At 34.2% G+C, this 71,526-nt stretch overlaps 5 protein-coding genes across 16 annotated transcripts; 3 read left to right on the top strand and 2 right to left on the bottom strand.

Annotated features, from left to right (window-relative positions):
- Positions 1-281: 281 nt before the first annotated feature.
- Positions 282-8,394, bottom strand: LOC137807352 (Calmodulin-binding protein). 4 transcript variants are annotated; one of them, XM_068607960.2, is made up of 10 exons: positions 7,973-8,091; positions 7,790-7,868; positions 7,496-7,621; positions 6,151-6,226; positions 5,158-5,216; positions 2,545-3,038; positions 2,272-2,432; positions 2,000-2,203; positions 1,510-1,744; positions 282-1,246 (listed from the first exon to the last, which is right to left on the bottom strand). In XM_068607960.2, the coding sequence occupies exons 3-10, from the start codon at positions 7,594-7,596 to the stop codon at positions 663-665; spliced, it is 1,914 nt and encodes a 637-aa protein (XP_068464061.2). In that variant the 5' UTR covers positions 7,597-7,621; positions 7,790-7,868; positions 7,973-8,091; the 3' UTR covers positions 282-662. The 4 variants fall into 4 exon arrangements, with proteins under 4 accessions (XP_068464061.2, XP_068464060.2, XP_068464063.2 ...); XM_068607959.2 differs by lacking the exon at positions 7,790-7,868 and having other exon boundaries at positions 7,973-8,394; XM_068607962.2 differs by lacking the exon at positions 5,158-5,216.
- A 3,442-nt stretch (positions 8,395-11,836) lies between these two features.
- On the bottom strand, positions 11,837-28,023 carry BIO1 (adenosylmethionine-8-amino-7-oxononanoate transaminase). 8 transcript variants are annotated; one of them, XR_011080502.1, is made up of 15 exons: positions 27,246-27,990; positions 25,692-25,862; positions 19,423-19,684; positions 18,935-19,009; positions 18,253-18,373; positions 16,654-16,802; positions 15,611-15,705; positions 14,939-15,054; positions 14,719-14,856; positions 14,199-14,332; positions 13,965-14,096; positions 13,537-13,671; positions 13,092-13,155; positions 12,789-12,901; positions 11,837-12,247 (listed from the first exon to the last, which is right to left on the bottom strand). XR_011080502.1 is itself a non-coding variant. In XM_068607968.1 (14 exons), exons 1-14 carry the CDS (start codon positions 27,878-27,880, stop codon positions 12,067-12,069), a joined length of 2,457 nt encoding a protein of 818 aa, XP_068464069.1. In that variant the 5' UTR covers positions 27,881-28,023; the 3' UTR covers positions 11,837-12,066. The 8 variants fall into 8 exon arrangements, 5 of the variants coding, with proteins under 5 accessions (XP_068464069.1, XP_068464068.1, XP_090156925.1 ...); XR_011080501.1 differs by having other exon boundaries at positions 18,935-19,015; XR_016519774.1 differs by having other exon boundaries at positions 16,654-16,822; positions 18,935-19,015.
- Positions 28,024-30,698: 2,675 nt separating this feature from the next.
- Positions 30,699-47,465, top strand: LOC137807359 (FGGY family of carbohydrate kinase). 2 transcript variants are annotated; one of them, XM_090300801.1, is made up of 15 exons: positions 30,699-31,003; positions 31,968-32,047; positions 33,090-33,207; positions 38,744-38,922; positions 40,070-40,152; positions 40,248-40,432; positions 41,549-41,610; positions 41,818-41,920; positions 42,012-42,131; positions 42,726-42,845; positions 42,947-43,067; positions 43,145-43,301; positions 45,018-45,090; positions 46,259-46,386; positions 46,989-47,465. In XM_090300801.1, the coding sequence occupies exons 1-15, from the start codon at positions 30,922-30,924 to the stop codon at positions 47,109-47,111; spliced, it is 1,734 nt and encodes a 577-aa protein (XP_090156927.1). In that variant the 5' UTR covers positions 30,699-30,921; the 3' UTR covers positions 47,112-47,465. The 2 variants fall into 2 exon arrangements, with proteins under 2 accessions (XP_090156927.1, XP_068464072.1); XM_068607971.2 differs by having other exon boundaries at positions 30,787-31,003; positions 33,103-33,207.
- A 3,856-nt stretch (positions 47,466-51,321) lies between these two features.
- LOC137807358 (kinase superfamily with octicosapeptide/Phox/Bem1p domain-containing protein) lies at positions 51,322-58,130 on the top strand. Its single transcript, XM_068607969.2, has 9 exons — positions 51,322-54,517; positions 54,636-54,740; positions 54,858-55,010; positions 55,355-55,518; positions 55,654-55,801; positions 55,884-56,006; positions 56,099-56,186; positions 57,268-57,767; positions 57,863-58,130. The coding sequence occupies exons 1-8, from the start codon at positions 52,139-52,141 to the stop codon at positions 57,432-57,434; spliced, it is 3,327 nt and encodes a 1,108-aa protein (XP_068464070.1). The 5' UTR covers positions 51,322-52,138; the 3' UTR covers positions 57,435-57,767; positions 57,863-58,130.
- A 6,302-nt stretch (positions 58,131-64,432) lies between these two features.
- Positions 64,433-66,292, top strand: MYB36 (myb domain protein 36). The gene is made up of 3 exons (XM_068607972.2): positions 64,433-64,829; positions 64,991-65,120; positions 65,298-66,292. The coding sequence occupies exons 1-3, from the start codon at positions 64,694-64,696 to the stop codon at positions 66,115-66,117; spliced, it is 1,086 nt and encodes a 361-aa protein (XP_068464073.1). The 5' UTR covers positions 64,433-64,693; the 3' UTR covers positions 66,118-66,292.
- The last annotated feature ends 5,234 nt before the right edge of the window (positions 66,293-71,526 follow it).

Here is a 71,526-nt window from a genome sequence, read left to right on the forward strand (position 1 = left end):
ATAATTTTGTTTATAAAGTAAGTAAAATCAACTTGATGAAATTACAAACCATCACCAGTAACCAAGACATATAATTAAAATATACTTTTTCATTGTGGAAATAATTTTCCTTGGCCAAATTAGTGGGTTAGAGTGAGGTTATACAAGCCTCTATGTATATCGCAACTACTTTCTACTTCCTATTTCATAGGGAGAAGAGACAATCAAACAAACACTGGATACGGATATAGTTAGATAAGACGATAAACATGCATAACTAAGAGTAAGACGAGAGCACCCAATGCAACAGCACAATAAGATAATAACTTAGGATAATACAACCAGAAATCAAGTTGCTCAAAAATATACAATGATCAGTCTTAGTTATCGTTTCAAATATGAGAGGTGTTGCGTAAATACATCCCTAAAAACCCAAAGCCAATAGAAAGTCAAGAGCATAAACATGAAAGTGAAAAACAAACGGTTTTTCCTAAGCATCAACAAACTGTACAGGAGGATACTGGGAGAAACATGCGGTCAAATCAGATACACAGGTGCATGAATTAAATATCAACACCATGGACTGCACAACTTGGTTGGTACTGATAAAGACTACTAAATCTGCAGAATATCAGTATGAACTTAAGGCTAACTGTTAAGCCTGCAACCATTGTCCAAACAACCTATTCATCTAACTCCTCTATCTGTGCCCGCTTCTCCGCTGCTATTTTCCTGATGAAGAAGCCCCACCTCATTGCTGCCTTGATCTTCAACCATCCAACAACAGCTCTGCCTGGGCGAGAGCGATCCTCATCATAGTTTGGTACATTGGGAGATGGCATGAATGTTGGGAATGAATAGCCATCCTCCACACTCATGGACCCATGTCCTCCTCCCATGCTGAAGAGACGAAGCAAGTGCTGCATATCTTCATTCTCTAGCATTTCATGACTTCTGAGGCGGATTTCTTCTTCTGAAAAGAATTCATCAACCCCCTTGTCCCTGTTGTGTGACCAATCATCAAAAGGGTTTAGAGTAGATGGCTGAATAGAAGAGCTACCAGCATGGAACCCTGACGTCGATGATTGAGGAGGTCCAAGAGCTAACCCAACTGTCCCATGATCGTTTCTAGTGTTCGGGGTTTGGTGAGTATTGCTGATTAATTGGTCATTAGACAGATATAATGAGCCATCGAACTGACTCCGGGAGTTGGAGTTTGAAACCAATGACTGGGTTGGATATCGTGTTACCACACTATCGTTATAACCTGTAAAGAGATTGAATAAGCTACATTTGCATCCCAATATTATCATCGCACAATTGCAACCTCCAAATTTTCTTATTAACACTATTATAGAAAATATTCCACTTCAATAATTATTATCACTGAAAGCTGTATTCAGAAATCATATTTGAGACGCAAAAGTAACTGAATCTGACAACCCCAGCTCAAACAAAAAGGAAGAGAGAGGTTAGGAACAGAAAAAGAGAAGATCCATCATTTGAGATTAAGGAAACAGTAATGCTTACCCCCAACTGACATCCCAGAATTCATTTGCTGTTCAGAAGGAACGGAGACTGGAAGTCCCGGCAGTTGCAGTTGATGATCTAAACCACTACCATAATCAATTGACTCAACACGAAGTTCATTTTCAGATGCAATAGACCTGTTATTTTGGTTGCCATTCACAAGTGATTTGCCATCATAATCCACAACCTGTTCCCAGTTTTCGTATGCTTTCTTCACCAACGAATCTACATAAACCTGGATTTGCAATAGCATTTTAAAGATACTATTTGTGCTAAGCTAAGTATTCGTCTGTTTGCAAGTGTAAGGGAAAAACATACAGAGTGTTGCAGCATCAATTAAATTAATACATCCAAGTATGCCAGCAATATAAGGGTATGCTCAACTTTTGAAGGACAACTATCGTACATAATTACAAAATCTCATCAAACCTAAAAGTAATAACCTTCCGGCTATTAATATCAGTGGAAGAAACACATGACGCAGACTAACCTTCTGGGTATCAGTGAGAGAATCCGCAGAAAAGAATTGTTCTCCTGATATAAGGCCACGCAGCTCATAGATGTTGTTAAAAATAACACCAACATTTCTTGCATCTTCTGGATAATAAACATAGAGCTTCCCACTTAGAACACATGTTTTTGCATGCTCTAAAAGAGCCTCCCACATCTTGTTTGACATACCACTCCCAAGGATCTACAGTTGAATGATATAAGAAAACCACAAAAAGACCTTAAAGATTAAGACGAAAAACACAAACTTACATTCCGCAATTTCTGTTGATCTTTAACCACGAGCCGAAGAAAGTCTTCAACTGAGACTATTCCTGCAATATTCAGCTTCTTGTGAAATGATCCATCCTTGCCTATCTTCTCCAATCTCCACACTTCATCAGTCAATGCAGGAGGGTAGTGCTTCTTATATACTGAGAAAAAGGTCAAAATATTGAATAAAAAGGACGGTGATACACAGTGGGAGAAGGGAGAGCACTGGTGCTAGAGAAAAATTAAAAGATGCAGAAGCATAACCCTACATACATTCTCCTCTATGATCCTTAACAGTGAAAGCCACTGTCTTAGCTTCACGAATTCGTATGGAATCAGAAAAACCTGAGGCAACCTTCAGGCCAAGCCGGAATTTGCGGCTCCGTATCCAGCTTGAATTATCAGTAAAGGTCAGTTCCCCTAATGTTCCAACTCCTTCCTTGAGTGTCACTTGCAGGTCCCCAGTTAATAAAGGTCTCTTTCCCTCACGTTCTTTTACCACATGGCTTTCAAAATGATCTTGGGTCCAATCTTCATCATCTTCATTGTTAAAATCACCTTCAAGGACAACAACATCAAGCTTCACAGAGGATTCAGGTCCAGATGTTACAACGCTTCCACTATTGGAATCAATCAGAACAACATGTATTGGAGCCCCCTGCTCGCCTTCTACTTTTCCTCCTGTGAAGAGGGGAAGAGACAGCCGGGACTTAAAATGCAGCTGCAAGTTTCTACCATCAGGGCCTTCAATCATTTTAGGTGGAGACCTGGAAATATTAGACTGTTAAAAAAAATACTAAACAAACCAAGGTACAAAATTTAAGCATAACAGATGTTATCGTGCAATTGAAGTTGTTACATGTATATATTTGAAAGGATGGACATAGTACAGCACTAAAAAAGAAAAACAGGCAAATGGAATTATTATCATACAACTTAATGATTAGAAACACCAAATCACACAACAGTAAGCATTCTCCAATTTGGAGTACATGCCTACTTCAAGGGACAATGTAAGTCATTGGTTATTTATGTTAAGAAACTTGGGCAGTATCTCAATGCACATACTGTTTGCAAATTAATGCCTGCATGCAAGAACCTAATTAGCCGGTTAACTATATTTCTATTTTCTGCCCAAGAACAAAGCTTTATCTCTGAATTTCAAATGAAAATAGTTCACGTATGTACCTTAAATACTCAAAAGGCTTACTAACTACAACTCGAAGCTTGTTTAAGTTAAATATACATACGGGCACCAGTAAACAAAAATAAATAGGCATGCATAACATAATGGATGCTACCACTACCACCAAACAACACTGTTGTCACATTTAATCCCCCAAGAACAAGGCAGCTGAACATTTTTATAAAAAAGGAATTAATTTAACACAGTCAGACTTTCTCTATCTCAAATATATTAATATACCCCAGTGAGTTAGAATACATTTACATCATAAGAAGCTTTATCTGCAGTGGATTTAGGAGTACCTAACTAGACGATGGAACCATATGAAATGATTTCAGCTAAAATTATAATTTTCGTTTCTTCATGGCTTTTGAGTAAATGAAAAAACCAGTAAGGTGATAGAAACTGGTTCAGATTGAGCACATAAGAAATAAATTAGATTGAGAACCCTGATTCCCAAACCTGGCCCCATTGCGATTTCAAAATCAAGAACAAGGCAAAGACAACAAAATGAATACTCCTGGACTTTGATAAGTCCAAGTTTCTCCCAATTCCTTAACAAATTCCCACACAATAAATGACTCCCCTCTCAAGCTCTCTTCCTATTAACATACATCTTCAACCACTCAATTCAATAATCGAGTAACACAGTAAATGACTTACTGAACCCTAACTAACTGACTGATAGACCTACCAAATAAATTGATAAGAACCTTGAGAAAACCACACTACAAAAGCTAGTAGTTCTGCTGTTGTAGTTGTAAATCCCAAGGCTTTATCCCACACTTCTAATGTGGGACTCAAGTTCAATAACTTGAAATTGGATCTTAACATCCCACCAGACTCTTCAGTCACAGAACTGGCAACCATGCAGGCTGACTTGCACTGGTCCTTTGACTAGTTCCAAGTGAACATTACAATGTTAGCATCAGCACCCATGTTGCTCATTTCCAGTTAGGAGACATGGTGGGAGGTTCTGATACCAATTGATAAAGACATTGAAAGAACCACACTGTAAAAGCTAGTTGTTGTATTGTAGCTGGATATAAACCATACGATAGAATCTCATACTTCAAATGTGGAACTCAAACCCCACACTTCACAATTGGGTCCTAAAATCTTAGGAAGATAAAATTGTGATGAATTTTATTAGAGTTTAACACTAGAATCTATAGCCATAGACTCCCTACCACATTATATTTTGAGATAAGCTTAGTTTCGTAGTTTTATAGTTAATTGGTCTCCTTTGAGAGAATTCTTAACCCTCTGACACATTTTCTTTTCTTTTCCACTCATTTGTTATCCTAACCAAACAAAAAATAAAGCAATCTTCCTTATTTTTAAAACACCAGCCAGAAAAAAAAAACTTTTGAAATGAGTTTAATCATATATACAGTCATTTTCTTTCTTATGGCACACCACCACCATTGTTATAGAATGCAGTCATCCGTCACAAGATAACTTCCAGATAGCATATCTTTTTCACCCAAAAACCAAGAAAATTGTTACTTAAAAAGCACCCAATTTATAATGAGAAATCCAAATCTGCTAGAAAAGGAAGGCTTCAAAACTAAAAGGTAAACAATGAAATGATAATTATTATTTCTTCATTGTCCGATTATAGTTATAATTCAAGGGATAGAATGAAAACTACAACATCTTCAAATTAATTTCCAAAATTTGTAAAGAATTTCTTAAACCTTCCACCAATTCTTGCAGGACCTAACTTTGCCAAAGCACGCTCCACCTCTTCACTCACCTGCTCACATCAGCATTACTGAATCAATTAAGAACTAAATGCTGAAACTTATAGGTATAACAAAATAAAAATCTTAACAGCATAATTTCTTCAATGAATACAAAGTTGTTAAATTTTTCAATGATGCGCCACCAAACACATGTCTTCACACAAATGCTCCAATTAATATCGCATACCAGAAAAAAGAAGAAAAAAGATGGACTTAGATGGAACATTGAAATCAAAATGTCTGTGCGATATACTATATACTGGCATGCTGTAAACAACATAGTTATTGATCTTTTGAGGAAGGAACATAAATCAAAACAGAGGTGACCTTTCAAGGAACGGTAACAAAATGAGGGATTTTAAAGTTTTATGTTTCTGAAGAAAAAAAAAAAGACATTAGAAAATAGGGAAGAAATCACAATTATACCCTAAAGCCCTAAACAATGTTGCTTGAAGGGTAAAAATGGATTATTGAAGCCTTTATTACAGTAGCACAGCTAGCACGCAAAAAGGCACTATTTTTGCCACAGTGACTGCTGTTGAAAACTACTACTCCACTAGTTGAATGCCATAGCAGCTCAGGCCACTCCAATCTGTTACACCACTGTAGCACGCTACTATGGTGAGCAATAGGTCTTCTTAAGCAAGCAAGAATAGTATACATTTTAATTCTTTCATTTAAAGAATAAGACATTTTACTAATAGGTAGAAGAATGTCCACAGTCAAGTAAAAGTACTCCAACACTCTCGATAAGCATATCAGATAACTCGAATTTTAAGAATTGCTGTAATTTGTACAAAATGGCTTCTAGTTGGAGTAAAAGGAAAAATAACTTCGTTGAATGTATAGCCCCTGTGCCCCCAACCAAAAATTAAACATGTCAAAAAGAAAAGTATATAACAAAAAATAGGTTGAGAAAGTAATGTGAAAAGCCAACTGTCTTACAACTCTACGTAGAATAGGCTCTAAAGATGAGCAAAGCTTCTGCAAACTGTCCACCTTAAGAGCTTCGACAATTACACTGCATAATACATGACAACCAATTATAAGAAACTACCAAAAAATATAATCTAAATTATAAACATGTAGCATATGCATTATGATTAATAAAAAATAAAATCTTGTTTAGCTTAACAGATAAGTTTGTACATATATACATACATACAAACATAATATATATATACACACACACACACATAAATATTCATTTCCTTGAAATAAACACACATTTCATTTGCTATTAAGTTACTGAATACTCATTTGATCATCTCATCATAACTCTAAAAAAAGCTTTGAGGGTGCATTTGAGGAAACAAAAACAGTCATTAACAAACAACAGAAAACATGAAAGATAAGCAAAAAGTGAGGGGAGATTTTGAATTTTTAACAGACAATGAGTGTAGATTATGCAGTGAGAGATACTTCCCACTTATGCCCTTCATAATATCAGACCAAGAACCTCCACTGCCAGGGAAGCAAGTTTCAACAGTTTTTGAAGAGTTGACAATACATTTTATAGAGCATAAGCAAAGATATACAATCTCTGAAGTCACAATATTTGCTATTTTCCAAGTCAAAAACCTTTTACAAGAGAATTTTGATTAAAGAAGAAAGAATTTTAAAGAAGAAAAATTCTGAGATACACAATCAAATATTAAGAATTCCTCCTTACAGAAAAAGAGTAGAAAAAACAGAAAGCATAAAAAATCAAATTAACTAACTGTTTCAACCTTATTTAACTATGCTTGGCCATTCAAATAACTGTTTTGACCACTACGACAATTTGGATATTTCCGAAAGAATCTTTTAAATATATGGCACAATGATACTCAAAATGGAATCAAAACCACCAAGAAGAAAATTTTCGCATGAGCCACTAAAGTGAAAAGATGAAACCGGGCTGTCTCAAACACTGGTAACAAGTAATATTCCATCCCAAAACGACAATTGATGACAAAAAGATATCCACAATCATCCAACTCAAGTAGCAAAATTAAGTTAGGGGTAGAAAATTAGGAATATTGTGATATATTTAACCAACATGAAAAATATCTTCCGAAGTAAGCATATTGTACGATTACAGTGACATCGACATTCCTTTCACTTGCTTCCAACTGGGAATCAGTACTAAAACACCATACATGTTTAAGTAGAACTAGCACTCATCCCGCCGCCCAAAAATAGTGACCAAGTCAGCAGAATTAAAATCCCCCACCCCCAAATTTATTATAAGGTGGTTTACATAGGAATTTAAAGAAGCACGAATGAAGTTAATGAGCAATTAATTTACCTGGCGAGAGCAGGCCTCTTTCGTTCAGGCTGATCATCTTCTCCACCCTCCAGGCTCCTTTTCCCCATACTAATTGCGTCGGTAGACGGCTTCTTCTGCATTTACACTCTCTCCTTCAACAATAACCTAAATCACCAACTCCAAAACCACAAAACGTCATCACTATCACCTACACTAAAAAAATTAACAAGCAACAAAACCCTAGATGCTACAGCACCCAAAAAGAAGAAACTCGCAACAGATCTAGAACACAAGAACAAAACAAATTAAACTCGAATTCCATGAAATACATACAAATTGCACACGTGCGTAACCCAAATATAAACCTCTGACAGCGAATTTTAGGAAAACAGCTGGAAACGAAGAGAACGCACTAGAGAGAGAGAGAAAACGTGATTGATTTGGTGGAGTTGAAAAATTGAATAAAAGAGATATAGCAGAGTGAAAAATAAAGCAAGAAAACGAAGGTTTCAGTACCTGAGAGAATAGTTGAGAGTATTTGGTGAGAGAAGAGAAGAAGAGAGAATTGCACGAAGGAGTTTTTGTTTGGCCTTAGTTGCAAGTCCAACAGTTTCAGTTCATTCGTATAGTTACGGTCTACTCTGGCGACTTTCAACTTGTAATCGCCTATTTTTGAGGACCAATGTTCCTTACTAATTGACGGTTATGATGATCTTAATGTTGTATTTAACGATGATGGCCTTCTTGCGTGGTTTTAATGATTGGTAGTTTGGGACAGTACTATGTTTGTGTGTTTTTATCGCTGGTTGTAATTTATTTAGGATGACCCTTGTCGTTTAAGGGAAAACCAAAGGTTGAATCGTGGCCGTGTGTTTGGTGATGAGATTAGAAGAGAAGAGGAAAGGAGCAATTACTGCGTCACTGCAGACAGCATGTACTCTCCGATCACGTCACTGGCTGACCAACACCTAACATCATCACTCCACTTTTGTTGTGGTTAACAGCATTCCACAACATCCACTTGTATTAAGGAATTTTTATTATTATTATTGTTATTGTTTTAATAAAAATTGCTAAATTTTAAATTAATGTCCTATGGCATATTTTATTTGAACTGTATTTGTCATAGGCATTTCAGAGAAGATACAAAATATTATATTTTTCTAATTTCCATATGTTTAAATTGATAACGTTAATTCTTCTAGAAAATATGTAAATTTATAGCATGTTTGACATATTTTCCTCAATTTCATCTGTTTCGGAATAAGAATTTGTTTATAAAATAATTTAGAAATCTCATGAAAAATAAATAAAAAAGTTAATTAATTTGAAAATTTGTGACTAATAATTATTTAAATAACTTTCTCTTTCAGTTTCATACATTTTTTTAATTTAAAAGCTTTTTTTATTTAAAAATAATAATAATTTTATAATCACTTATCAGCAAACTTATGAAAAAATTGATTAAAATTTTATTTATAATTGATTATTCAAATAACTTAATTTTCACAACTATCCTAAATCCGTCTCTTACTTTGTCTTTCCACTTTATAAATTATAGCAATACAAAAAGTTACAAAATATTAAGTTCAAATATATAATAAAACTACATATTGTTAAAGTCAAAGACTTATATTTATCAATTAAAAAATAGAAGGAGTAGAAAATAAATTTGACTAAAAATACTATTTTCATTATTTGAACTATAAGGTTACTAGTTAGTGTGCTTAAGATACTGATTAAAAAAGAAAAAGAAAACATGTATTTCGTATTTTTAAAAAAATAATAATTCATGTGAGACAGTGGCTGACCTTTGTCTTTATGTTAGTGAAACTGAAACGATAAATATTTTTTTTTTGCAGTGTAAGGATAAGAAGAAATTAATAATTCAAGACCAGGCTGGTATGGATAAATTGAGAGAGGGTTTGGTTTTGCAATTGATTAATCCTTATTTATAAACTTTAAATCCAAAATTGAGGTTTATGGGAAGTAAGAAGGTGATGGTGATTCAGAAAAGGGGTGGTGTAAGAAAAGTGAGGTGGGCCAATTTGAAAGCTGTTACTCCCAGCTCCACCAACATTGTCAAACGCCTTTCAATAAATTAATAATTCCGGACTGTTTATTCTTACAACTTTATTGTTGTTATTATAGTTATTAGGCAATTGTTTCCTGCACTCAATCAATTTTGACTGGCACCCAACAAAAATTTTAAAATTCCATTTTGTTCTTGTCTTCTTTATTAAGAAAAATGGTGAAAACTGGATATTGGCCTCCAGATGCACAAGTATGAAAGGGATTGTTGTTCATTCCAGATATAGAAATCTGTGTAAAAAATTAAGATTTTCAATTTAATATTTTCAATTTAATATTTCGAACATATATATCCGTAAGACAAAGATGAATTCCAAACGTAAATGACCGTAAGTGGAAAATGGATTCTGGATAAATTTATCCAAATATAAGCAGTGCAGTGCAAACAAGCTTACTTCCGAACATAGACATCCACAGTAAAAAAATCACACTTCCGGATACCACAAATATGGAACCAACAAAATGATGTCTGGATAACCATATTCGTAGGTCATTAAGCAATTCCGACTAAAAATATCCGGAACGCCTAGGTAAAGAGAAAACTAATCATAATGTGTGTCGTCTTCTTTGGTGACTTTGTTTTTCCGGTGGCTTCGTTGTTTGTCGCCGTCTAACTTCCTCACAGATGATGCCGCTTCAATCACCACAACAGTAGACGTCGCTCCTTAGTGAAGGTGAAGCGTCACTGCCTCCGTGAACGCAGAATGCTGCCACAGAGAGAACGCGCACAAAGAAGAATGAAAATGACGGTGGGTGGTTGTTGTGTATGTGTTGGGTGCTTGGATTGGGTGTCTGGATTGGGTGCACATCCTTAACCTAATTTTCATTTCATTAAATATATTTTAGTCTTTTCATAAGGAAGATTGGGTGCCGGTCAAAATTGATTGGGTGTAAGAAGAATCTTCCTAGTTATTATTGTGGCACTTGTTAATTATCTAAAAATATGTTTTTGTCTTTCAGTAAGAAATTAAAAAAAAACTTTAAATTCCACACATTTCACCTTCTCTCTTCTTCTCTTTTTTTTTTTCCCGCATCAACCCCAAGCATCCCAGGCACCCCAGCATTGTGCTTGTTCAAGTTTTCTTTTTGTTTCTTTATGCCATTTGGGTGCGGTGATACTGTATTATTGGAAAAGATTGGTATTTTCACTCTTCTTTTGTATTGATTTGTTACTGATTTAAATGCAGTTTTTTTTTAAATACATTTAAAATTATATAATTCAAGAATTATTTTTAAATTTAGAAAAGATTTCTAAATTATGTAATTTATGATTTTTATATTATATAATTTATAATATAGTTTTTTATGAAAGTATGTTCTAGATCTCTGAAAAAACCTTTCAGATTATAATATGAAATGTTTTTTTTTTCCAAAATATTATTTTTAATTTAAAAAATATTTTTTAGATCATAAATTGGTTTCAAGATTACGAAATTTATAAATTTTTAATCTAAAAGATATATAAACATTTCAAAATCAAGTTTCTCCCGTAGTCTAAAACCAATTCTTAAAAAAATAAAATCATCTATCTGCTCTAAAAATGAAGATCAATCGAGATCACACATGTTTATAATTTAATGTTAAAAAATAAAACTCAATCAATTTACAGATGCCCCAACTACAAGGATCTGGGCCTATATACACATCAATTTGGAAATTACGAAATTTGAAAACAAAAGCATTACTTTTTGCTTGTAATAATTATCTGATGATAAAACGCCATGTCACAAAAATCTAATCGAGCATGCAAAATATCTTATCATCATTCGACGCGTCATTGTTATTCTTGCAACAAAAAAAGATAAATTATACTTTAACAAAAACTGACTCCTCTTTTATAAAACGCTTTTAAAAGAATATTTTGTATCATCTTATCTTATATTCCCCAATCCATAAAATTATTTGTCAATATGTAAAGCTTTTGTTAATCCACATTCTTTACAAAATACCTACTTATATTTCTTCAGTCCAAAATAATAACAAAATATTTATTTATTTTGAAAAAAATTGTGAAATTGAGAAACGGTTTCATTCAGATCCTCAAATGAAAATTAGTCACACCTGTGACAAAGTTAAAAAAAAATTAAAAATATTTATTGAATATAACATTAAATAATAGATATTTAATAAAAAAAATGGGTTTATAATATTTTGTTACATTCAGATAAAACATCACAAAATAAATATCTTAAGTGGTGTTTAAGTTATACTGGTTTTGTTTTCAGTTAACATAATTTACTTACAATTAAAAAAATACTGTCTTTATTCAAGAAAACTGAAAGAAAATGATTAAAAAAAACTGACTTTAACCATTTTATTCATAACATCTTAGAAATAAGAGGGGAGTTGATAATAAGATTATATTTTTGAATTCATAAATAAAATACAACTGAAAATTGAAAAAACAAGCCAATTGAAACCCTTGCATTTACAACTCATCCCTGTCCCCAAACGGGAATAAACTTACCTAAACTTCGTAGCAGGAATCTTAGACTTGTCCGCTTGGCAACTCATTGTTCTCAATTCTTACATCCGTAAAATTCTTCAAGTTGCCGATGAAGTTTGATCAGCAATTGATTGCAAATTTCTGGAGATGTGCAGGGTCCACACAAGAGATAAATGACGTTACCCAGAGGCCTCATGTATATACCATCTTCCCTAAGCTTCTCAATAAGTGGTCTTGCATATAACGATCCATACCTGTGTACAACTTTATTTATAAGAAAACCTCATGAAGGATCAAATGCACGTTGTTTCCTTCTCTCTAATTAGATAAGAGCTAAAAAAATTAGTGATTTATTTCTACATTTGACCAGCAAAAATTTACCAGTTTTCGTAACAAAACAATAACTTGAAAATAAGAAAACTACAGGTAACAGAAGGATGCATGACCAATTATTATAAACAATGGATTGTAGTTCACAGCCCTCGTTAAGTCTGGCATATCTTAGTACCAACACATATTTTGTCGATCTACACGTTAAAATCAAACCCATATTTCTCGAGAACTTCTTTTTACCTCTTGTTATAATTTTTTGGGGCAATTCAATATCATAACTATCAAAACTACAGTGGTAGCAAAGCAGAATCTACACTTCTAGATACCACTTGCAATTGTCCCTTCATTCGAAACATACGAACTTTTGCATGACATATAATGCTCATTAAGTTTTTCCAACAAAGGAATTCAGGTGCACAAAAATATTAAAAAGGGAAAAGGATGAAGTTGACAAATTTATACCCGGCACTAGCGCCTTCTCCTTTTAACTCCAAAACAAACAAAGTTCCCAAAGTCACTACTCTTTGAATTGCTGGGTGTGAAGAAATCCGGCAAACCATTTTATCATCCCACAACTGCAAAAACACAATGAAAGTTTGATCAAATGAACATTAAACATTAATCTATATAACACACTTTATCAAGGCAGCCGGCAGCCATATAGAATTTAATATGAAAAGCTTCCAACACTAATTTGGCCAAGTCCCATAATTATTGGAACAAACCACGTCAAATGTCTATTGAAACTAAAATAAAAAAACTTACAAAACTAAAACTGATGGGCAGATGAAGGTTGAGTCCACCCTGACTATGGTGAGCTAGTCCGGCCCTGTCCATTTTTGGTTATGGCATGACAAACCAAAAAGGGCAGGTTAGTTGTTTTGTCACTCCTAATTACGGTTACCATATATTTTTTATTTAAATGTTGAATTATTTCAATTCATTTTGTTTATTTATATGTTTCTCCTGTCTTGATAAGATTAACACATCACGGGTTTATTTGCTTGTCCAATTCTATAATTAACAAAAACATAGACGCACTCACACAAATGCAGAAATACAAGATATATGGTAAGAACAAGTCAACAACATATGCTTGTTTTCATTAGATCACAAGAAATGCATTAGGAATATGGTTGGTGTATTATGATCCATAGACATATACCCTTGAAAAATATTACAACAAAATATGGATTAAAAGTAATCATACCTCCCTTAGTAATCTTCCTTCAGAAGTGATATTAGAGTTGGAACAAGGGTCTTTAAACCATTGGATTGACTTAACAGCAGCAGCGCAGCCCATAGCATGCGCAGAATAAGAATGTCCATGCAAAAGGGCCTTGAGCTAACCAAAGCAAGAGTATAATTTATCATGTCATCAAAATACTGTCCAGGAACTTTGCTTCGTATGAACACAATACTAGTAGGACAAAATAATTAGCAGACTAATAAGAATCTGGACTTTTATTAGAAAGAATAAGGGACTTCTCCCTTGTGCCTAGCTTATAGAACTTGTCAGTAATATCAATATTAATTATCAATCCATTCCATCAGTACTAAAACAAATAAAACAGCAATTTCAGACTGCCAGTGTCTACGCAACCCACAAAAGAAAGTCTTCCAAAAAAATCACAATACCTTTGAGTCTCCAATAAATGAATCAAAAACAGCATTTGTTGCCAAGGTGACAGCCAATGGTATAATTCCACCAGTCAACAGCTTCCCAAAGCAAGCTATATCTGGTACACAATGGATAAGCTCCGCTGCAGTCTGTGGGAAGAAATATAAACTGCTAATCAAATAAGTGAACTAATGAAGAATATGAAATAAAATTTTGAAAATAAGAAAATAGCAGTCATTGAGAGAAATCACCTCCACTCCCAAACGCCAAAAACCAGTAAAAACCTCATCAAAGATCACTGGAATTTTTCTACTCCGACACTCATTAACAAGCACACGCTGAAAAAGTGGATCAACCATGTGCATTCCACCAGCACCTTGTATAACTACATAACAGCTCATACCCCAAATGAGATGATCAATATCAAGAAAAGGTTAAAATAACTTAACTTAGAATTTCTAGGGGGGCACTGAAACAATTTTAGAAAGATATAGGAACCTAGAAATTTACGCTTTTGTGTGAAAGACCTATAGCCACTCAAATGTAGTATTTCATTCACACTTCACACAGGTAATTGTGCTACTGTGGGCATAATTTAGATATGGAGTTTGATGTATTATCATCTTGAAGTGTGTAAAGTGAGACTTTTTTCTTCCTAATTTCATATACTGGACATATATAAGATCAATAAAATTACTTTATTGGGTACAGGAGATAGTAAAAATAAAATGGAACTATAGTCTGCTAAAGAACAATCTCAAAATATCTTGCCTGGTTCCATTATCAAAGCTCCAACATTATTTGACTCCTTAAATCGAGATAATACTTTTGATATATAAGATGAATAAACTGTAGCAAGCTCGGACTTATCCCTGCCCTTGTGAAATACTTCATCGCTTGAAGAAAAGGCTGTGAAAGCAGCAACAAGTAAAACAATTATATTCTAAACAGTAACCAATAAAAGAATTGAAGTTGGAAATTTTGAACTTACTGATACTTTGGCCTTTCTGACTCTCCCAAACATACCCTTCAGGTATGGAAATGTTCCATGTATTGTTGTGCATAAACACAGAAGGAGGATCCAGAAAAAGACCTCTTCCAGTGTACCTGTGAAACAGAATTCAAACTTAGAACGGTGTCATGAGTATTTAGCTAGGTAACAAAACTAAAATCAATTCTGGGTAGAAATATGGAAAATAGGCTACAAAAAACAAAGATAAACAGCATCAAGCTATTAAACTATCAAAACAGCTACAAAATAGAACATTGCTTCTTACAAGGCTTTTACAGAAAGGTATGATATGCATGAAGAATATATTTGTAAAATAAATAAATAAATAAAACTACTAATCTGACTTATGCTGAACAGAAATTCACAAACCAAAACTGTTTCATCTACTTTTGGTCTCTCTTCCAACACCCTTTTGTTATAATGTTTTACATGGAGAGATTATAAACTCTCATTTTGGCTAAATCCCCAATTCAAATCTTACCAGTTCAACAGAAGCACTTTTAGTAAATATCCATCACATAATACTTTGATAACAATATATTGCCAAATAACATTAGACAAAAGATTAAACAAATTAGCAAAATTCTGTTGGGAAGTCCCACATAACAGATTCAATTTCACAAATATACATTAGAGGGCAATGTTCACAACCATGGTTGCTGGAGGAAGCCTGTATAAGAAGATGGTGCCTGAGCTTCCATGGCACCCAGTGTATCACCATGATAAGATCTCTGAAGTGCAAGGACCTGAAATAATGAAATCCACACGTATTAAGTTACATGTGAATTTCAGAGGAAGAAATACAATTAAATAAAAAGGATTAAATATTTTACATGTTTAAAGAACTAGTAAAAATACACAAAAAACTACTTGGAAATTAAAGTTTAAATTCTAACAAATGTCCATAAGGGATTGGTTAAGTAATCAAAAGTAGAAAATTTTTATGGAAAGTGTCACTAGCATGTGCTCATTATGGTTTCCAATGCAACCCTAGTATCATTTCCAATCAAACTTTCTATTTGATTAATTCTTTAACCAATGTCTTTAGGATGTTTGTTGACAGGACAGGACCCTATTATACAGTAAACATATTCCCAGGTTTATAGTTTAGGAATAAATGACCACTTAACTAGTTAACATCATTCGAAGAGTGGTCAACAAGAAACCACCTAATAACTCAAACAACAACTTGAGCAATTAACTGTTCCTAAACTAGAAATGTTCTTTTTGAGTCTTCAAAAAAAAGAAAAAAAATGAAAACAAATGCATATTATCCTCCTTCAAAAAAGGCAATATTTAAACAAGATTTTGAAAACACATAGGGAATGTGGTAAGATTTTGAAAACAAGACTTTTTACTCAATACTAAGAGAAATATGCATAATCAAAATGCCATATATCTCACATATCCTAGTTGTATTGTCTAAATTTTTGACACTTCATGAATATAATATAAAATATTCAATCGAAAATGAAATATTCCTACAACATTGTGGTTTTTGTTTTCAAACACTTGCTTTGCTTTCCCCAAGATTGAAAAAGGCTTGACTCATATTAACAGCCAATATGTCCCCCTTCTTCTACTTCTAACTGCAAATTTTAGCATTAGTTTTATAGAATACCATCTTCATAAATCAAATTGAACTTTATAAACAGAGAATATCACAGATTGATTAAAGGACTGAAGGAGCAAACCATGAGCTCAGTGGGTCTTTCATTTGTGGTATCATCATGACAATCCACAATAAACCCGTGATCAACAGAAAATTTACGGAATGCCATCTTGAGAGCTATTTCAATTGCAGTAGATCCATTGTCCGAAAAATATGTTCGTGAAGCCCAGCCTGCACAACAGATGATTCAGCTACCATGCAAAGAGTTGACGGCTGCTTGTCAGTGGATAACAATGAGCATTGGCAAACATCTCTAGATATCAGTATTATCAAACTGAAACGTATATTTTTAACTAGAGTATCAAATAGCACTGAGATGAGATCATAATTCAGATATGTTACTACAAATAACCTATAAGAAATTTTTTATTAGTTTCTATCAGAATTTAGACTTACTGCCTTGAATCAACTTTAAATAAAGAATTGATCAAGCCTTATAAAGCTTACATTAGTCGAATTTCAACTCTAGTCAATGGGAGATCCTAACATGACCATGCACACCCAGAACAGAACTGGACATCTCAAGTGTGGATAAATGCAAGTGGTCCAATAACAACACCCATTAATGTCTAGGAGTAGACATCTATGTTGCAGGATGCATCAATTGTTCTGTGATGTAGGTTGGATGAGCTAATCAAATTGTGGTGCTTCGACTATTATGCTCTTAAGTAAAAAGAATTGGCCGTGACTATCAATTATAACTTTTGATCAAGTGGTAAGTGTTGGATTGAGTGTTTATCACTAAGTCAAAAGCTATAATTGATAGTCAGGATGTTCTACTTAAGAGTGTAGCAACTCAAGTGCCACAATTCAATTGTGACTTGATCCACCTAGTCTCCATCACAGAACAATTGATCTCACCAGCAACAATCTCTCCCTTAATAATTATTCCGTTGGGAGTCAAACTCTTACCTTGGCTCTGATACCAATTGATGGATCGAGCACTTAACACTAGATTAAAAGTTATAGCTAATAGTTAGGGTGCAACTCTTTCTACTTAAGAGCGTAGCAATCCAAACGTCACGATTTAGTTGTGATTTGGCCCACCTAGCATCTGTCACAATTGATGTCACCTATAACAGTAAACGCTCGATCCAACCATCGATATCAAAGCCAAGGTCACGAGTTCAATTCTTAGTGGGACAATTGTTTGGAGAGATTGTTGCAGGTTGCACCATTATCCTGTGGCGTAGGCCAAGTGGGCCGACTCACAATCAAAGAGTTTGATTCCTAGAGGGACAATTGTTGAGGGGGAGATTGTTGCAGAGTGCATTAATTGTCCCGTGGCGTAAACTATGTGGGTTAAGTAATGATCGAATCATAACACTTGGGTTGTTACACTCGTAAGTAGAAAGTTGTTTTTTTTACTATCAATTATAGTTTTTTGACCAAGTGGTAAGTGTGTGATCCAACAATGTAGAGCATTAACAAAACAAATATAGGTCTCTCAATAACAAATTTAGGATAGACATTGATACTATAAGAGTTTAAAACCAACTTTTAAAATGAGGCTAACTCTAGCCTTGTAAGGACTACACTGATCATATTTCTCTTGATGTAGAATCTCAATAGTTTACACACGTGTTCATATAATGTGAAATTAATAAAAGGATATGCTAACCTTTCCCCACGCCTTGAAGCAAAAGCTTGGCACAATTTAAGGCTGGCTCATGAACATTCTCAGGGAACATTACATGCCCAAATCTAGCAGCAGTGTACCCCATCTCCCTGGCAAGCTCGGCCTGAAATCACCTAAATGGAAAGATGGCATTAAAGAAAAACTTTAGGGATGATAACTTGAAGGGGCGACCAAGTTTAAAAATGCCAAACACAATTGGTATCAAATAAAAATATACTAAAATGTATAGTAGATCCATGTCATGAAGATTCTTTAAACACTAAAAAGTTACATTCTAGTCTCCTTTTTATTTGGGCTTCAAATTGACTATGCAGAGTTCAGGGCCTCGAGGCATTAGAAATCAGAAAGAATGAGAGAACACTTTTTCATAAGCATATATATTCAACAGTAAAAGGTAGAAAGAACAGTGTCAGAGGCAAAATTGTTTTGGAAGGGTGACCAATAAAAAATATCTCAGTTTTCTTTTCAGTGGGGGGGCAAAAGAGTACTTTTATACATTAAATAAATAAATAAAATTGGGTGTGACCATGGCATCCCCCGGTCACAAGTCTGCACCCCAGGAAGAATGGGATATGTAAGTATGTGCTGTCCCTCAGACAGCCATTTGATTATTACTTACTCGTCTGATTAATAGAATTAATAGCTAAAAAGTTATTAGAATGACCTGCATTATAGCATCAGGTCCCTGAGTCCACCAACTAGCACATGCATCAAATTGTGGTGCTATGACTTCTGTCTTCTGAACCTTACAAAAAAATCATGCGATGTCAAATCTAGGTATCAATATGTAAAATAAAGTACGAATGAAGTAATCCCATAAAATTACTGAATCTAATTCCAAAGTAAACACTAAGAATTTGTTTGGATAAATGTTTCTGAAACCACTAATAAGAGAAGAAGAAAAAAATGAAGTTTTTTTATAAACTAAAATAAGCTTATGCATCATAACGTAATTTGTTCTCTCATATGTATAAGCTAATTTTAGTTTATATAAACTTATTTCATGTTTCCTTATATTTTTTTCTTGCAAATATTTATGAAGAAGTTTATCCAAAAAGATTTAAATGCAGTAAGTTAAGCTCAACTTAAATGTGTATTGCAAAGCTTAACAAATTGAAAAAAAAAATAATAAAGATTTTCACAGAAACAAACCTTGAAGATAGAAAAGTTCTCACCACAGCGTGAATCAATTACTGTGACCCCTCCATCAGGAACAAGTTTGTGTTGAGTGAAAGGCCACCAGATGATATCCCTTGCTTCTCTTGGCATGTCTTGCAGCTTTTTAATTCTCTCAAAATAAGCTGAAAGCATTATTTCCTTTAGATTAGTAAATATACGATGAGAACTTTCAAACCATTCCATCAAGTCATTTGATGGATCTCTTGGAATGGGTGGTAGCACTAGGACTGGGACCCTGAATAAAGAAGGCAACAATTGAATATAAGCAGATAGAGCAACAATAATACCGCAACATAACAGAAAAGTCAGAATAAAAAATAATAACCAATTAAGGACTATGAAGGACTTTAAAAGAATGGAAGTATGAAAATAGAATACAGAGGGGGGCTGGCCGTTTTATAAAGCTCAATACAGAACTGAAAATTCAAGTTTCAAACCCACATTTGGCCACCTATTTGAAAGCTTCCAACCCACATTGGCACAAGTGACAATTTGTTACTTTTGTAAAGAATATTATTCTGAAATATAACTGAATATTGATTACCAAATTATGACCACCAACATTATTCAAGAAACACATTCAGTCTAAATTAATTCTTCTGAAATACATTCTAATATTCTGCTCAATAGTAAAGTAGTTTAAATTGTCCAAACAAGATTTTAGTGGTGCACGTTCAATACCTACCACAAATGAATTAAAGCTAAAATATAAATAATGCTGAAACCATTCAGCATGCTTGAGGCCAGTAATGCATTCCCCAAAAAACCCTAACCATTTTTTTGTTTAACCAACTAAATTACACTCATTTCCTTTCTAGTAGAAACTGATTTGTTTAACTAATTTCTAATACTTTGATTTACCTTTTCTGAAGACTAGTTTGTTTAATAAGAAATTAGTGCTTAAAATAAAAATTGTCTTAAAAATCGAGATCCAGTGCTCACTGCTCAGTGCTTAACCTTTTCAGTCTAAATTTTTCAGTTTTAAAAAAACAAGCTGGGAAAGAGGAAGGGTAATTATCAAGTTTAGAAGGAATAATATTTTCTTCTATTTAAATTATGAGGTCATTAGACCTATATATACATGAGAGCTTGCTAGTTATTTTAGGAAATATGGACAACTAATTCTAGAGAAACAAATCCCTATGATTGTGGGATTGTTTCTAAATACATAATCCTAATATTAATAGTAAGATACAGCTGTGATACAAAATAAAAATATAATAAGGATAAAATATAAAACTTCCTAAACAGTTTTGACACTCCCCCTCAAGCTGGTGAATAGATGTTCTCCATTCCCAGCTTGGATATAATTCTTTCAAAGTTACTGTAGTTCAGTCCTTTGGTGAGTATGTCTGCAAGTTGACTCTGAGTGGACACATATGGGGTGCAAATCAAGCCACTGTCTAACTTTTCCTTGATAAAATGTCTGTCCACCTCGATATGTTTAGTTCTATCATGTTGTACTGGGTTGTGGGCTATGCTAATTGCAGATTTATTGTCACAATATAACCTCATAGGTTCATCCCATCTTATCTTCAAGTCTTCCAATATAATCTTCAGCCATAGAAGTTCACATATTCCTTGGGCCATTGCTCGAAATTCTGCTTCAGCACTTGATCTAGCTACTACACTTTGTTTTTTACTCTTCCAAGTCACTAGATTTCCACCAAGGAAGGTGCAGTATCCAGTAGTTGATCTCCTATCCACAACTGACTCTGCATAATCTGCATCCGTGTATGCTTCAAGACGAACACTTTTGTTTCGTTTGAACAAAATCCCTCTTCCTAGAGTCCCTTTTAAATACTGCACAATTCTAAGGGCAGCTTGCAAATGTGCCTCCTTTGGTTGGTGCATAAATTGACTGACTAGACTCACAGCAAAAGCAATGTCTGGCCTAGTGTGAGATAAGTAAATAAGCCTGCCCACGAGTCTTTGGTACATTTCCTTGTCCACGGCATTATCCTCCTCCGCACTTCCCAACTTTATATTTGGATCAACTGGAGTACTTGCTGGTTTGCAGGCTGTCTTTCCTGTTTCTCTAAGCAAGTCAGTAATATATTTTTGTTGAGATATGAAGATTCCTTTCTTGGAATGGGCCACTTCAATTCCCAAAAAATATTTAAGTCTCCCTAATGTCTTAATTTCAAATTCCGTGGCAAGACATTGACTTAACGTTTGCTGCTCCTCTTTGTCATCTCCAGTTATTATAATATCATCTACATACACCAATAATATTGTTACTCCTCCTGAAACTGAATGTTTAATAAATAAAGTGTGATCTCCTTGGCTCTGTTTGTAGCCCAAACTTGTCAAAACTTTGGTGAATCTTCCAAACCATGCTCTTGGGGATTGTTTCAGCCCATATAGAGCCTTTTTTAGCTTACAAACGGTTCCAGCAGCAACCTGTCCATCATAGCCAGGGGGCAACTCCATGTATATTTCTTCTTTAAGGTCTCCATGTAGGAATGCATTCTTCACATCGAACTGCTGCATATCCCAATCATGATTTGCTGCTAATGACAATATTACTCTGACCGTGTTCATCTTAGCAACCGGAGCAAATGTCTCCAAGTAATCCACTCCATAGGTTTGAGTGAATCCTTTGGCTACTAACCTTGCCTTGTAACGCTCAATAGTCCCATCAGCCCGATACTTTACAGCGTATACCCACTTACACCCTACTGGTTTTTTTCCAGTTGGTAAGGTGACAAGCTCCCAGGTCCTGTTCTTGTTTAGTGCCTCCATTTCCACATCCATGGCTTGTTTCCATTTCCTGTCAGATAATGCTTCAGATACAGAGGAAGGTGTGGGTGTAGAGTTTAAGTTTGTGAGAAAGGTTTTATGGGTAGGAGAGAATTTTTCAAAGGATAGGAAATTTGATAGAGGGTAAAGTGGCTGTTGGGTGCAGGTTCTGGTTCCCTTTCTAAGGGCAATAGGAAGATCCAGGTTTTGATCCTCCTGTGCTTCTGAATTTTCCAAAATAAACTCATTAGAATTATTGGAATTTCTAGGATTAGAAACTGTTACCTCATGTAAAGATGGTAGGTTGGATTCTTGGACATGGATAGATTCTGGAATGACCTTTCCTCTTCTTGAATATACCAGATTTTTTCCGAATTTCCCACCACCATTAGGTGCAGATTCAGCTGCTGATTCAGGTGCCTGTTCAGGAGCTGATTCAGGTCTTGCTGCTGGTTCAGGTGCTTGTTTTGTTCTTGTCTCAGTTTCAGGGACAGCAATGCTATTTGTCCCAATTTCAGGTCCAAATGCCATATTTGGAAGCATGAGAGGCTCATCTTCCTCTCTTACATTCTCCCCTTGAAGATGAGGCTGGAAGTAGCTCTCTTGTTCGTTGAATGTGACATCCCTTGACACAAAGAATCTCTTTGACGGGGGGTGAAAACACTTGTATCCTTTTTGTGTGGTTGAGTACCCTAAGAATACACATTTGACAGCCCTAGGGTCCAACTTTCCCCTTTCATTACTATGAACATGCACAAAGGATACACACCCAAATATTCTAGGTTGGAGTTTATTTGTAGGGTTTAGGTGTGGGTAGAAGGAGGATAGGACTTCCATGGGGCTTTTTGATGCTAAGATTTTAGAGGGTAACCTATTGATTAGGTAGGTGGCCGTAAGAAGGGCTTCCCCCCAAAATTTCTTAGGGACATGATTTTGAAAAAGTAGAGCTCTAGTTTGGTCTAATAAGTGCCCATTTTTTCTTTCTGCAATCCCATTCTGTTGGGGTGTGTTAACACATGAAGACTCATGAATTATCCCTTCCTTTTGGCAAAAAGAGTTTAGCACCAGGTTAAAGTAGTCCTTAGCATTATCAGACCTAATTCTCTTGATATTAACTCCAAATTGATTTTTAATCATAGACACAAACTGAACAAAAATGGAGCTAACCTCAGATTTATGTTTCAATAGGAAAACCCAAGTCACCCGTGTACAATCATCTATGAAGGTTAAAAACCACTTAGCACCTGAGATATTAGGAATATTAGCAGGACCCCAGACATCAGTATGGATAAGAAAAAAAGGGAAAGGACTCATTTTATTACTAATGGGAAAAGGTACACGCTTGTGTTTCGCAAGCTCACACACCTCACAATGGAGACTCTCCACATTTAAATTCTGAAACAAGGAAGGGAAGAGCACTTTTACAACTTGAAATGAAGGGTGTCCTAGCCGACAATGATATAGTTGAGCTTTCTCTTTATTGGTCATGGTGGATTCAGATATGAGAGAGTGACTATTGATACCAAGATTAGGATCCTCCATGTAGTATAGGCCATTCCATTCTCTAGCATGTCCAATCGTCCTCCCTGAGTTTTTGTCCTGAAATACACAATAGTTGTTATGAAAAACAACGTTACAAGAGAGATCTTTTGTGAGTTTCTGTACAGAAATCAGATTGGTGGACAATTTAGGGACATGAAGGACATGTTTTAATGTTATAGATGGGCTTATTTGGACTTCTCCTTCACCTGCGGCAGTTATACATGTTCCATCTGCTGTGGAAATTTTCTTGTTGCTAGGACATGGGATATATGTGGAGAAGTATTTAGGTAGAGGGGTCATATGGTCAGTAGCACCTGAATCTAGTATCCAGAAATGAGTAAAGGGTGTATCTGAAGCAGTAAGTCCAAAAGAAAATGGAAACTTACCAGAATATGTTAAGGAGCACATACCTGAGGGCTTCTCCAATTTACTAAGGAAGGACCTTACCCTTTCTATCTCTTCATGATTCAGCTGGACAGATTCTTCTCCTTGTCCATTAACAATGTGTGCTTGTCTTTGTCCTTCCCTTTTTGGAGGGCCTCCTTTCTGGCCCCATTCTCTGCTTGGGGGTTTTCCATGTAATTTCCAGCACTTTTCCCTTGTGTGGCGCGGCTTGTTGCAGTAGGTACACCAGACTTCCTCCTGTTTTTTCTCTATATTGGAAAACCTGCTTTTCTTCTGGTTAGTTAGCATGGCTGTTCCTCCTTCAGCTTTCATTGCTGAGCTTTCAGTAGTTGGGGTCTCCAACATCAGTCCTCTCCTGCTTTCTTCACTTCGAATAATGGCTACCACTTCATTAAGCCCTGGGACTTTCTCTTTTCCCAAGATTTGGATTCGAACCTGATCATATTCAGGATTCAGGCCTACCAAGAAATCATAGACTCTATCTTGTTCAATATACTCCTTAAGGATTGCTGAGTCTTCTGAACATTTTGCTTTTATAACTCGGTAGTGATCCAATTCCATCCATAGGGACTTGAGTTGATTGGCATATTCTGTAACAGATTTGTTTCCCTGCTTGGCAGCCACGGTTTTCACTTTTACATCATATATTTGAGCAGCATCCTTGGCCTTAGAATAGGTTTGTTCTACTGCCTCCCAAATTTCCTTTGCTGATTTAAGGAACATGCAGGTATCACTGATTTCTGGGACCATTGAATTCCACAGCCATGCCATGATCATGGAGTCTTCTTCATCCCATGATTTGAACTTGGCATCCTGTTCATCAGGGGCCATATCAGTCAGGTGACTGACCTTTCCTTTTCCTTTCAAGATGGTTCTAATGAGTTGAGACCATTTGAGATAATTTTTTCCATTTAATCTATAAGCAGAATGAACATTCTGCAATTCTCCAGCAGTTTGGAATCTGTCCCCAATAGGATTCACGATCTCAGTGATCTCAGCCATCACAGTGATGAACAGTAGCGGCGGTGAACAGTAACCGTGATGAACAGTGCGTGGTGAACAGTAACCGCGGTGAACAGTAGCCGCGGTGAAGGCTACACAGCAATGAAGGCTGCGATTAGGCCAAGGTTGTGCAGCAATGAAGGCTGCAGCAAGGCTCAATGTTGTGCAGCAATGACGACTGCAACTTAGGGTTTTCAGGCACGGTCAGAGACTCCTAAAGATCAGGAGCTCTGATACCATATCAAGTTTAGAAGGAATAATATTTTCTTCTATTTAAATTATGAGGTCATTAGACCTATATATACATGAGAGCTTGCTAGTTATTTTAGGAAATATGGACAACTAATTCTAGAGAAACAAATCCCTATGATTGTGGGATTGTTTCTAAATACATAATCCTAATATTAATAGTAAGATACAGCTGTGATACAAAATAAAAATATAATAAGGATAAAATATAAAACTTCCTAAACAGTTTTGACAGTAATAAAAATTCTACGATTTTAAAGTTATAATCAGAAAGAGAATGTAACTACTATAATCAGGCTTACTTGTTTCGCATATAAGACATCAGTGGACCCTCATTTAGAAGACCGTGATCTTCAAAAGCAACAGCAACAACATCATAACCTCGCAGCGTCAAGCTCTCATAAGCTGATATAGTTCCAGAAATACCTCCTAGCCTTCCATCCCCAACAAGAACTGCCGGAATACGGAATGGCCTGACAAGAAATGAGAGAACAAACATATTTAACCAAAAAAATAAATAAGAACAGTATGTATATAACCCAACGATGCATACAACATATTTGCTTCCATCTGCCTAAATAATTAAACTTTAAAAGTTAACCATAGAATTCCTGTGACTAAGCTCCTATAAAGGGTACTAGCAAGGATCAAACAGTGCATGAATTGTTATCATTAAGGTTAAATGCAACCTCAGGCTGAAATTGTAGTTATCAAACCCAACAAAATCTGAGCCACTTAGATACACGTCTACTCATAAATTAGAATACAAAACTTGGATGACGACACTCTCATTTTCTCCAGAGTCCAAATTTCTCCATAGTTTTTATCATTTCTCTTGGAGATAGTATTTTCACACTACCTTCACAACTAATCGAAACAATCTCTCTCAACCATCTCAAACTACTATCTTTTTCTATTGCTTATTATATACTATATCATCTTAATAGTCCAATATTTCCATCTTTTATCTTTCTTTCTAAATTGAATTTTAATAGTTTTTCTTAGAAAATTAACTTTAAGTTTAACTTGAACTTACAAAACCGACTTGAAATTTATGTTCTAAAATGATATTAGAACATATCAAAGTTCATCCTAGTGAGGTTTGTTGGGTCTATAGTGTCACCTGCTGTCGAATTCACTCTATTCTCACACTCGATGCCCTTGACGTGAGGAAATATGTTAGAGATCTCACATCGACTACACATACGATCAAATTAAAATATATAAGTAGGTGCATACTCTTCACTTTCTAAGATGATATCAGAGTTTATCCTAAAAGATTTCTTGAGAATGGGGAAACTTTTTCATTCAGCACGTTTAGGAACCTATCCTAGAGATTGTATGCCAAGAGTAGGACATTTCTCTGAATAGTAGAGGCGTAAAGGCTCGTCTAGAGATCTTCCTTGGGTTCTTCCTTTTTCTAACCTGAGAGACAAACTACTCCGATTTTCCATTTGCTACTTTTTATAATTGCTGAAATTGGTGGAAATGGATCCTATCTATTTAGTGTGGTTCTTCTCTAAAGGGGCGAAAAAAAATCATTCAGTCATCGGCGTGAGAGAAAACTGTAATTTATACATTAAATATAAAAGAAGTCTATGCACAAAAAGCATAAAGTCTCTTTTTCACTGTCGACTAAGCACAAACAACTATAATAAAGTAATTCGATTAACAGTTACCCTGTACATAATCAATGAGTGTATAACCATTAAACTCTTCAAAATATTTATTAATTATGAATTTATTTATTTAACATATGCAATAATCCACCTGCTAAAACACTAGTCCTAAATTAAATTTACCATGAAAACTGAATCCGCACAGGATTTTCTCAAGAACAAAATTGCACCACATACCTATACAAGTCACATTGAAGCGTCCCAGAAGGACCTGGACTGGCAACTCCACCAGCTGTCTCCACCACGCACAGAACATCCGATCTCTCCCTACCAGCCCCGCGTTCCACTACGTACTCGAAACACTCGCCCAGAGTTTCCAACACCACCGAGTCTTGTACAGCTAAACCCTCCCTCTCCGCGGCCAAGTGTGGCGACACGGCCTCTTCCCACGCGTACAGAGTCTTGCAATGCAGCTCCGAGTGGCCACGTCCTACCTCGCCGGGGAGCAGATTTGTATCCAGCACGGCGGGGGAGACGTTTAGGACACGATGCGAGGAGGAGAGATGAACGTTAGGGTTGCGGAGGAGGGAGAGTTGGCGGAGCTTGTTGAGGACGAAGCGGGAGTCGGAGTCGGCGGGGAAGCCGGTTTGGAGGGGCTTGAGGTAGTGGAATTGGGAGGGAGTGGTGGCGGAGGAGAGTAGGGAGGAGGCAGCGATGCCGGCGGAGACTAGGGTTTTGCCGACGCCGGTGTTGGAGCCCCATATGAGGTAAATTGGGTGGGAGAGAGGAAGGGAGGGAGGACGCGAGGGCGTGGAGGAGAGTTTGCGGCGGTGGAGACGGCGGGAGAGAAGCAGGGAGGGGAAACGGAACATAGCGTTTGCAGAAGGGGGAGAGTGGAGAGTGAATGGTGAGAGTGTGACTGTATGAGGAGGGAAAGTGGGAAGGATGGAGGAAAAGGAGGGAAATGAAGATGAGTCAGTGTTTGAAGAAGTTGGAAAGCACCAAAAAGGCCATAAAAACTAACTACTCCTAACAAACGCTTCAATTTAATATTTTTTATTCTTATTAAAATATGTCAATTAATTAAGAATAGTTTATAATAAAAAAATAATTATGTGTGATTAATCTGCAAAAAAAAAAATGTTAAAGTACAACTACGCTTATAAAAATGGCCTTATAAATAATATAAGTATATTCTTTCTATCATCCCTTTCTTTTTAAAATTTTCAAAATAATATTCCAAAACATTTTAATCAACAAATTAAACTCGTCAAAGTAAAAAAAGAAATGTTTATTCAATATGATCCCCAAACTCCTTTTTGAAATTAAATATTATTTATATTAAAAGTGTAACTTGTTCAGTTATTTAAATAAATTTCTTAAGTTAACACACACTCGTGACACTACCTCCAACTCAATATAAACCAAAAACCAAAAATCGAAAAACAATTCCACACCACAACCTCTAAAACCAATCTAAAACATTTCTCAACATTTCCATCAAGAAATAAACACTTATCCTTTTATAGTTTATTTTCATGATTTTACCATTACAGAATTTACTAATGACTTTATTTTTTAAATCATGGAATCATATTGTTTTTATTTAATTTTGGAAATATAAAAAAACACTCAAGATATTCTCCGTGACAAAATGTTCAAAATAACTAAACTGAATTGAAAAAATATCAATTAAATTAAATTAATTATAAAAACTAAATTATTTTTTATTAAGAACTAAATCAAATTATTTTTTAGTTCAGTCTCTTAAAACTGAACTATTAAAATAACAGCATAATTATTTCATATTGGTTATTAAAATCAACGATTCTTTTAAATGAATTTTAGTTGTGATTTTATCAATAAAATAAAATATAATTTATAAACTCTGTTTGTTAAAAATTGTTTCAATATCAATAATGCATACTGTGATTAGCAAGTACAATGCATTTTTAGAAAAATGACAACACCTTCTATGTTCCTAAACACAAAAGTTTACCATTTGTTAATTAATGCTCATTATTTCATATCAAAATTTTGATACTTATATTAGTTTATATATTTTTTTTATTGTATTTTTTTTTTATAGAATCTATATTAGTTTATAGAATACATATTGTATATAAGAAGGTTAATGATTATACATTGTTAATAAATTATATAAGAAATTGAGTGAAAAAAAAGAGATAATTTCTTTTTGTTTCTTCTGTGTAATAAAAAAACTAGTTAGATAATTAAATTATTTTATTTTTTTGATCAAAACAGGTCAGTTAAAAAATGTATAACACTATTAATCAAACTAACAAAAATATTTGAACCAGGTTTTAGTTTAGTTTAGAAAAACTATTTTTCTACTTTAGTTTAACTTTTTATATAATTTAATTCATCTCAATTCACTAGTTCTAGTAAACTACCAATATAAATTTTCTATCTTCACTCTCTCTTACTCGTTAATTTTTTTTTCTAGCATCTATCTTAATAAAAAATATGTTTACTTAAGTATTAATCTCAAGTTTAGTTTCAGTTAAAAAATATATTTTAGTAACTACAACAATTTATTAAATTTCCATGTTTATTAAAACATCGTTTAATTTTCATTAAAAATATAGTTGAATAATTATATAGTTCACTTCAATTTTAATATAGAATTAACTAACTAAACTGGTAAACAATTTAGTTAGATTAAAAATTCCTAATAAAATTAACTAGTTTACTTCCTTTTTTAAAACTACTTTGTAATTTAGTTCAATTAAGTTTAATTTTTGGTAGGAAGCTAAACAGTGAATTGTACCAGATCTTTGTTGAAAACAAAAACGGAGTAACACAACAGCATATTTTGTTGCGTAGCCTCTTCATGAATTTCAATGAATTGGATCTCTGAATTTGAAAACTCAAAAGTTAAACCAAATAAAATACGAGTGATCTTGAAAATAATTGATTCCAAAGAAAGAAAAATTAAACAAATACATCTTTTTTATTTTTCCTTGTTACAAAATATAGAACATAAATGTGTGAACGTATATTATTTAATGAGACTTTCTCTTAAATGGTGTTATGTATACATTGACATTGGTAGATAAAATATCTAATTCAAAAAATATTTATTAAATTTTTAATAATTTTAATATAATTTAAAAAATTATTAATTTTTTAAAAACTTAAATTTTTTATAAATTTTTATTATAATTACAAAAATAAGAAACAATTTTTTTTAAACAATCTGGAAAAATATTTTTTTTTAAATAAATTGAAACACATTGTATAATATTTAAATTCGTGTGTCGAAATTATATCAATGTCCTGTTATATGAAAACTTGATTTTATGTGATAATACAATTGAAATAATTTAAAAAATAATAATTAAATTTAAAGTCTCTTACCGGAATAATCACAGTTGTTAATCCCACAAATAGATAGATGTTCCAGTCACACATACCAGTTTTACAAGAATTATTCATATAGAAGATTTTTTATAAATTAAAACCATTAGATCGATGATTATAAAACTTAGTTATAAATTTAAAATCAATATATTACATTATTTTAAAATATGAAACGTTAAATAAATTAAATTGATTTTAAAATTAAAATATTAGGACAAAGTTCTAAAAACAAAAAAAAAAATCAAAACAAAAGTTTCTAAGAGAAAAAAAAAAGAATGAAAAGGGTACTTTAGACTTTGTATATCCAGCTACGTGTTTCTTACCGCTGTCAAATCTGGGACCATAGCACAGAGGAGATTACAGGTAATAAAAGCAGTGATGATCGGTGAATGCTGACAATCGATATTCGAGATATCTGATAGGGAAAGAAGGCAAATCAGAGCAAAGATAAATAGAGACAAAGATAAAGCTAGCAATAATTTCCGGCACAAGAAGGGTTTCGTCCGATACACACTCTCTTCCCTTAGAAATGGCCGCTTCTTCCTCTCCCGACGAACCTTCTCGTTCGGTATTCCTCGGCGTCGACGTTGGGACCGGAAGCGCTCGTGCAGGTTCGCTTCCACCAAACACATCGCGAATTTTATCTTGGAATTTTCTGTTGAAATGAATAGTGAATTATAATGTTTTGACGCATTGGATGTGTTTGACGATGTTCATTTTTCAACGTCAAGTTTTTATGTGTTCAGTTGCTAAACAGTGGCCGGTAGCAACTGAGATGAAATTAGCATTGGGAGCAATGAACTCTTAAACCCTGTACTTTTATTGTCCTTTTCTTTAACACGTTCACTTTGTTGAAATTTGTCCAAGTTGTTATAATTAACTTTTAGGAGAAAAGTAAGAACATGACCGCAAAAAAAAAAAGTAGAAAAATTGAAATTAGCTTCTTCATTACTTTAAACTTAGTTTGTATGTATAAACTCTTTTATAACTAATATAAATTTTATTTTTTAGTTAGTACATAATTTAATTTTAGGTTATAGAGAAACTCATAATTTTTTCTTTCTATTTTTCTCTCTTAAAAGTGTTATGAGAGAGTTTGTAGAGATCTCTAGAAGTAGACTAGTTCTATCACTTCAAATGGTCATTCAGAACTTTTGATATTAAATAACTTAATCCTCATTTTATTGGTGTACAACAGCTCTAACGAGGTTGAAACCCAGGATTTCATGCAAATTAAAAATCTTTAATTATTTATTTTTGGAGGTTATATTCATGTGGATGACCTCACCCTTTAGGTAAGGCTTTAGCTGTTGTTGTATTTTTTGAAAGTTATATCACTTCTACCTTTTTATTTTCCCGTTGTTTTCAACTTTTCATACAATTAGTGACCATTTTTACATGTTGACCTTCCTCATTTTGAATAAAAGTGGTAGTTTTTGTTAAATCAGCCATGCTTAGGTAGTTTTGTGCTGCAAGCAGTATACGTGTATGCTAATAAGCTATTTAGTCATTAGATATGGCAAGATAGTATAAATGATCGGTCCTTTTACTGATGATGCTATGCTGCTAATACAGGTCTGTTTGACGAGAAAGGAAAGCTTCTTGGTTTGTCAAGCAGCCCAATTCAGATATGGAAAGATGGTGCCTGTGTTGAGGTAGTTTTGTTTGGGAAAATGACTTTCAGTTTATCCAAATGATTACCTGGAGGGTGAAGCTGGTGTAATAGTAATTGTTAAAAGGACTAGTGACAAAACAAGTCACAGAAGATAGTACCACTATGTTACCATGTCGAGAAGAGAGAAACCAAAAAAGAATATAATGAATTCCATGTGTTGGGCACACCCATGAGTATTCTTATTTATAATGAAAAAGATATACAATAGTAAGGAACAAAATCAATATCTAATAATGAGAAATATTTGGTAAGATATTTCCCTATTAAATCATATCATATGTCCCTATTTAATGTAATGAAATCATATCTCTAACACTCCCCTCAAGTTGGAGTATATGTATCATATGAGACAAACTTGTTACAGATGTCATCAACACAAGATCCCTTGAGAGACTTAGTAAATGTATTAGCTAGTTAGTTGTTGAAGCTGACAGTGAATAATGATAAACCTAGTAGATATTTTCCAGAGATGACCTTCAATCTGTCAAAGTGACAATCAGTCTTGAATAAATTTTGTTCTTTCAAATCACATATTTAACAGTAATCAATTACAGCCTTTGAAAGAAATAACATTACATATTCGCTTCATAAATATAGGACAGGAATTCTCTTCCCTACCTCGTTTAGTTGGTTCTGAAAATCTAAGGGAAAGTGCTCAGGATTTGTTTACTGTTACTTATTGGTCATTTGCAAGGAAGTGTATTAACAGTCCCAAATTTGTGTGTCTGGTGTTCAGTACTCTAGAGGCCATATATTATACTAAAGTTTCTGGATCACTAGAGTTTCACGTTCGAACCTTGTCTCTCTAAGTTGAAATCAATCGTATTCATCTTTCATTTCATTTCTATTGGTATATATTTTATGTTGAGTTTGAAAATGGGGAAGGAATGATTCATAAGTTTACATTTAGTTCTTGTTGAGTTGGATATGTATTGGCGGTTTCTACTTTCAATGATTTAATATACATACACACACATGTATATATATTTTATAATGTAGATTCATCTTTTTGTTCTAAACAGCAATCCTCTACAGATATATGGCTTGCAGTTTGTGCAGCTGTAAAAGCAGCTTGCTCTAAAGCTAAAGTTGCACCAACAGAAGTACAGGGTCTGGGATTTGCAGCTACTTGTTCTCTTGGTATGATATAGTTTTGAAATTGTTGCTCCCTCTCCCTTTTACAGCATGGACTATGATAGAACCCAAAATGATTCATGGGCCCAAAAGAATGTTCAAGCTGATCCAGGTTTACATAGGCCTAGAATATGGTGTGTGTACACTAGGAGAAACAGAATTGAAAAGGCTAACAGAGCATGATGAGGTGGCATAGAGAGAGAGAGAGAAAGAAAAGGTTGGGTGATAGTTAGTTACGGGATTTGTGGGTGTGTGAGGCGTGTATCCTTATAGGCACAGCCTAGCATGAGAATGGGGGAAAAAAAGAATATTGCAGTTTTGCAGAATGGAGAATGCTAATTCTCTATAGGAGCATAGCTCTGGACAGTAGCCTCCTACTGTATTTTCCCTTTTTCAGTATCAATAATATACCACGTTTACCTCCTTTCTCTTATTTTCTGTGTTGGTCTGTATCAAACTGGTCCGACCTGCCGGATCTGCGAGGAAGAAACCAGTGCTAGGAGGTTTGACAATTCTGACGAATGCCACCGAAGAAGATGGAAGCCAAAGTATCTGCTCTGGAAAATGAAGTTGCTAACCTACGTGCAACACTCAACACAATGCAATTGAAGGCTGAGAGTAACCAGGAACAACTATTGGCGATGCTGAGCCAGAGTTTGCAATTGAAGCGGACTGATGGAGACAAGGAGACAGGCAGTAGCGGAAACAAGAATCGGAACGGTGAGGAAAGAGGAGATTCCGGCGGACCGACGTTTGGCTCAGGATGGTTGAAGCTGAACGGAGAACTGTTGGACGAGTTTCGTCAATCAGTGAAGAAGGTCGAACTGCCGATGTTCACTGGTGAAGACCCTGCTGGATGGATTGCTAGAGCAGAGGTCTATTTTCATGTCATGGAAACCAGTCCTGAGGTACGAGTGAACTTAGCCCATCTTTGTATGGAGGGATCTACAATTCATTTCTTCAATTCTCTGTTGCATCTGGATTCTGGTTTGACTTGGGAGAAACTCATCCAAGAGTTGCTGGAGCGTTATGGAAGCACTAGTGAGGGAGATGTCTTTGAACAATTGTCTTCACTCCAGCAGAATGGTTCAGTGGACACCTACGTTCTGGAATTTGAACGTTTAATAGCCCAGATCCCAAAATTACCAGATGAACAATATTTTGGGTATTTCATCCATGGGTTGCGCGATGATATTCGTGCGAGAGTGAGGAGTATGCGTGCGATGGGGCCGTTGCCACGTTCACGCCTCATTACATTGGCGAAGGCAGTAGAGAACGAGTTGCAGGGTCGCAATCGGGTTGCCACTGGGTCGAAAGGTATGGGTCCCCGATTCGGGTATGGGTCTGGTCAATACAATAAGTCGACCCACCCCACTATGAATGGGCCAGTTTCTGTGGGCCGTGAACAGGGTCAAGGCTGGGTAATGATCCAAAACAACGATGAAAAACAGGGGCGGCTACCAGCGACAGAAAAATCACGTGCAACACAGAAGGATCGTGGAATCCGCCATCTTCCTTACCAGGAACTTTTGGAAAGAAGGCAGAAAGGGTTATGCTATAAGTGTGGGGGGAAATTTCACCCCCTTCACCAATGTCCGGATAAACAATTGAGGATAATGGTGTTAGAAGAATCTGAGGAAGAAGGTGAAGCGCAGGCTTTGATTTCAACGGAGATGGAAGAAGAGAACCTGGAAATTGATGGTGAATGCACTGTATTGAGCCTGCAGACATGTACTGTTCAACCCCAGACAATGAAATTGGAAGGTGCAATTAAGGGAGTACCCATTGTGATTTTAGTTGACAGTGGGGCAACACACAACTTCATTTCTAAGAGGTTGGTTCAAACCATGGGATGGGAAGTGGAACTCGCTAAGGAAATGAGAATTCGCTTGGGAGATGGTCATAAGGTTGTAGCCAGAGGAGAATGTAAGCAGGTGGAAATTGAATTAGAGGGAATTAAATTATTTGTGGATACCTTGCTGTTTGATTTAGAAGGCATTGATGTGGTTTTGGGCATGTCGTGGCTGGCTACCTTAGGAGAAATGGTGGTGGATTGGGGAAAGCAGACCATGAGATTCCAACACAACAAAGAGTGGGTCATGGTACAGGGACAGAGCACAAAACATACTGCACAAATAGCTTTACAAAGCTTTGTGGGAAACACACGTAAGTGGGTTGAGGAATGGTTTTTTGCCTCTGAATTGGTGCCCCAGAACAGAGTTGCACAGACCACTGAGATGACGAGTTTGACTCCAATTCAGAAACAGCAGCTCGACTATTTATTGGAGCAGTTTGCAGAAATTTTTACAACGCCCGTTGGACTACCACCAAGGCGACAAATAGAACACAGAATCAACCTGTTGGAAGGACAAGGTCCGGTAAATGTTCGACCCTATCGCTATTCCCATCATCACAAAGATGAAATAGAAAAACAGACCAAAGAATTACTGCAAGCAGGGTTAGTACGCCACAGTCAGAGTGCTTTTTCTAGCCCTGTTATTTTGGTGAAGAAGAAGGATGGATCGTGGCGAATGTGTGTGGATTATAGGGCTTTGAATAAAGCAACCGTGCCGGATAAGTTTCCAATTCCCGTGATTGATGAGTTGCACGGAGCTATGTATTTTTCCAAGCTTGACCTCAGATCCGGGTATCACCAAGTGTTGGTGCGAGGTGAAGATGTCCACAAGACGGCGTTCCGCACACATGAGGGGCACTACGAGTATTTGGTAATGCCTTTTGGCCTGATGAATGCTCCGTCTACGTTTCAGTCCCTAATGAATGAGGTGTTTCGAGCCATGCTTAGAAGATTTGTGTTGGTTTTCTTCAATGATATACTGGTATACAGTCACGATTGGCCATCCCATCTTCAGCATCTTTCCACAGTGTTGAGGATCTTACGTGACCAGAAGTTGGTTGTCAACAGGAAGAAGTGCGCTTTTGCTCAGTGTTCAATAGAGTATTTGGGTCATGTGGTTTCTCAACAAGGGGTGACTATGGATCCTGCCAAGATTGCTAGTATCATCAATTGGCCAACTCCCAAAAATGTGAAAGGTGTGCGAGGCTTTCTGGGACTTACCGGATATTACCGGAAATTTGTCAAGGACTATGGGAGGATAGCACGTCCCCTGACGGAGCTGACCAAGAAAGATGGATTCACTTGGAATCCTAGATCTCAGCTAGCATTTGACACTTTGAAGATAAAGATGACAACAGCCCCAGTTCTTGCTCTACCTGATTTTTCACAACCTTTCATCATTGAAAGTGATGCTTCGGGCTGTGGAGTAGGGGCAATTCTTATGCAGAATTCCAGACCTGTGGCTTTTTTTAGCAAGGCTTTGAGTGAAAGAAATCAGACAAAGTCAGCATATGAAAAGGAATTGATGGCAATTGTCTTGGCTGTGCAGCACTGGCGCCCTTATTTGTTAGGTAGGCAATTTATTGTATATACTGATCAAAAGAGTCTGCGGCAGCTATTGCATCAGCGGATTTCCACCATGGACCAACAGAATTGGGCTGCCAAGCTTTTGGGGTACCAGTTTGACATTGTTTATAAACCAGGGGCCACGAACGGAGGGGCAGATGCTTTGTCCAGAATGTACGAGACAGGGGAGTTGCATTCTTTAATTTCTTACCCTGTGTGGAGTGACGGAGGGCAGTTAATGGAGGAGGTTCATCAAGATGAGGCTTTGGCTACTATCATTGCAGCACTCAAAGCAAATACCACAAGTAAACCTGGTTTCTCATATAGAGAAGGGGTTTTATACTATGAAGGGCGCTTAGTAATTTCAGCTCAGTCCATGTGGATCCCAAAGCTGTTTCACGAATTCCATGCCACCCCTCAAGGAGGGCATTCGGGTTTTTACCGTACCTACAGGAAGTTGGCTGCCAACATCTATTGGATAGGGATGAAACGAGCTGTTCAAGAATACGTCAGGAGTTGTGATGTTTGTCAGAGGCAGAAGTACTTGGCAACCACTCCCGGTGGATTATTACAGCCTCTACCTATTCCAGAAAAAATTTGGGATGACTTATCCATGGATTTTATCAATGGATTACCAAAGGTGAAGGGAATTGACTCGGTGTTTGTGGTCGTGGACCGCCTATCCAAGTATGCTCATTTTATTCCCCTCAAGCATCCGTACACAGCTAGAGTGGTAGCAGAACACTTTACCAAGGAAGTGGTTCGTTTACATGGAACACCGAAGTCTATTGTAAGTGACCGCGATCCTATCTTTGTCAGCAACTTTTGGAAGGAGTTGTTCAAGTTGCAGGGAACTCACCTTACCATGAGTACAGCTTATCATCCCGAAACGGATGGACAAACAGAGGTCGTTAACCGTTGCTTAGAGACGTACTTACGGTGTTTTATTGCTGACCAGCCACGAACATGGATCCAGTGGGTGCATTGGGCGGAGTATTGGTATAATACTACCTTTCATGAGTCCATTGGGGTCACCCCATTTGAGATCGTTTATGGACGCAAACCCCCAACTTTACTTCGATTTGCTGTCGGAGAAACTAAGGTAGAGGCTGTTCAGCAGGAGCTGTTGGACCAGGATGAAGCGTTACGACAATTAAAAGGCCACTTACTTAGAGCACAAGTTAGGATGAAGGCTCAAGCTGATAAGAAGCGACATGACCAGAAATTTGAAGTGGGGGATTGGGTTTTTGTGAAATTACGTCCACATAGACAGCAATCCGTAGCTCATCGAATCAATCCTAAATTGTCTGCTAGATTTTATGGACCTTTCCAAGTGTTGGAATGCATTGGTTCAGTTGCTTACAAGCTTCAACTACCTGACAGCTCACGTATTCATCCAGTATTTCATGTGTCCTTACTGAAGAAAGCAGTGGGAACTTGCCAGGTGGAGAAAGACCTTCCTGAGAGTCTGTCTGGTGAAATTGTTGAGACAGCAGAACCATAATTGGTGTTAGCTAGCAGAACAGAGTCTCGGCAGGACGACGAGGTGAAGCAGTGTTTGATCAAGTGGCAAGGCAAATCAAAAGATGAAGCAACATGGGAAGATGAACTCACAATTCTCAATCAATTTCCCGCTTTTAACCTTGAGGACAAGGTTGTATCTCAAGAAGGTGGAATTGATAGAACCCAAAATGATTCATGGGCCCAAAAGAATGTTCAAGCTGATCCAGGTTTACATAGGCCTAGAATATGGCGTGTGTACACTAGGAGAAACAGAATTGAAAAGGCTAACAGAGCATGATGAGGTGGCAGAGAGAGAGAGAGAGAAAGAAAAGGTTGGGTGATAGTTAGTTACGGGATTTGTGGGTGTGTGAGGCGTGTATCCTTATAGGCACAGCCTAGCATGAGAATGGGGGAAAAAAAGAATATTGCAGTTTTGCAGAATGGAGAATGCTAATTCTCTATAGGAGCATAGCTCTGGACAGTAGCCTCCTACTGTATTTTCCCTTTTTCAGTATCAATAATATACCACGTTTACCTCCTTTCTCTTATTTTCTGTGTTGGTCTGTATCAAACTATTTAGTTTTATTTGAAGGTAACATTGTTCATGTATTACAACAGTTGCAGTGGATTCTGACAGCTCACCCGTTTCGGTTTCTTTGAGTGGTGATTCAAGAAGAAATGTTATTGTATGGATGGATCATCGAGCCGTAGAACAAGCTGAAAGGATCAATTCCTCTAAATCACCTGTATTGGAGTATTGTGGAGGAGCTGTTTCACCAGAAATGGAGCCTCCGAAGGTACTATCTGAACCAGTTCCATCATTTCACTTCTGGTCACTGTACACAATATACTGTCTAATAAGTTTTATTGTAATCAATCTCTGGCTTACATGGTGTTTCGCTGTAAAAAAATTAACTGCAGACTATTGGAATGAATGCATATCTGTTGTTTGCAATGATTTCTGAAAGTGTTAAATGGCACATCTGGAACTGGGATAGGACCTTGTATTCCATACTGGGTGAAGTTAGGAACATCATAATTAATTTGAGTGGGTGACCTGCCAGACACAATTTACCGGATTATCTTAAACAAAAAATTTTTTGCTCTTCAAACTTTTTGTTTTGTTAATTCCATTAGATAAACTTGTATAGTTGATTTTTTGTTTGAACTTTTTGGAGTTTAATGTTTAAATAAACTTGTCAGGAAAAAAATTATATTGGATAGAATTTACCTTTTGAAAGTTGAAACTACTAAACTGTTTAGTTGTGCACAATCCAGCTTGTTCATATAATACATTATTTCTTTTATAATTTATATTCTTTAGTATGTTTCACTAGTTTTATTGATTCAATTATGACTTTATTAAATCTTTGTTATATTTTCACAATCATAAGTTGTTAATTGGATCATAGTTACATGAATTTGAAATACCAACTATATTATGAAAGGTCTATGGTATTTATCTCCTGAGGCCATTGTTTCATCAACATGAGTTCACTGGATTGTCTTAGATTTCCTGGATTCGTAAGATATGATATTTCCTCCCCTTTTTAAAACTTCATTGGTAAGTGTATGTAGATCAGAAGTCTCTACCATATGTTCCAAAGACATGTATATATAGAGAAAGTAGAGATTGGACCTTCCTTTTCTTAAATGGCTCCACTGGTTCGTTTATGACTTTTCATTCAGAGCCATGTCCATTTAAATAACACCTTTTTCATTAAGAGTTGAAGATGTTTCGACCCACACGATTTCCATTCAATTATAGACTACACCATTCGACTACACTCACCATGTGATGTCTAATATTCATTGATCACATTATGGATATTGCAAGACAGATCAAAACATCACTCAACCAATGTTTTAATAAATTAATGGAAGGCCAACAGTTAGAAATATAAGTTTCTAACAAATTTTATTTAATACAATCTAACTTTTCAGCTTCTATGGGTTAAAGAAAATTTGCAAGAATCTTGGTCAATGGTTTTCAGGTGGATGGACTTGAGTGATTGGTTGTCATACAGGTAATCTATGTAGTTAAAGTCTTCTCTATGTTCAAGATCAATTTGTGTTCTAGTCTAGTGGCTCTTCATTTGGATTAATTTTTAGAAATCTTTAGGGCGACCGGGGATGATACTCGCAGTCTATGCACCACTGTTTGTAAATGGACTTATCTGGGTCATGCACACATGCATCATGTCAATGATAAAAACTCTCGAGATATGGAAGCTTGTGGATGGGATGATGACTTTTGGGAGGAAATTGGTTTGGGTGATCTTATTGAAGGACATCATGCTAAGATAGGTATTCATTTTATTAACATTGGCCTTGTTAAGAATCAACTCTCAAAAGATTAAGTTGCTTGACCAAAGTTCGTAAAATGTTTTTATATTACACATCTACCCTCCCCATGTTGTTTTTGGTTTTGAATGGACACACACACACTGATGAATGGCTCAACACTTTCGTTTGTTCATAGAGGCTTTGATAGTATATAAACAGAAACAACTCACTATCTCAAAAAGTTTAACCTATTAGGTAAAAGCATATGAAATTTTAGAGGAAGGAAGAAGCTCATTTACTATAGGTGTAAGTCTTGGACATTTCGCTCAATAACATTTTATATAACACGAGTTTAACAAATATAGCCATTAAATAATTTAATACTATCTAATGATCATCCATGCTAATTTATAGATAAAATTAATCAGTATATAATTTTATAGTCAATGTTTACTTCTTCCAATGTACACAATACATTGGAATAAAGTTAATTTATGAATTGTTAACTAATTTTTAATTTGTTTAAAAATTTACAGACTTTTGATATACTTAATAAGAAATTTAAATTCAATAGATGGACTGATAAATTATATATCCAGAAAATATTATTAAACAGATTGAGTTAAATTAAACTTTTTTCTTGAGTAATGGATTCTCACCATTTGGAGTAAGTTCTACATAATTTTGTATTCCCTATCTGTAAATGAATTTTTCTGTCTAAACTTTAAATATGAAGTTTTCGTACAATTAATAACTTCTTAGACCAGGGTTATACTTATATCAAATATTTGGTACATGTCTAGCAATTTTTAAATTTCAGGAAATAATCTTGTCATTTTGTGCAACTGCAAACTGTGTCAGTCCACCATAGCTTTATATTGAGCTCAATTCTTTTCTCCCTTTGGTAGTTCAATATGTATGAAGAAACAATGTTGTATCAAATCAACATGACTATTTATGATTAAACTTGAATGTTATTAATTTCTCATTTATTAAAGAGTCCTCATGTTCATGCTTGATCAGTTGATCGAATGAAAACTGGTGTCAGTAAGCTTATGATTAATCATCTATGTTTGTGCCATTCTTTGCTGCTTCTGTCTTCTCACTGCTTAACTTGGTAATGAATCATAATGACAGGACGAAGTGTTGCTTTCCCTGGCCATCCTCTGGGTTCTGGTCTTACTCCTGCAGCAGCAAAGGCAAGAACTTATGTATTGAATAATGTTTATTAATTTGAAGTTGAACTGGTGCTTCCTTGAGGTTCACTGACAAAGCTAACATACATTGCTTAGTTGGAAGAGTGAACACTACCTTCCTCCATCTATAGGGATTGGTTCAGGTTGATGTAACAAACTTCTTTGGCTTGGCTGTTTTTTTAAATACTTTTGATGGGTTGAAAATTTCAGGAACTGGGTCTGGTACCGGGGATTCCTGTTGGGACATCACTCATAGATGCTCATGCTGGTGGTGTGGGGGTAATTGAAAGTGTGCCACCATCAGAAGCTGAAGGTTGTTATCCTATACTTTACACTTGTAATTTAAGATTTGGATAAAGTAGTTGTGTTGTGTTTCTTAACTAAAATAATTTCTGTATCCTTAGAACATGACAAGGAAGCTATTTGCAATCGTATGGTGTTAGTTTGTGGAACTTCTACATGCCATATGGCTGTATCCCAGAGCAAATTGTTTATTCCAGGGGTTTGGGGTCCATTTTGGTCAGGTACACTGCACTATTTTCTCTAGTTTATGAATTAAATCTCAATTGTGGATGACATTGTACCTTTTTCTTTTGGATTAGACACATTTGAAACAATCATGGTTTGTTGATTATTGGGGTATCTGCAGTGGCAATTCGTACAGTTTAAACATTTTTAATTGTAAGATGGTTGAGAGTAGTTTCAAGTGAGAAATGAAAATTTCCTTTTCTTTATAATAGTTGTAAATTTCTTGGTTGTGGTTGAAATATCCTGGATAAAATTCGCTCTGGTTGGAACATGGATATGGAATTTATTCATTTGGGTTTAATGCTTGTCTCTTTTTATCTGATATTTTATATTTTTGTTACTGTATTCATGTTAAAACTATATACGAGTCTTTGTAAATATATTGTCTGGCTACTTGTGACTAGTTCCTTTTTGTGGAACATTGATATTGAGATAAAAAGTAAGCATTAAGTTAGAGTTTACATTTGACAGAATCACCTGAAGGATATCCAGTTTAATTTTTACCCTATTCCATTTTATTAAAGCACTCACCATTGCTTCTCTTGCCACTTCTATCTTGTGGTGCTTTTTTTCTTTATCCGAACTTTCAGCAATGGTACCAGAATATTGGCTAACCGAAGGTGGGCAGAGTGCTACTGGTGCATTATTGGATCATATAATCGAAAATCATGCTGCTTCTACACTCCTTGCAAATCGAGCTGCTTCCCAAAGTAAGTTTTTTTCTTAATTTGGAACATACTAAATATTTATATTAACAAGTCTGATTTTGGGAGATGTCTTAATACTAATTCTTCATGCTTTAATATTCCAGATATTTCAGTGTTTGAGCTTCTGAACAAGATGTTGGAAACAGTGATAGTTGAGCAGAACCTACCCTTTGTTGCTGCCTTGACTGAAGATGTACATGTTCTTCCTGACTTTCATGGGAATAGGTATTTGGTGACAAACCTGTCATGCCATAGTGGCTTCCAAATAGTAGGCTGATATATATATGTATATTATGGACCAGGTCTCCCCTTGCAGATCCAAAAGCAAAAGGTGTCATCTATGGTTTGACACTTGACACAAGTGAGAAACAGTTGGCTCTTCTTTACCTGGCAGCTGTGCAGGGCATTGCATATGGCACACGTCACATTGTAGAGCATTGCAATGCTAATGGTCACAAAGTAAGGATTACAATGCTATTACATGTTTGAGGTTATCGCTTGTTCTTTGGGTTGGTCTGTTTTTAACATCCATATCCATTTCATGTTTACGCTGTTAGAATCAAATTGTAGGGTGTGCCACTTGGGTTTCACATTTTAAGCATGGAATTCTAGTGTGGGTTTATAAAGTTTACAAGGCCTTGAACTCAACTAAAACAACTAGTTTTTGTATTATGGTTCTCTGAGGATTCTTATCACATGCTCATATCCACGAAAATACACCTTGCTATAATGTTGTTTTGCTAGCATCAGGCATCCTTTAAGGTGAGCATGTGCATATTAGAGCCCACAAAAAGAAAAAAAAAACTTATGGTGAAGTTAACAAGCAATAGATGACTATTTTTTGTTTCCACTCTATTTTTTAAAACTGATGGTTGTTCTTTTCTGTAATTTTTAAGTGTAGAGCAAATGGTAGGTCTTGAACACTGTCCATAGGTGCATAACTAAATCCAATACCAGTGTTCCATAACTATCAATGATATGGAGGCGGTGATTATTATTTATTGGGGGTTAGAGTTCAAAAGGAACTGAAAAAAAGTATATTTTAATTTACCGCAGAAGGTACAAGTACAACACATTTTGACATGGAATAAACGCTAACCTGAATATTTTAGGCTACAAATCTATACGAAGTAACAGTGAGAGGGAAATTAGAAGAAATCCTAATTACATGTACATGATGAATAAGGAAATACTCTATGCATAATTATAAACTACAGTAATTAGTTTTTTTTGTAGGAGTGGTCATATATTAGGTAATCAAGTCATAATATGTCTAATGCAAAACTTGGGAAAGGAATTTACCACACCCATTTCTGTGGTTGAATTGAAAATATTCAACCACATCATGATTTGCCACAAGTATGTTGCTCACTGGTTGTATCGACAAGTTTAGAGAAAAATAAAATCATATTCTACTTTACTGGGGGCTTAAGGTTTAATAGTATCGATACCTTTGGTTTAAAAAACTACTTGATTGAAATTCTTAAGCTTTTAAGCATGAGCCTGAAAATTGATTATAATTTACACTTAGAAAACCCATTCTGCTATGGGAGAGAAATCCTAGCTTAATGCTCAGATTATAGTGGAGGCAAGGAAGTTATTCTATGGTGCTCAATTTTGTATATGCCATTTAATGGGAACCCAAAATTATAATAAAACCAAAATATATTCTGTTGTATTTTATATGTGCCTCAAAGCATAATGAGATTACCTGTGGAGGAAAAAGAACAGAAAGGTAGAATAGCTACTGTTAACATTTTCCCAGGGAAAAGCTTCCTAAGAAAACACATCTCTATCATAAGCTTACTGATGTACTATCATACGCACTCTCTCCTCTAGCCAACCTCTCCTAAATTATCATTCTCAGTTTACTATGCACGGTGGATGCTACTCTGGACTTCCACTTGGCCTGCCACCTTAACCACTTTCTTTAGCCCTGTGTATACCTTCCATCCAAACCTTTGGTCCGTGAGACAATTGATCTACTGTCGGACATGTAAGGATCATATTTTATTATTTGGTTATTAACATCATTTTAGTAATATCCTTACCAGTAGCTACAAATTATTTGCATAATTGTTGTATATCCCTGTTATGCTTCAAAGTCATTACTCCTGTCTGTTGATGCAGAGTTGATGAATATTATTACCATAATTGCTCTGCCTTTGCCTGCAGATCAGCACACTACTTGCGTGTGGTGGCCTTTCAAAGAATTCTATCTTCATTCAGGAACATGCTGATATTATTGGTATGTGTTGAGGAGTGGGGCGAAGAGCATATTTGCTCAAGCTCAGATACTCTTATTCTTGTGTTTCATACTATGGATCTTATTCTATGTAAAAAGGGACACAAAGTGCACTCCAATTTAAGTTGTTAACAAAGTTATGCTAGTTCAAGGTTTGGTTTAATGGCAACCCGGAAAAAAAGAACATTCTTTACTCTTCCATGTATTTTACAAACCAATCCATAGTTCAGTGTTTGGTTTGTTTCTGTGGTGTTGGTGTTTCAAGTGAATAGAAACTAATAGCTAAAACTAACAATTGTAATAGCTGTGATATTTCAAATTTTATCTTATCCAGTGCTAACTTGTTTAGGACCTATACAATTCATGGGGTCCAAACCATCAGTTGTCTCATGGGCCCTAAGTTTGGAAAGTTGTACTAGGAGGAATAGAGAGAGAGTGGAAGAAATTACTAAGCTGGCAGGGAGGGAAAGAAAAAAAACCAAAAGTGAAGGGAGGCTGATAACAAATAGGGGGGTACGTGGGTGAGAAGGGGTGTCTTCATTTGGGGAATTATGACATTTGTAAATAATGTAGATTCTTTGTAGAGAGCTTAGCTCTGGCAGTAGCAGAGTTTCTTCCTTACACAATTTCCCCCTCGAAGTAAATAATACTTCACTGTTTTGTTTACTATTCCATTCCTTCCTCCTTAGTTATTATTATCTGGGGTTGTTCTGGTTTTGTAATATAACTACAGTAAAATAACAAAAAGAAATGCAATAAATTCACAATAGGAAAAAGTGATAATGAATCTATAGCTTCAATCTTATGTGTGATATATGTAGAATCTAAGTATTTGAACACGATTTTATGTCCTATATATCTCTACATGGTGGGTTTAAATTGGACTGAACTGAACATTATTTTTTTTAAACCAAATCCTGTAGTTAAGATGAATATGAACCAATCTAAACTTTGGTTGGTGTACCCAATTCAGAATTTTGAACACCCATGCCAGTATCACAAACTTTGTCAGTGACAATAGTTTTGGGATCGAATGCTCCTATAAATGATAAGGAATGACATAAATGGTAGTTGAAGCTTTATTTCATGTTTTGTTTTCTTAAGGATAATGAATCATTTTTATAGACATTGGTATGTTAGTTTTAATGGATCTTGTTTATAATTTTCCCAGGTTGCCCCATAATTCTTCCAAGGGAAAGTGAATCTGTGCTCTTAGGTGCGGCTATTCTGGGTGCTGTTGCTACAAGGAAATATCATAATCTTGGCGAGGCCATGAAAGCCCTGAATGCACCTGGCGAGGTGTGGATTTTTCAGTGTTTAAATACTGAAAAATAAAAAAGTACAATTAATTTTTTTTTTAATTTCAGATTAGAAATCAAGGTCAATTGCATTAAATTAGGTGTAGTGGTAGTACTTTTCATATAGTTCTGAATGGTGTCATCAACATTTGAGGAATTTGATGCTAAAGTTGGAAGTATTAGGAACTGAAATTTGTTGTTAAATTAGAATAAATAACGTAGTATTAGTTCAAATTTATAATATATATCTCCATGGTATAAAAAAATATTTAATAGTTTACGGCAGACTCTGCATATACAATAGATTAGTTCCTTGTGAAACTATTACTGAATTTACATTTTGTATGTGCAGAATATTTACTAAATAGTTTGGATGTTATGCTTCCTAGTCTGTAGTTAGAAAAGAACAGATACCTATGATTTGTTACAGAAGTACAGAGATCAATGGATGAGTCCAGATATTAAATTTCAATGGCCTATGGTGGATGACCAGATTTTCTACTCGCATGCCTTGTTGTCTGTAGATGTTTTTGTAAACGAAATAAAACCAATGCTCCTAGTTTTTTTTCCTGAACGGCTAACAGATTTCATGAATTTTTGCAGGTCATTCATCCATCTAAGAATCCAACGGTCAAAAAGTACCATGATGTCAAATACAAGATCTTCCGTGGCCTTTATGAACAGCAGCTCTCTTATCGTTCCATGATTGCCCAAGCCTTATCATAGCTTTGCAGAATATTTGATTCAAACCGCCATTTGAGGTGCTCCTTGCGAAGATTTCATATTCATGCCTCTAGAATGAATATTTAGGATAGAGAAAGAAATAATGGCCAGAATATTACCAGTTAGACGAATATTTTCATGGTTTTGTTTTTTTGTGATAGGTTAGACAGTGAAAATTTCAGAAATACAACGAAAAATAGTCACCAATATTGACGTTAAAATTCTAACAGAAATTTTATGTACAGACCCACTTTTAGCTGGTAGGATACTGTAAAATGTAGTCAGTTTGACACTTTACTAACATTACTTTCGGATGTAGTGTACCCTATGACTTCAGATTTTTTAGAATTCTTGGAACCCTCCTCATGGCTTCATAACTTAGACATGTTTTGTCATGATCTAATTTTCAATGTGCAACAGATACACAATGGAAATGTGGGGAAACTAATTTTAGGCCTTTTCTTTTTACACTCTGAAGATCTCGTTCTAAACCTTCCAAAAAGTGTGAAATGGCTAAATTGTTAGTAATTGTTTTTTTTAATTTTTGTTGCATTCTCATAAAAAAATCATCTTAGAGATAATCATAGAACGAATTAATACTCTTCTAGAGAAAAGTATTTTTGGAGAAATGTATTATTCTTACGAAAATTAAATTTGTTATGCTTCTTTGTTACCCAAGGAAGAGTGACATATTTGCAGTTCCATCTGGAACTCCTTACTGGACCTATAACTTCCCCAATGTTTCACTTGTACTGTAGAGATTCTATCTTGCTGGGAATCCCAAAAGAAGTGCACCTTGGTGGACAAAAGCAGGAAGAAGGTAAAAAAGCATCCAACGTGAAGGTGAGGATAACAAAGAGGCTTTATTCATGCCAATTCATAAATGTTAATGTTTTGTTTGGATTGGGGAGAAGAAAATTGAGGATCTTCAGAAATTGAAGTCTTAGGATTTAAGAAGAAACTAGAAAGAAAGTTGGGTGTGTTTAGATTGAAGTAAGATAAAGTGAATGTCCAAAAAAATTTATTGAAATACATGAATGATGTGATGGTTGTAAAAAATATTTTAAATTATTTTTAATGGTATAAATTGTAAGATTACAAATTTATTTTTTATATAAAAAAATAAAATATTAATTAATTTTGTACACATTTTAGTCAATTAAAATAATATAAAATTATAATTATAAATAAAAAATAATATAATATAATATTTAAATAAATAAATAAAATTAAATATTTAAATATAATTATATTATTATTTATTTTATTAATTTATATTCCAGTAAAAAAATGAATTGTTTATTACAACAAATATTTATAACTTTTAAATTTGAATCATTAAAATAGATTCTCATTGATAAAAGTACATAAATATTTTTAATTTGAATCAGTATCTTAATTCAATAGTGTAGTATAAAAAAACATAATTATTATTCTAAATTCTCATACTAAAATAGACACTCATTAATAAAACAAAAAAATAATAATTATATTATTATTTCTATTTATAGAATATAAATATTCAAATTCTCATTAATAAATCAAAATGTGAATTATTATAATATATCAATTTAATTATATTATTTATATTTTTAAATTTTTAACATTTAAATGAATTTTGTATTCTCATTAATAAATTAAAATCTGGATTATTATAATATGTCAATTGAATTTTATTATTTATATTTTTAGAATTTAAATATTTAAATGAATTTTGTATTCTCATTAATAAATCAAAATCTGTATCATTATAATATATAATTGAATCTTATTATTTATATTTTTTGAATTTAAATATTTAAATTGGTTTTCTATTCTCATTAATAAATCAAAATCTATATTATTATAATATATAATTGAATTCTGAATAATATAATATAAATAAAATTACTAAAATAATGATTTATAATTTCAAATAATATATTTTATTAATTCTTATTAATAAGAAAAAAATAGTATTAGTAAAAATAAATACAAACAGAATATTAAATTAGAACAAAAACACAAAAAAAACACAAAAATACCTAAAAAATCAAAGAAAAAATTATAAAAAACAAAAAATTAGAAAAACTGAAAAAAAAAAGATGAACACAACCGATTATGCTTTGTCTTAAAAAACAACATAATCGATTATCCACTATTTTTAGGAGTCTAATCGATTATGCATTCCCTTAAAAAAAGGAACTTAATCGATTATGTTGAATATTTGAATAGTATAATCGATTATGTTCGTTTTAACACACAAACTTAATCAATTATCCTCCTGAAAATATAGGTTTATCGATTATGTCGTATACTTAATCGATTATCAACTGTTTTTTAGGACATAATCGATCAAGTCCTATGTGTTTTTTCATGCATAATCAATTAGACACTGTGAAAAATCTTGAAAATGTTTAACTTGAGTGTGAATGAGTGTGATCAATTCATGAAAAAATGCACCTAACTAAAAACACATATCTTACGTGACTTTCTTTTCACTCATCTCTTTTTTCTCTTCAACCCTCAAAAGACCACTTACTCACTGAACTTTTTCTCCCCTGCTCCCTCACCCTCATCTTTGCCCTGATCCAAATGGAGGTTACATTCTCTCATCCATCCTTAACTACAATGTCACCCCAATCCAAACACAGTGTAAAAGTGGTCTTAACATCATCACGTCATCCTAAGAACAAGAAGTAGGAAGGGAAACTAAAAGAACCTAATACCCAAGAACACTCCTCATCTCGAAAGAAAAAAGATGCAAACAAAAATAAGGAAGTGAAATAATCTGGACCAGAATGAACTTTGAACTGTAGGCAAACCTCTTTACTGTTTGTCCTATTCACCATGTATAGACATATTACTTTGATTACTTTTTTAGATAATTAGGTTTAACTCAAAGAAGATCCATGAAATATAATCTTTATTTGGCTTGAGGAAATCATATTTTTTTGAAATTTAATCAATCTACAACAAAGTGATTCATGTATTTTATAATGTTTCATTGATATGAGACATTTACCGCCTCCTAACATATATAACTGAATTGCTATTCTAATTTAAAGACTCAAAACTATTTACAAGTATATTTGTTGGGGTTTCCCTTTTAAGGAGATTTTTTTTAGTGTTGTGAGATGGATCCGAATTTTTGTGATTTTCATATATTTAGAAGTGTCTCAAGAATCAAGGTTACTCCTCACAAGTCAAGCCATCTTATGCGACTTAAACACAAAACAAGACTTTTGCACAAGTCTTAAATAATGCATGTGATATACCTCTTTCGCAATTGTCTTCTCCTTGCATTAAGGAGAGATTTAAGATCAGTTTATATTAATGAAAATGTGTATCTCAAAGGTCTTGAAGATTGTAAAACTTTATTGAAGAATAGTAATATCCAAATGTGACAAACCTATTACTCATGTGGACGTGTGCAAAAAGATGAATCTTGCATGGAAATCTCTAGGATCTTGGAAAATTATTCATTTGAAAAAAAGTTTTATGAATTTTCTTTTTCTTCCCTTAAAGACATGAGAAAAGTCCTACCAGTGGGATATTGGAATCACTGGGTATCTTAAAAGTCTTTGTTTTAACTAAAGACTTTGCGTCATCCTCCATGAAGCTCACCAAAACTTAATGTTGGGTCAGGATCCACATACTTCCTATGGAATGTTGGTGTCACAGAAAAATTGTTTTGAATCTCTTTCAGGTGATTTACAAGAGACTTAAGAGTCAGTTGAATCTACTTCTGCTGGTATTTTCTTAGAAGATATCAATTTGGTCTCTAAGTTATGAGCTCAAAAGATAGAAAATGAGAAAAAATGATGAATTTGTTCAAATCAGAATACCGATACTTGCTCATAAAATTGGATTGAAAACCAATAGCATGACCTCCAAAACAAGTGAACTAAAAAAATAATAATGGTAGTAATGTGCAACAAAAATTTATTATCCATTTAGACGAGAAAATCAATCTTATTTCGATTTTTATTTGTTGTCTTTTTGAGAGCTATACATTAAATAATTTCTTTTGTTTGACTTCTTATATATATATATAAAATAAGAATCCATTCATTAAAATGTTTTTTCTTTAAATTCAAATATTTTTTCTCTCCACAAAAACAAAACCAAATTGATCACATCCACGACTTATAAACATTAATTAGAGAAAAATATCATAAAAAAATCATGAAAATGTATACTTGACATAATTTGTGGGTGGTGTAAGGAAATTGAGTGAATAGACGAAGGAGAATATAAAATAAATGAAAAATAGGAAAAAATTGAAGGTGTGTGGTGGTCACATGCAGAAGAGAGCGTAGAAAGAAATGGCATATGCGAGGGAGATAAATAATATGCCAAGAAATACCGTTAAGAGAGAGTGCCACGTGGGACTCTACATGGCAATCATCCATCGCATCTGCAATTGCAACCTTCAACCTCTGCCCCCACTCTCTTCCTTCCATGTGCCCATGGCGTTCCTTCTCATCACCACCTTCTCCTTCTTCTTCTTCTTCTTCTCCTTCTTCCACCCTTCCAATTCCACCTTCCTTTCTTCCCAATCTCTGTCGTTATCTTCTCAATTCTACCCTTAACCTAACCCCCTCTTTCGCAATCGCCAAACTTCAAAAACCGCAAAATATAGTGTCTGAGAGAGCCATCACCTCTGTTCAAACCCATCAATTATTTTCCACTGGGTCACGCTTTCACTCCCAAATGTCCAATTTTGCTACCTGTTGATTGCCTTATTCGCCGTCTCAGGTATCGCTGATGGTTCTCTCTGTGAATTCGGATCTGCACAAGTCGCGGCCTTGGATTTTTGTTTTCGCTTAGATTCTTTTAGTTCTATTTCTGTCATCGCCTCGAGGCTCTGTTTCTATAAATGTGATCGACCTTCTGTTATTTATTATTTATCATTTATTTATTTATCCTAATCTTCAACTTAATTCCAAATCATTGACTCACCTATTGGGTGGGGCTACCCTGTTTGCTGTTGTGAAAGTTTGGAGTTGTAATATGTGTCGTGAGTTGTGGTGATGTGAGTGGTGCTCATGTGTAATAAAGGGTTTCAATGCTTGAACGAGTGTGAGAGTGAAATTGATCATAGTCGAGAATTCTTCGTCATGGATAGTCCAAATCGATCGCCAGCTGCCGGCGAAGATAGCCGGCGTGTTAAGTTCTTGTGCAGCTTTCTGGGTGGCATAATGCCCCGTCCCCAAGATGGGAAGCTGCGGTATGTCGGTGGCGAGACACGAATTGTGAGTGTTTATCGAGAGATTAGCTATGAGGAGTTGATGGGGAAGATGAGAGAGTTGTATGATGGGGCTGCTGTATTGAAGTACCAGCAGCCTGACGAGGATCTTGATGCTCTTGTTTCTGTTGTCAATGATGATGATGTGGTTAACATGATGGAGGAGTATGACAAGTTGGGCTCAGGGGATGGATTCACCAGGCTCAGGATATTTTTGTTTTCACAATCCGAGCAGGATGGTTCCTCACATTTCATTGATGGGGATGATTCTGAGAGGAGGTATGTTGATGCATTGAATAGTTTAAATGATGTTGCTGACTTTAGGAGGTTGCAACAAGGAGAGTTTCCTATGATTAGCCCTGTTGAGGATATCCATGTGGCTGCTGATCAATTTTTTAATCCAATGAGTGTGGAAAGTGGGATTCATAGTCACAGAAGTGGGGAACTATCTATGTCACCGTATAATATGCATCATCTCTCGATCCAGCACCCGCAAACCATGGGCCCAAGGTATACTGAAATGGATTCTCCTTGGAATCCTGCTTATTACTCTCCTAGGCACCATGGTCTCCACGACTCCAGATCATTGGTTGAATTTCCATCTTCGCCGTCTAGTAGATACCGAATGCCATTTCCGGAGTTACCAGACAAGTGCATTGATAGAGGGCCGGAAGAGTATGCTCGACATCATGTAAATCACCATCCTGTGTATGATAATCAACCGCAGTATGCTGATAATGTTTTGTGGGTGCCGACTGGAGCAGCACATTGTGAAAAGGCAGGTTTTCCGGGCAATATTGTTCATGGTTCCCATGTTGTTGATGGGAACAGCATATGTGAGCAGTGTCGCATGGGTTTTCATAGAGGTCAACCACATCTGGAGCATTCTAACGTAAGTAATGGACTTCCACCGGTTGCTAATCCATGCGGAGAATGCCCCCTGCCAAATAGGGATGCTTTCCCCATAGTTGATGCAAAGTTACATCCCGCAATGTATCCCAAAGAACCTAATAATGATCATAGGCCTGTTTATAATGATACTCAGAATCATGAGAGAGCGTGGGGTTTGCAGCATCCAACAACTGCTCGGGTTGAGGAATCAAGAGGACATGTCTCTGTATCTGGAAGAGTGAGTGATGTTCCAGTTGTAAATTTCTCTCTTGGGCATGGTAGTGTGACTGATGGACATACCCTGTCATCCAATTATCTTCATCAGCCGGTTGGACCTGAATTGGGGCCCGAACTTTTCCCTGACCAAACCATGACTGCATTACCACACGTACAAATTCCTCCTCCAGAAGAATGCAATGTGCGGTATGGAAATCCACCTTCTTCTTATGGAGTAGATGGTAATTATGCTGTGCCTGGTGGACATCCACCTGGTTTCTGGAGAAATACTCCAATGCCGGTTCATATGGGACCATCTTATGAGGCAACTACCTCACCTCCGCAGGTGAATGGTATGATAAATGCGGCATTAATCAGGGGAGAAGGCACTCCAGGGTTTTATGTTGGACCAGATAGTCAAAATCAATGGGTTGATTCCTCACAGAATTTGACAGGACATGATGGTACATCCATCCCAGAATATTCGCATGCACATGCTCTGAATTTGAATCCAACACCCCTTGGTCCAGAAAATCAGCACCCAATTACTGTAGATGCCATTCACTCTTCACAGGACATGAGTACTGGTACCTGCCCGGAACCTTTGCAGCTTCCAAAATCATCTTTTAATATCGTTCATAATCAGGAGGCTTTAAGAAATGATACCCATTTGGCAGAAGCAAATAGTTTGCTTGGAGAAGGAATAGTGGTAAAAATTGAGGACAAGGTTGAAAGCCCTGATATGCAGACTATATCTTATTCAGAGCAAAATAAAGTTGCTGAGAATGCATTTCAAGCTGCTGCTTCTGTTGATTCTAATAATTCAAAGTCAAAACCTGAAGGAGACTGCAGGCATGTTGAGAAACTGGCTGATAAGGACCATTCTGTTCCAGAAGATACTAAGCATGTAGTTAATCAATTCAGCTTCTTGCCTGAGTTGATTGCTTCCGTGAAAAAGGCTGCATTAGAAGTTGCTGAAGAGGTGAAAACTGCAGCTGATGATGACCCAGCCAATTCTCATAATCAAAAGTTAGACGCCAAAGAAAAAACAACAAATGAAGGAGAGGCAGCGGTAACAATGGAGTGATTTTAATTTCTTCTTTCAAAATTTAAAAGTAAATTTGTTCTCTTCTATTTTGAGGTTTGGTTGTGTTGCTTCATTTTATGGTGTGTATTTATTTGTCTTGTAGAATGCTCATGGCGATTTAGAATTGGACTCTGAAAATGACCATGTAGATACTTCTAAAATTGAGCCTACGAAGGCTGAGGAAGAAGCAATTGCCAGGGGATTGCAGGTTTTCTTTCCATCTTACTCAAACTCATTATGCTCTCATTGTTTCATGTTTTGAGGTCTTTTCTAGCTTTCCTTTTCCCACATCATAGGGTTTGATAGTAGGCTGATGATTTTGCAGACTATTAAAAATGATGATTTGGAGGAGATCCGTGAGCTTGGTTCTGGAACCTATGGAGCTGTTTATCATGGGAAATGGAAAGGTTCTGACGTTGCCATTAAGAGAATAAAAGCCAGTTGTTTTGCTGGAAGGCCATCTGAAAGAGCAAGATTGGTATTATTAGTGTTTGATGGTTTTTCCTTTCGTTTAAGTTACTATAGATTTAAACCTTGTAGAATAAGAATTTTCTACTCTGTCACAAATTTTCAATCTCTTGCCCAACAACATCACTGAAATAAAGGGAGTTACTTTGTTGAGTTCCTTGAAAAGTCTGAAATTTGCTCTAGAAGAAATATTTGATTGTATTATATGTGCATAATATAGAATATAGAATTGCTTTTGGGATTCATGTCAAGGGTCACTCTATTGTTCACATAGAAATTCACTCATTGCACATATTGAAACGTTTATTAGATACCCAACTCTATATAGTGATTTCATTCTTGTTCTTGCCCCAGATTACAGATTTCTGGAAGGAGGCATTGATGTTGAGTTCATTGCATCATCCAAATGTTGTCTCCTTTTATGGCATTGTTCGTGATGGCCCTGACAGTTCTTTAGCAACAGTCACAGAATTCATGATTAATGGATCTTTGAAACAGTTCTTGCATAAGAAAGATAGGTAATTTGATCATTCATAGGTTTATATTTCATCAGTATTTAATGTTGAGGCACTCAAAACGTGCAGCCTCCCATTTGAATACCCTCATGGTCCGCAATGTATTATTTATGCTGTTTATTCTGAGCAATTTAACAGAACAATTGATCGTCGTAAGAGACTCATTATAGCCATGGATGCTGCATTTGGAATGGAGTATTTGCATGGAAAAAACATTGTGCATTTTGATTTGAAATGTGAGAATCTATTAGTCAATATGAGAGATCCTCAACGCCCTGTCTGCAAGGTACTTATAAGAATGCACATACTGGTGCACACGAAAGCAACCTGCAAGGGGATACTGAAATGAGGCTTGTGTATTTTTTCAGATTGGTGATTTGGGTTTATCAAAGGTTAAACAGCACACTCTAGTGTCGGGTGGAGTGCGTGGGACTTTGCCATGGATGGCACCTGAACTTCTTAGTGGGAAAAGCAATATGGTGTCAGAGAAGGTATTGGCATAGCTGGTTTTGGCTTCACACACTAATACTCTTTTCATTTTTTATGATGATCAGCGTCTATACTTGCTTGTGATGTGCTGTAGATTGATGTCTACTCATTCGGAATAGTTATGTGGGAGTTGCTCACAGGGGATGAACCCTATGCTGATATGCATTGTGCTTCAATAATAGGTGAGAGCCAAGTAACAAACAAAAAGCATACGAGCACTTTGTCTCTTCCTACATATTAAACTTCTATTTAATGTTGCAAAATTGTTCCAACTGTTTATATTATTGTTAAAAAATTTCTTGTAAGCACATTGGTACACTCTTCTATTATATTTTGTTCTGGAAGTTACCAATTAACTCCGTTTAAAATTGAGTTTATACTTTCTGTAATTGAATCTGGTTATAATTTTTCAAGCAAGATAACACTGACATGGATTGTTGCAATTTTGTTTTTGCCAGTCCCGCGTAGTTGTTAACTTGTAGTTCTTGCTCTCCTTCTCTCTTCCTCCCTTTGCATAATATTTATCTGAATTGTCTTTTATGTCTGTCTCTGTATGGAGTATGGAGTTTATAGTTGAGTATCTTTGAGTTGTTAGTTGTGACTTAATTCCAGAACAGCACATCTCATTCCACTACACAGCAGGTGCAGTCAGGTTTCTAAAATTTTTCCGGAGTCAGTTGCTTATTGCATACTTGGCTGGCTTTTCTGTCGTAACAGTTTTTTTCTTCTTAATTTCTGTAGTAGCTTGGCAGATGAGAGAACCATAGTATATGACTTCCAATGCTGTTGTTGAATCCTTGTTAAGATGTATACTGAGATTGGAGAAATTGAATTCATCTTGAAGACATTCCCTTAATGAAAAAAAAAACAAACAGAAAAGAAAACATTGTTATATATTATTTGTATAAATTGAAGTTCAGGTGCCACTTATTGTGGTCAGTTTATGACTATATTTTTTTAGTTCTAGTGCTTACTTGAATTATACCTGATGCACTACTGTAACATCATTCTAATATTGATAAGGAACTTAATTTTAAGATCTGGAAGGGAACAGGTTGTGTATAACTTGTACTGAGGTATCCTTGCTACAAAGTTCTAGGTAACGGACAGGTTGACTGGAAAATGAATAAAAACTTATCTATTTCTAGACAAAAGGATGGAGTTTCTTGATCTTTGCGCATATCTGGCACCAATTGGGTTCTTAATATTCTGGTAGAATAGGCCATATATCAACATTCACCATTGTTGTACTTTGTTTTGCAGGAGGTATTGTGAACAACAGTTTACGTCCTCAAATCCCAACATGGTGTGATCCTGAGTGGAAGTCTCTAATGGAAAGTTGTTGGGCTTCTGAACCTGTAGAAAGACCATCATTTTCAGAAATTTCCAAGAAGCTGAGGAGTATGGCTGCTTCAATGAATGTGAAATAGTCAATTGATCTTGAGTCAGTTAATTGAACTTCTCAAGTTGTATGTAGCCTAGAATTGGTTAAAGGGAAATAAGGTGAAGCATGGTTCTTCCAGTTCAAGGCACCATCAAGCTTAGCTTTATAAAGGGGAAAAATAATTGAAAGGAGTATTCAAGCTTACCTAGCTTGTATCGTGATATCATGCCTTGGTTTAGTCTAAAAAAAGTCTTTTGTAATGTTACCTTTAATGATATTTTCCTTGGTGCAGTAACTTGCACTATAACATGGTTTCTCTCCCAGAAGCAGCATGGTGTTCTGAAAAAAGCTACATGTGGTGGAACATCAATATGTCACAGTGTGAGTTATTTTATTAATATGTAGATACTAGACAGAAAAATATTTTCTTCTCTTAAAGTGTAATTTTATCAGTACCCTACTTGGTTTTTGCAGTTTTACAAGTGATGAGGGTGATGGTAGCAATAGTTGTGGCTTTACTATCACCAAGGAACCATGCCTTCTGGAGGGATGTGTATATAAATCAACCACCAACATGTCTCCTGTGCTTTCTCACATGGAGAGGATAATGACGAATTGTGCTTCCCATTTTGATGGAACAAATTCAATTTGTCGTCCATATTTTTGTTTGAATTGCTTTATTATATATTCTTAATGACATGAATGTGCATACTTAATGACATAAATAAAGTTAACTTTTTTATATGAATAATGTCAACTATAATTTTTTGCAGATTGTGTACTAATGTCTTGGAAGACCATGAATTGGACCTCGCTCTTTTCTATTATACCCTTTTTATTTCTCTCTATTTTTTTATACAAATATTCTTTCACGAGACTAATTTTTGTTGCATATTTTCTGTTAAAATGTAAAAACGAGTTTCACTGTGCAGTAAGGTTGATATCTCAGTGTCAATTGTGATTCAATTGAAAAACTTACTAAAGGTCACCAATATTTCAAGACTTTTGTTTCACACAAATCCGAACATTTGATCTTATTCATCAATTGTTTGATTGAAAAGAATTAGTTTCTAATATGTATTACTAATTAGTTTTTTTTAATTTGTGTTTAATGTTATAAATTAAATATTTTTTTTATGAGTTTAATAATTTATTAAGTAAAATATTATTTAATTTAATTTAATTTAATTTGTTGCTTAATTATATTTATTTTAAATTAGTTGAATAATTTGATAAACAGAATGAAAAGTTTGACAAATCAAATTAGGTCAACTTTCTCATCCAGCATAAGTCGACGAGAGGCAAAATAAAGATGAAATGTTCTGAAATAAGTGAAGGAAATAGTCATTTCCTTTGAACTCTGAATTTGTAAGTTGTGGCATTAGTTGCTGAATTAAAAGCCATTAAAAATTGCTATCACAAGCTCATTTCCACATTAAGTGTTCTTATGAATTAGCAAATTGAGACCGGAAAAAGTTAATTATCAGTGGAATTTAAAAAATTATAATTAAATATAAAAAAAAACTAAACTCTTCACTGAGTAATAAAATTTTCAATTTAAGTGTATGAATAAATGATATTTTTTAGGTTGAGTGACTGGTGTTGTTACCATAATATTTTTTAGGAATTGGGGATATTCAAGAATAAGATAGAACTGGTTGAGGACATGTTTATGATAACTCCCAAGTGACGAACCAATATGAAAAAACGTCATTTAGAGAGTTTTTCCATTTCTTTTTCTTTTGGAAGACAAATTAATCAGTCACCAAAGCTTGACATTAAATGACAAAATCACAAATTTAACATGGTTGACTCCATTAATTCCCCGTACCTATACCACATGAATCTAAAGTATAAAATCATTGGTTTCAATTAGAGGATGATAATGGGTTTCCAATGATTATATAATGAAGTTTTAAGTGCAGCACCAACTCTTAATGCCAAGAAAATCCAGAAGGTCAATTTGTGTGACACCATCAACATCTACTCCCATGGCCCTTTATTTCTACTTCTATTCACTACCTAACACACGGGTTTGACTTCTCCATAAAAGTCAAACTACCCTCATTTCTTACACTTGTCATATTCTACACTATGAATCACCACCAAAAGCATTACGTAACAATTTCATTTTACAATAAAACATTTTTTGTTAAATCACCATCTTTTTAAATACTTACAACATCCATATAAATATCATACTCCGGTGAACAATTCAGATTGCTGTTGAGTCGTAGATCTACAGTAGTTTCAACTTGTCCAATATTACCTACTCAGTAAATTACAGTAAATTGTCCTTTTATTTTTTTAATCATTTCAAAATTTAAGAGTTGGTTTCCTAAGAGGAGTAGCTTGTCCTTCTAATAATATAACATAAACTCTATTTCGATTATGAGATTTAACTCTAAAACTCCAAAGTTGTAGTATTCTGCATTCAGTATTTAGGTTTTTGAAGCACATTACTTAAAACCTAGATTATATGTATGATCCAAGCAGATGGGTTTACAAGCATTACTAAAACAATTAACCTAACTGGTATAGGGCGTGACTCGAGAAAGGGGTGGATTCATTATAGAGCAAGTTGAACTCGGTAACGTAACTATTATTAACGTGTGTTGTGTTAGTAATATTTTAGAAAAAGTGCATGAAACGGGGATAATAACAGTTTGAATGTTATTTTTATTTATTAGCAGACGTATAAGTAGGTCTGCAATAAGTGATTAGTATGATTTTAGAGAGGAATTGATACTTCATTGTGTTGGTATAAATAAATGTTTAGCGTCCAAGTCTACTAACAGCATCTTTGTCAACCCTAGTGACGACATATACAAGACTGTGATCTTTCTGCCAATTAATGCTTATTTTTATCCTAAAACGACTTTTTTCGATCTCATGCTTATCTTAACTCTACTAATTAAAACACTAAAATAAAGAAAGTGAATCACAGGTGTCATGATAGCAAAGTTATATTTCCTGGGATCAACACAAAAGCTATAATAATGTACCAAAAGCAAAACCAAACACTTGAATTTGTGGGGTGGGCGTGGATGCCTGAAAGTGCTCTTAAAATCTGTTGAAGGATATATCTTAGCTGCTATTTCTTCTAATCACCACCAATAAGTATGGTTGTGTGGCCATTGTGGTGTTCTACCTTCAATTTCCTACGCTTCTTCTTAAGAGAACCTTCCTAAATTGAGCTAGAGAGAGGTCTTATGCTTTTAAAAGTGGGTAAAAAAGATAAAAGGTACTTCATTTGAACTATCAACTCATTGCCAAAATTCTTTCAAATAGATTTTTGTTATTTAGGATCTTACTAATGGGTGTTTTAAGGAACCAATACTTCTTTGTTATTCAAAAGTCACATTAGGGATGTATTGGCAATTATGATGAGAATATATTAATAATATTTTTTAATACAACAATTCTTTTGATTATTTCACATTAAAAAATAATTTAATTTAAAGAAAAAATAATTAATTACTATATTAACTGGTAATTAATTAGATGCTAATTTAAAAATTAATTTATAACTTTTTTATTAGTACTAACTAATTCACTAAAAAAATAATACGAATTAGTCAAATTTATTTTAAGCCATACAAGATAGAATCAAATACAGATCCTATAAATACACATAAAACTCTTAATCACAACAGTTAGTAAACATTAATTAAAAGAGTTTAAAATGACACGCATATATATATATATATAATATTTAAATTCTCGTTTTTCTTTTTGTTTATGAATTTATAATTGAAACCAAGTGATTAAATAATAATCAATCAACTAAAACTTTAGGAATACGTGGTATGGCTTACGTAAAATAATATTATACTGTATAATTTTCAAGGATTGATTATCTATTAATAAATTAAGGCAGAACAGCAATAATTAGCAAGATATTTTTCGATTGGTCCTCCATGTTTATCCTCATACCAAAACTGTATTCAGCAGTTGTTACAATAGATTGGTCTTCTGCATGATGAAATGTACTGTTCTTCCCCCCATTTGGCTTCAGCTTTTTCTTGAAAAAGAAAAGCAGCGTCAATTTAAAGATTCTTAGTTGAGGAGAAAGACAAGCAGAAGCATGTTTTCTTCGTCCCAAAGATCCCAGACTATTTGATGATAAAGATATGAATAAATTTATAAATTTGGAGAGCTAAGTGCTTTTTGAATTTGATGGTTTCCCCTTGTTATATTTGTAGGTGAGTGCGGTTCTGAACCTTTATTTTCCTTCTTATTCATTAAAAAAATGAGTAGATGAAGTATTAAATTAGAAAACCAAGGTCAATGAGTGGTGCTTTCTTCTCAAAAATATTGAATTGCAATGACCTTTCTGTTTGGTTTTACATCTTTTCTTGTTTTGATACAGTTTCCTATATTGTCTTTAAACGTGTCCTACCCAACTTGTCAAACACGAACAAAGAAGAAAAATTAAAAAATGCCAAATAAAATGAAATGGGATTTTGTTTGATATTAACCCAACTAATTCCTTTCCTGTAGCCAAAAATTAAAGAAAGGACAATAAAAAATATAGCAATTAATTTAACTAATGTTTGACTTTTTCATTTTCTTATTTTATAATCTCATAGCTACATTATTGCACTATCAAGCCCAATCTCCAACTCCAAGGCTGGTAAAGAGCTTTTCTTTGAATTATAATAATAAGCTATTTTAAGAGATATAATATATTGTGTCACTGAGAGAAAATCATGAAATAAAAATAACTTTTAGATATCAAAATAATTAGTTACAATAGTAACTAAATTAGAAATTATTTTAGAAACTAAAAAAAATGGTTTCTAAATTAGTTTATATTATTGTTAAACAGTTTCTAAATTGGTATCTAATTAGCGACCAAGGTTTTTCTACCAAATTTATAAACTAAATAATTGGTAGTTAAAACCTTGATGGCTAATTAGATAGCTATTTAAAAACTATTTAATAATAATAGGTTTTTTTTTTTAGTTTCTAAAATGTTCTCTAATTTAGTTAATATTGCAACTAATTATTTTGGTTTTAAAAATTAGTTTTTATTTCATGATTTTCTTGTAGTGTATATTGATCTTCTAATTCGGATAAACTAATAAGAATATACATTTTATATCAAATAAAAATATCAGAGACAAAATTTTATATATTAATTGAAAATTTTTTAAAATCACAAAACTTTATAGATGCTTTTAATGAATCTCCCATATAAATTATAATCTTCAATGTATTTTCACTCTCTTTATAGAATACTTTAACCAATTCAATTTTTTTGAATTGAATGCTTGTACACAGTAGATTGAGTTTATAAAATTGCTTAGAAATAAAAGAAAATACTTTATTACTGTTTTTTTTTAAATAAGATACAATTTCAATACAAATAAATCTCTATTGCTAGATAATATATTAACATATGTTCAAATTGTTTACATTTTTGTTGCTTTTTCTCTTTTATTTTCTTTCAATCTACTGCCTAAGTCATCTATAGATTTAAAAAATGGAAGAACGAAAATAGAAAATAACCTTTATAAAATTACTCTTAAAGAATCTTAATATCTTAAACACTACTTATTCTAGAAAATTAGAAAATTATAAGTGGAGCTCGGAAGAAATGAATTTATTTAGTAATCTATACCCTAAATAAAGGTACATCCGAACGATAATGTCAAAGATATCGTTATTGAGTTTCTCATTCTCTGAATGATATCTTGAATCCTTGATATATATGTACTCGATTTAATGCTGATGCGTTATTTTTTTCTTCGGTTATAAATGTTGGAAAAGAAGTAGATGATTAATCTGTGAATTTTTTATACGAAGGTAGAAATGAACTTTTATCTTTTATTCTCTATATGAGGGTTGAATCACTCTTTAAGTGAACCGATTTAATTTAATTGTTTATTGTCGATTAAAAAAAAAACACCTGAACGATAATGAAGGTTATGATATAGAACTTTGCCAAGTAAATTTTAAAGAATAATCTTAGGCCTGTATGATGTCAAGAATTCAAGGCAAATAACTGTGTTTTTTACGCGAGGGACAAGAGAAGCACTTAGAGTGAAATAACATGAACTCTTGAGTGAAATTACTTGCCAATATGACTGAAATACCAGTTTCTAGGTGTGTGGTTTGAAATAAGAATGAGTTGGTTATGCTTTTGTGGTGAAAGCAACCTTAGGATACATTTTCAAGGCATTGACTTATGTTTTCTAACTTCCATCAGCAGTTCGTCAACATCTACATATTGGTTTCACAAACACTTCAATGGCTTTAAACTCTATAGTGCTTATGTTGAGACCTTAAGAATGAGCTTTCGTTTCAAGTCCGTACAAACCCATGATCCATGACCCAATTTCTCGCTATATTTTTTCAGTTTTAATTTAAACGCAACCATCAATACCTGAAATCCATGTGGCTGACGAAGGAAAATATTCCTACACTGATGAGAAACTGGAAAGAGCAGTAGAGCACATCCTCATCACCTGTTTGCATGAGCAATGTAACATTTTCCAAAAATGAAAAAAAAAAAGTTCTGTTTTATTTTTTGACCTTTTTTATTCGGTATAGTGCAACATTGTCATTCTTCATCTGCATACGTACTACCTGCTAAAATAATAAATCAGAAGTTAAGCTCGTATGTATTTTCTTTGCAAATGTATTTGTTTTTTGCATGATCACGTTATTGACTGAATCAAAGCAATATGTGTCTACTTTCCACGAGAATTCCTGAGTTAATTAATTACAAAAGGGTAATGTTATTTTAAGAAATAATAATTTACCAATAGGAAGGTAGCAGTACATTTCCCCTCAGTATACAAAAAGATGTGTTGGGAAGGCTTGACATGGAACATTTTGAAGAATAATGCCGACAAACTAAGAGGATGGAGGCTTCTATTGATCAAATACTTGTGGCATTGGGTTCGAGTATTAAAGTAATATAACTATGAAAAAGCAGTGCAATTTTTTATGAAAAGGAAGAGGAAATTTATGTTACGTTTGTCCAGTTGCATGCATAATTAAACGCGGTGACCGAACTAATCCAAAAAGGAAGACAGAGAAAGAGAGAGAGAGAGATGGATGAAAAACCCTAGAAGGAAAAAATGGAGTTGAAAATAGCTAGTGAGGGAATGGAGGGGGTGAGGTGTGTAAGACTTTTTGTCCTTTTAGGAATCACATCAGCCATACTTCGCTACCTATAAATCACGCCCTTCCTTCGCCGTAGTTTCCCAACAATCCTAGCTAGCAAAGTTGATATTTGCTTCAACAAAAAACAGAAAGAGAAACCTAATTGGAGAGAGATAACAACACAACAACATGGGTAGAGCTCCATGCTGTGACAAGGCCAACGTGAAGAAAGGACCATGGTCTCCTGAAGAGGACGCTGCGCTTAAGGCCTACATTGAAAAGAATGGAACTGGTGGCAATTGGATTGCTCTTCCTCAGAAAATTGGTACTCTCCTTTTCTTATATATGTTTATTTATTTCCTCTTGAGAGTTTATTGAGACCAAGAGTAATCCTATTTAGTTTGGCTCCGGAAAGGTGAAGTTTGGTTATAAAAATCATATCATCGGTTAATGCCAACCTTATTGATGAATACAAATAATTCGCAGGGCTCAAGAGATGTGGAAAGAGTTGCAGACTTAGGTGGTTAAATTACTTGAGACCTAATATCAAACATGGTGGATTTACTGAAGAAGAAGACAACATCATCTGCAACCTTTACATTAGCATTGGTAGCAGGTCATTCTCTCTCTCAAAACCCTCATCTCTATCTGCGAGCCTGTGCTTTTGTTTTTCAACATAACTGTTTGTCCTTTTTCTTTGTCACTGGAATATGTCTAGCTAGCTCCACATGTTATTTCTGTGGTTATTCCTAGAAATTAACCAAACATGTTCCAACATAATCTATATGTATAGGTGGTCCATAATTGCTGCTCAGTTACCTGGAAGGACAGATAACGACATCAAGAACTATTGGAACACTAGATTGAAGAAGAAATTGCTTGGGAGGCGCAAACAATCTAGCTTCAACGCAAAAGACACAAATAATGGAATAGAGGAGAACTCTTGTTCAAATGCCCTAAGCAGCTCAGCCCTTGAAAGACTCCAACTGCACATGCAACTTCAAAGCCTTCAAAACCCTTTCTCTTTCTACAATAACCCTGCGCTGTGGCCTAAGTTGCATCCTTTCCAAGAAAAGATTATCCAGAGCCTGCAATCTTTGAATGACGGCTCTAACCCTGTGGTGCAAGATGCTTTGCCTTCCCCCCATGTCGAACAAGGACAAAAAGATGAGTTCATCTACAAGCCTCAACATGACGGTGCAAAGATCCATAGCCCACAGGTTCAACTTCTGGACAATATTCCTTTAAGTAACAGTGGAGTTCCCTTTGTTGCTTCTGAGAGCAATAATAATCCAATTCACTCAAGTCTTGCACCAAGAGCTGAGGCTGTTGAACAGACTAACAATGTGGGATTTCAGCAACTTGGTGCACTGCAAACTGAACTAGATGACATTCTCAATAACAGAACAATGGGTTATATGCCCCAGGAAGATCATCAGATGGCTGAATTTGATTGTTTCAGAGAGATGAATGGCTCAAAGGACAGCCTGATTTGGTGGTCCAATGATTCTGATACCAGATCAGCATCCTCAAATTCTTGGGATTCATCTACTACTCCAGCTCTTTTAACACAAGGGATGTTCCAAGATTATGAACTGGGTTACAATCTTTAGTCATTACAACAAGGCTTTAACTTTCTGGTTATGCTAATTTGTGGTGTTGGTCATAAGATGTGGAAGGAGGAGCATGAGTAGTAGCAGGTCTTGTAAACAACATCGTGAATATAATAATGTAAATCTGATCAATGTCTGAGTAATGTAGAAACTACTAGTTTGTTCTGAACGATAACCAACGTGGTCCTTGAAATACATATTTCTTAAACTTTAAAAAATTGTTCGATGGTAACTGAGATTCTAATGCAATTGATCCCATGTATATTCCTTTGATGCTGCTAGAGTATAACAAGAATCTCACTGTACTTTTTGCTGTGTTATACTGACCATGGTAATTTAATATATATCAAACAGGTTACGGTTTGTAAAAGCTGGCTTTTGTGAGCTGTATGGGTGGGTAGTATGAACAAAAAGAAGCAATCAATTCATGGTGTGATTGCGGACCTAAAGGAGATCATTTCTTCTGTTTGTTTTGCAGGGTTAGATTATTATACCTAATGTGAGTTCTCACAGAAATATCAAAGATAACAAGACTTTCATTGGCTTCATTAGCTCTTATCTAACTTAATTGGAATGTGAAATAGGATTCCCATGTACTCCTTTGTCCATTGGATTTTCTTTAATTCTTATATACTATAATTTAATTTTATCTCTAGTTTATATTTTACATCATGGCCGATGAACTCAAAGGTGAAAATGCAGAGAATTCAATATCACACAAGATTCAATAAATTTAACTAAAATAAATTTAGAATAATTTTAATACTTTCTAAGAAAGTGAAATTTGAAACCCTCCACTTATAAACTATAACCACCAATATAAATCTTATCTTAAATTGATACACAATATAAATCTTATCTTTGATATGAAATTTTCTAACTTATTTTGTTTTCTTATTAAGTTCATTCACTATAAGAAAATAGATAAGAAAATGGATGATTGAGATATGTAAGATTTGTGTCGGTCAAGAAAAGTATGCGAATTGTGTCGATCAAATCTTCAATAAATGAGGGCAAAACAAATATTGTGTGAGACCGTATGACATACGATGGACGCTAAGAAAAAGTGAAAGATAAAAAAGTTGTGTCGGCTAAACTGACATATTTTGGGGTAAAATTTTTGTAAACTATGTCCGATAAGTTTAGAAAAAAATGTTAAACTTTTATGTATCGGTCGTTAATACGTAAGTATGACTAATTTTTAATATTTTTTTGTTATATGTATAATATATATATATATATATTAATTTATTTTAAATTTATTAAATTTATAACATTGTAATAAATATTAATTTTAGTTTTGAATAATTTATTTTGTAGGTGAAATTTAAATTTTGTTACAAGTAATTAAAATAATTTAATTATATAGTTGATTAAAGTGTTTAATATTAAAATTATTTAAAGAAATTATTGGAAAAGATTAAGAAAGAAATGAAAAAAATAGAAAAATGATAATTGAGTAAAGAAAAAAAATATGTATTTAACTTTTTGCAAATGTTATATACAATATTATACACATTTTAGAGATGTAAATTTGGCATGAATTATTTAATATGAAATTTAATGGATGTATTTAAAAATAAAGAAGCAACTATTATGATAAAATTTGAAAGTAAACTTGAGAAAAGAAAAAGGCAGGCATAACATTGTATTGGTAACTTTTAGAAAATATGAATTTCATAATATCTCTAATCTATAAAGGAATAATTTATTTTGAATATGAGATTTTCATCTAATGTCCATTGCGGTTATAAAGAGGTGACTACTAATAAATTAAGCACAAATTGATTTTAAAGATTTATCCACAGAGTATATAATACAAACATTAAGAGTGAGTGCGAGTCAGTAATTTATTTTTTTCATTGTTACATTACTACAATACCCAAAGTGTCACAAACTTCACCAAATATTTTATACGTACAAATTGAATATATAACATAATTATTCTTTAATTATTGGACCTCCTTTTCATTCCCTTATACAGGGAACATGTGACTAATCTAGGATACTAGTGTGTTTTACCAACAACATGTAGGACATAACATGCAATAATTCAAAAATTTAATGTAAATATAGTAATAATAATAAAGGAAATAAACAAAAAAAACATGAATTCTTATACCTAATAAATCTGACATTCAAATGAATGTGACCTCCTCCAAATGAATCACATAATAATCTAGTATGTTTTCAGTCACGAAATGACACATGCACTATTCTCTGCAAGTCGTTAATATACTTCCCCAATGCACTCAATGACAGATTGATAAATTTAGCTTCTTTTAATGTATGTCCTTCACCTCATATTAAGTCAACAAAAAATGAAACATCTCACTAAGTAGCATTGATGTTCTACCACGAAAAAAATCCATATTGCATGAATAATAGGTTTTTGACATGATTTTATGAGGCCTAGTTCTTAAATATGCCATTATTTTATTTTGACTACTTAGCATATGTTTTCTCCAAATTCCAAAAAGAAATAACACTGCAAATATTTTCATCTTAGGAATCAATATTTACCTTGAGTGTTTTTATATTTTTTTTAAAAAGTACTTTTATATCAAGATATAAAATTTAAAAGAAAAAGATGGGAGACAAATATGTATTGTTTCATGAAGTAAAACCTATGATAATTTGAAGCCACTAAAAGAACAAGAATATGGAGATCACAAACCTCACTTGTCAATTCGCTCTGAACCTACAAGATGAACTAGAACCAACTTGTCTTTTCGAACAAGAATAAATCTAACATTGAATGTTGTTATAATTGATAAGGTCATTTTTATATATTTTGAAATTTGTAGTGTCTTAAATGTAAATATTAATAATTTTGGTTCCCAAAATTTTCTCTCACTATTTTTATTTATGATATATTTGTAATTATTTTCATTTATTAATTTGTGAAATAAATTATACCAAATATTTTAATGTTAGTAGTTTTATTTTCCACTTCTATGTTTAGTTTAATTTTTTAGTTAATTTTCGTTGTATGAATTAAATTATTTTGCTTAAACTTATAATTAAGTTTATTAAAATTTAAATAAATGTTTAAATATTATGAAAATGATGAATTAAATATCTAATAAATTTGGCTCATTTATTTAATTTGAAAGAATTTATAAAAATGTTAATTTAATATAGTAAAAAATTAAAGTATTATTTATTATATTGATTAATATTAATATAGTAAAATATTTATTAATTATATTTCTAATGAAATTTTAAGTTAAGAAGTAAATAAAAATAAAAAAGGAAATTTTTTTTTGTGTCAGCCACGGCAACGTAAAGAGCGTGTCAATGCGTCGTTTTGCGTCGGCCTGAGCCGATGCAAAGTGTGTATCATTTTTTGCGTTGTTTTGTGTCGATTGTCTCTCTCGTGTTTAATTTTCTCCATATATCTAAATTTTCAAATTTCTAACCTTATTTTTCTCTCTTCTCCCTTCTTGTTGATGCCTTCCTCCCTCCATCACCGCTCTCTCCCTCCACGTTTCCTTCTGTCGGCGCTTTCTCATCAACACTCCGTCTACTCCGTGACATGTTCTCTTCTCTCCCTTTCTCTGGCTTCCTTTTTTCTTTTTTTTTTATTTTTTTCAGTTAATTTTTTTATTTATCCATTTTTTTTTCAGCTCCAGCTCCAACTCTCTCGTTGTGTAGTATTCTCTCCGAGAAATTAATGTTTAAATTGCTGAAAGATAAATTTAAATTGCTGAAAGTTTTCAGTTTTGATTTGGATATTTTGGTTGGAAAATTTTATAGTTGAATGAGCTGCTCGTTTTGTTTGTCTGTTATTGTTGGGTAATTTACATGTTTTGTTGCAGTTTATCATTATTTTTGTTTATGATTGTTGGTTTTGGTTTGGTTTGGGAAATCTTGTGGGAAATTTTATTGGCATTTATGTGAGTTCATTGGGAAGAAAATTTTATTGTTAAAAAGGTTTTAGTGTAAAAATTATAAATGTAGAAATTAAATAAGATCATGTAAGAAGAAAATGTTAACATATATATAATTATTGAGACAAAGATTAAAGCAGGTAATGTATAGGTAATATAATTACAGATTTTTTAAAATAGTTAGCTTTTGAATAAAAATTTAGTACTGGATATAGTTTTTTTTTAATTTATATATATATATATATATATATATTTTGTTTAAAATATATATTAAAAGAAATTAAAAGATGGTGGGTGTATAAAATAAACAGGGGTGGCAGATAGCAAAAGTGATGGGCCAGTTGAATAAGCCCAGGTTTAAAACACTGTATATATAATAATTGTTACCTCTAGTGTAATTCAACTCCATGGGTGTGAAGAGGAATCAATCCAAAGTTTCTCTACTTTATCATTCAGTCTTGTAACTCTCTTATAATTACTCACTCAGTTTTAAAACCTAGGTTCATTCAACTGGCCCATGACTTCTTTCTATCTGCCACCCCTGTATAATTCATACACCCACCAGCTTTTAATATCTTTTAAATATATACCATTAGTAGTTTATCTAATGGTAAGGTTGACAATTTTTATTATCATTTTATTATTGTTATACTATGCAATAGAAAAAAAATATTTTATTTGATATTATTATATAAACATTAAAATAATATGAAATAAAGAACTTCTATATTTGTATATTAGTTTATAGTGGTTTATTTTTTTCATTAATTCCTTATATAACAAAACATTTTGTTGCGATATATAATGACCTAATATTAAAATTAAATGTATCAAAAATATAATATTAGTAAATGTATAAGTAATAATGTATGTATTACGTACACGTTAAATAAAATTATAAAGATATTTATACGTACATGTTAAATGAAATTACAATGTTTGAATTATGATATATAAATTACGATGTATGAATGATGTGTGTGACGATCTTATGGGATAAATCCTTACTCGAAAAGCATTGAGGTAGTTTTCTACACCTAACTCACACCACTTTACTCTAAAAAACCATGGATCAATTGACTCAATTATGTTTTCAAACCACTCAACATTCTCCTTTACGATTTTAGTGATGATGACATTATTTTTGCCTGAAAAAAAAATTGAATTCTCTCCTAAATATATTATTCTGATCATGCTCATACTCCCCAAAAATATCAGTTCTCTGATTTCTTCGAACAACTTGTAGTTATGTAATTTTCCAACATAGCTCGTTGTTAACCAATCCATCTCTAATTCTTGGACTTGCATGTCCATACCACCTCACATTGAGTCTTCATCCATCTTCATTCATTTTCCTTTCACAATCTTTGCATACATTACTTGTTGTTCCTTCTTTCTCTAAACAACTATTTGAGTTACTCCTTCTTACACTACGATGAATTTTTCTCAATATTTTATCGACTCTTCCCTCCTATATCTACGTTTTTTTACATGCCTTTTCATGTTTCCAATCCAT

This window comes from Phaseolus vulgaris, chromosome 3 (genome assembly GCF_051622355.1).
Source record: "Phaseolus vulgaris cultivar YP4 chromosome 3, ASM5162235v1, whole genome shotgun sequence".
Taxonomy (NCBI): Eukaryota; Viridiplantae; Streptophyta; class Magnoliopsida; order Fabales; family Fabaceae; genus Phaseolus; species Phaseolus vulgaris.

Excerpts from the sequence above, each read along its gene's own strand:
- LOC137807358 (XM_068607969.2), top strand. The coding sequence starts at position 52,139 with ATGTGTAATAAAGGGTTTCAATGCTTGAACGAGTGTGAGAGTGAAATT. Across the intron at positions 56,007-56,098 it reads GCAATATGGTGTCAGAGAAG|ATTGATGTCTACTCATTCGG; the intron begins GTATTGGCATAG and ends GATGTGCTGTAG. Across the intron at positions 56,187-57,267 it reads GCATTGTGCTTCAATAATAG|GAGGTATTGTGAACAACAGT; the intron begins GTGAGAGCCAAG and ends TTTGTTTTGCAG.
- LOC137807359 (XM_090300801.1), top strand. The coding sequence starts at position 30,922 with ATGGCCGCTTCTTCCTCTCCCGACGAACCTTCTCGTTCGGTATTCCTC. Across the intron at positions 31,004-31,967 it reads GACCGGAAGCGCTCGTGCAG|GTCTGTTTGACGAGAAAGGA; the intron begins GTTCGCTTCCAC and ends CTGCTAATACAG. Across the intron at positions 41,921-42,011 it reads GCCACCATCAGAAGCTGAAG|AACATGACAAGGAAGCTATT; the intron begins GTTGTTATCCTA and ends CTGTATCCTTAG.
- LOC137807352 (XM_068607959.2), bottom strand. The coding sequence starts at position 7,596 with ATGCAGAAGAAGCCGTCTACCGACGCAATTAGTATGGGGAAAAGGAGC. Across the intron at positions 2,433-2,544 it reads TAAGGATCATAGAGGAGAAT|TATATAAGAAGCACTACCCT; the intron begins GTATGTAGGGTT and ends CCTTTTTCTCAG. Across the intron at positions 1,745-1,999 it reads CTCTCACTGATACCCAGAAG|GTTTATGTAGATTCGTTGGT; the intron begins GTTAGTCTGCGT and ends TTGCAAATCCAG.
- MYB36 (XM_068607972.2), top strand. The coding sequence starts at position 64,694 with ATGGGTAGAGCTCCATGCTGTGACAAGGCCAACGTGAAGAAAGGACCA. Across the intron at positions 64,830-64,990 it reads TGCTCTTCCTCAGAAAATTG|GGCTCAAGAGATGTGGAAAG; the intron begins GTACTCTCCTTT and ends AATAATTCGCAG. Across the intron at positions 65,121-65,297 it reads TACATTAGCATTGGTAGCAG|GTGGTCCATAATTGCTGCTC; the intron begins GTCATTCTCTCT and ends CTATATGTATAG.
- BIO1 (XM_068607967.2), bottom strand. The coding sequence starts at position 27,880 with ATGTTCCGTTTCCCCTCCCTGCTTCTCTCCCGCCGTCTCCACCGCCGC. Across the intron at positions 19,685-25,691 it reads ATGTCTTATATGCGAAACAA|GGTCCCAGTCCTAGTGCTAC; the intron begins GTAAGCCTGATT and ends TTCTTTATTCAG. Across the intron at positions 12,902-13,536 it reads AAGGAAGATTACTAAGGGAG|TTGTGGGATGATAAAATGGT; the intron begins GTATGATTACTT and ends GTGTTTTTGCAG.